Source organism: Miscanthus floridulus, chromosome 4 (genome assembly GCF_019320115.1).
Source record: "Miscanthus floridulus cultivar M001 chromosome 4, ASM1932011v1, whole genome shotgun sequence".
Taxonomy (NCBI): Eukaryota; Viridiplantae; Streptophyta; class Magnoliopsida; order Poales; family Poaceae; genus Miscanthus; species Miscanthus floridulus.
The window spans coordinates 91,657,517-91,728,374 of NC_089583.1; the positions used below are offsets into that span (position 1 = coordinate 91,657,517).

The window sequence follows — 70,858 nt, forward strand, 5'->3', positions numbered from 1 at the left end:
GCGCGACACCCCAAATAGGGGAACCGATCCCCCTGTAGTTCGCTCGGGCCTAGCCAGAACATTGCCGCCGCGGCAATGCTCCTGCATAGCTTGTCCGAGCCGAATGATCCTCGTGAACAGGCAATCTACCAGAAGCTCTAGGCACTAGTGGAGACCGCCGCTGTTCAACAAGCGGAGAGCTCTGTATCGCGACGCCAAGTCACGACCTCGCTCCCCATCCGGGGAACAGAGATGCAGCAGATGGGGCACTACGCCCTATCAGCCGCCACAACCACCAAGTATGATACAGGAAGCCGCAACGGCACCTTGTCTTGACTTAACAACCACTCCGTGCCGACTGCCCGTCTATGCACGCCTCGAACCGAACCAGGGCACCCGCGGCATCGACCGGAGTCCCAGCCCTGATAGCCTGGGGCCACCAACCATCGCCCAACACCTCCAGCAAGCGTCAGTTCCCATCGTGCTTCAACGGAGGCCACTGGCAAAGGAAAGGCCAAGCGCCAGGATCAAAACTGAGGGCCCCTCCACTCAGAGGGGAAAAAAGAATAGAAAGAATCGCCGCCTAACCGGCCAACTCCGCAGTTGGTCGCCATGACTGATCATGCGGGCACGCCGCCCTAGCAGGGTCCCTTCGGCCACTTCCACGAGCTCATGGAGAGTCCATGCACCAACCACAACTACCATGTGAACCACCTCTACAAGGACTGCCTGCTCCTCAAGCGCCTGCTGAGGTAGGCTGGTAGGCCAAGAAAAAGGAGAAGAAGCAGCAATAGAAGAAGGGGGCGGAATGGGCAAGGATCCAAACTGACTGAAGTGATCCGACCGGACACCTACCGACTGAAGGATAACGATGACGACGCTCTCACCAAGCACCTTGGAACAAGCTATGTCTTTTATTCTTTTCCTAAGTTTCAGTCTTACCTTACTTAGCGAACGCTCCTACAAGAGCACCCCGACCCGAACACTGTTCGGCTTGGAGCGCTCGGGGGGCTCCACCAGGGGGCTCTACTACCCCTTTGTTATTTTTTACCTTAAGTACTATTTTGCTTTTGTATAAAGAAACTCCTTCCTACCTAAGTAAAAGGGTAGTTTGTTCCTTTGTTTTACCTTACGTAACTTTGCTTTAGAACATTCCGACTGATCGCATCCCGCCTTTTCCTATGGCTACGACCGGCCGAGCCTCGCGGGCCATGCCCCTGGGCTCACAAGGTTGTGACCTATGGAACAAATGGGCAGGTACGAGATAGAAAGAAATTTAAAACAAAATTATGCTAAGGGAGAACTAAGGAACGAAAGGGAACAAGCTTCCCCGAACAGAGCAACTCCATCACGAGAACAAAAACCAATTGCAGTCATTAAAACACACCATGAACGTCTTACATGGGGGCTCCCCCACAAACTTAAAACTTTTCACGTTTACTAACTACTTATATTCTACAAGCTATTAAACCGACCCAGCGGCATCTGCTTGGCGGTGCGACCGACGAAGGCGTAGGCTGCTCACTCCCCGGTGGCACGATGTTCGGCTCGATCGAGGCCAAGGCGACATTTCCCCCCTGAACCAAGCTCCGGGCTATCCGTAGGCTCGGCAGCATTCTCTCCACGCATCCTTCGGGCCATGTCTTGATGGCGAACGTCCATCACCCACTCAGTGGAGACTTGCTCTGACACCGAACCGCGCGTGCGGCAGCAAGCTCACCCCGATGGATTGGATGTCCTCCGTGCTCAGACCTTCAGCATACCCACTGCAGATAGCGTCGAAGTCTAGGTTCGGGTGGTGCGTCGCCACCGAGGTCAGCACCCCCTGACGCTCCATAAAATAGCCCGCTCCTAACTGAGGTCCTTGACCGCGTCTGGGACCTTGGCCAGCTGAACCGTGGGCGCGCTGGTACTTGGCGCCGACCCAAAGATTTCCGAGACTGATGAGCCGGGCAGCGATGCAGATCTAGGTCCAAATCCCCTTCGAGAGCACTGTCGCTCTTCACGGGACTTGGCTAGCTCCTTAGCGTTCTGACTGAAGTTCGCCTTGGACGTCTCCAAGTCTCGCTCCTAGCGCCTTCACCTTTTCACCCAGCTCTAGAGGAAGGGTGACAAACTATGAAATAGCCTGAGGGAAAAATCAACACCACAAGAAAACAAAGGGGTACACACCGATCCGAGAGGCCTCAAGGGTGGAGAAATCCTCTATCTGTTGGGCCACCTGCTCGTGCAACCGGGTACTCGGGTCTTCCATCCCCATCACCTAGCTCCGGAGCACGAGCACTTCCTGATCCGCCTCCGACCGGGCCCTCTGCTCCGCCTCTAGGGCCTTCTGTGCCCTCTCCATGGGCGGCCTGCTCTGGCTCAAGGGCCGCCAAGGCCTCTTGAAGCGCCTGCCTCAGTATTGGCCATGGACGTCCACAGCCCCGCCTCGATCTCCTCATGGCGGGCCTTCGCCGCCTCGAGCCCTTGCTCGGCAGCAGTCACCCGCTCCACCGCACGCTGCCCCTCCGCCTCGGCCATCCAGACTTGGGACTCGTGGCAAGCGGACTCCGACCAGCGCTCTAGCTCGACCGTCCGAGCGTATTCCACCCCGAGGAAGTGTGACTTGCGGGACGACACCTTCCTTATCTCATGTAAAAAATAGGCGTTATAAAAACAACCGACGAAAGATTCAAAGGGCAAGGAGAAGTACCAAAAATCACCTCCGCGGCAAGCTGCAGGTCGACCTCAACCAGCTGCCGGGCAAACTGAGCCTACTTCTAGGTGCTCTCCAGCTTTGCGGACAGCTCGGTGAGCTCAGACACAACGGCATGCCCTTGTCTGCCAAAAATTTCCTAGAGCTGGTGCTCCCGGGAATCCCGGAGGACGAACCTCGCCTTCGATGGGTCCTCGAGGAAGGGCCACTTCAGGTCACCCTCCGATGAACCGCCAGAGGGCCCAGCCTTTGACCGGACCACCACCAGCTCCCGCGGCGACACCACCGATTCCGGCACGGTATCTGCCTCATCGTCAGACGAGATTTCCACCACCACGTTCGCATGAGACGCCATCGGGTGTCCCTAACACCGTTCTGGCCACACTCCCCTCCAGCGCCTTCAGCCCCGACGACAAGGGTAGGTCATGCAGCCCTCAACCCGTCGAGACAGGGACCTCGTCCTCCCTCGTCTCTTCTACCACACCCGGCGGAGGGGCCGCAAGAGTTACCTCCGTCATAACCCCCGCTGTCGGCACCGGGATCGTGGCTAGCAACACCGCTGCTGCTGTCACATTACCAGCAGCTGCCCGAGGGGGCACCACCCCCAGGAGCAAAGGCTTCATCGCCGCCACCCTGCTGCCCCCTTCGCTCGCCGCCACACGCTGCAGCGTGGGCCTCCAATCCTCCTGCACGGGGGTCGGGGCGATGCTCAAACCCGGCATCCCCCAGCCACTGACAAAAATCGCAGGTAAGCCACACTCCAGAAAGACTCGACCAACAAAAGTCGATGAGGCAGCAGAAAGTAACATACCAAGTGGCGAGCGGCACGACCCGGAAGGCAGACTCCGACGACCATGGACCTGCAGGGCGAGGAACACTCCCAGGCTACGACCCATGCCCCTTCACTATGGACGGGGTCAGAACCATCCTGACCAGCGCCTGCCCGGCCTGCGGGTCGCTACGACGTCCGGCTCGGGACTCCCCGACTAGAGCAGCGGGCGGGGCATCCTCCGACTGCAAGTCACATATTGACCGAGCGCCAGTCTGCCCCTCAGACCGCCTGAACTGCTCAACTACAGCCGCGGCAAGCAAGGCCTCCTCCGGCTGCAAGTCCGGCGTCGACATCGGCTCCATCGCCACACGAGCGCTCGTCCGCTCCTCAGACCGCCTAGCTCGCCCAGCCGCGTCTACCGCAGGCAGCGATGGGACCGGCGGTGCCACCGAGGAGCATGGTGACCGCGGCCGCTTCAATGCTCACTCAGCCAATGGCGTCCGCATGCTCGCCGCACTGCTTCCTGCGAGGTAGGAACCTCCGTGTGCCATGCGGTCTCCTGCTCCTCACCAACCGACGTCAGCCGCAGGGTCCGGACGCACCACCAAGGTCACAACAACCTCCCGACTCTCCTCCTCATCGGAGAAGACCATGTCCTCCAGGTCTATAGGATCGTCCGATGCGAGTTCCTGACTCAACGTCGCTCCTACGTTCCCTGGCCCTCATGCAGCCGGGTGACCTCCTTCTTCTTCTCTTCCTTCCGCCGAACCTCCTCAGTTCTCTTCTTCTTCCGGGCATCTGTCGCTTCCTTCTGAGCGGCTTATCGGGCCTAGCCCTCCGGTCCCTTGGGAAGGTGTGGCTGGGACTTGTACTTTCCAAGCCCCTACGGAACATATGACCCCCAATCAAGAAATAGGAAAAGCAGAGAAAAATGCGTGGATTAGAGAAGGGAACGAACCAGGCAGGACACGATCGAAGAGTTGAAAGGTATGGGCCTCCCTTCGACCCTCTCCTTTGGCCTCAGCTATAGCACCCGGCCAATGCGACTCCAGACCTCGTCGTCCGGCAAATCCTTCGATGACGTGCGGTCCGAGTCCGTGAGGCCGTCGTACATCCACATCGGCTGCACCCTCTCCGCCAATGGCATGACCCGGTGGTGGTACAGGGTGTGAAACACCCTGCACCCCATTGAGGCCGCTCTTCACGAGCTTCCAGGAGCTCCGCCTCGATGACTCCCACCTTGTGCTTCTCCTTTTTGGCGTAGCCCCACGACCAACTTTCTTTTTTTCTCCTGGCCTCCTACCGGTGAACACCGAGAATGGCACCGCCGCCGGATTCCTGATGTAGAACCACTCCCCATGCCACCCCCAATTGGAGTCACAGGGGAGGTACCCTGGGATACAAGTCTCCCACGCCCGGCTTCCTCTGCAGGGCGAATCCTCCCACCGACGCGATCTCCACTGAGTCCCCCACCATCAAGGCTCTCAGGGAGAAGAGCCGCCAGAAGAAATCCTGTGTGCGGCTCCATCCCAAGAAAAGCCTCACAGACAGTAACGAATCCGACGAGGTGCAGCACCCCCATCGGATTGAGATGCTGCAGCTCTAGGCCCCAGTCGTTGAGAAGCCCGCGTAGGAACCAGTGTGTGGGGTATCCCAAACCTCGCTCGTGGAAGGTAAGGAATGAAACCACCTCGTCGGAACTGAGGTTGCGGGAACTCCTCCTTTCCGAGGACCCTCTAGTGCGCCACCTCCTGCGGTGGCAGAAACCCTTTTTGGACGAAGGCCTCCAGCACCGACTTCCTCACGGTGGACGACTTCCTAGTCCAACATCCTCACTCCAGATTGCAAAAAGAATCAGTAAGTTCTTCTCTTCTGCTCTCACCCTCTCCCTTCTCTTTCCTAGAGACCGCCTCGGCTCCTAGGAACACTCACAGCAAGAAAAGAAGGGGGCGACAGAAGAAGAAGAACAGGCAAAAGAATGGAACAAAAACCTCTCCCTGCTCCTACTTAAAGGAAAAGGGACTGGCGGTTGGGGAAGGACGCGCCAATCGGGGAAGGCAGAACGGCGGAGCGAGAATTTCTCTTTCTTTCCCATTTAATGCAGATGGGACGCCCCCTGACCGACTGGGACATGCCCAGCACGACGAAACGGCTCCTAATCAAGCAGGGACGTGGCCTGGACATGGCCCACCACTACCGCATGATCAACCACTACCTGTGCGCCGGGTACGAAAACCGAAGCGCCATCGCACGCGAACGACTCCCTGTCTCCCCAGGCCAGACCTAGAGAGACCCAACAACGAAATCTCCGACGGGAGAGATCAACCGGCCCCCTAAGTCGCCTGAGATACAGGTCTCGGTCGAGCGTCTCCGACTGGAGCTCTTTCGAACCCCATCTCTCAGGACGCCAAGGTGACCATATGTTCATTAATACAAATAGTTCACACAAGGGCTAACCCATGATTGACAAGCGCAGGGTACCAGTCGGACATTTTCGACTAGAGCTCTTCGAACTCTGTCACTCCAGTCGTGCAGGCCCCCACCACATGAAATCTCCGCCAGGAGACAACCAGATCCTCCTGAGTCGATCGATTCACTCAGGATAAGCACCTGAGATACAGGTAGGAAGCGAAGGGGTGCCCCATGTAGGCCATGCCGACTCTATCTCGAATGACGAGCATGGGTCTCGGTCGGACATTTCCGACTGAAGCTCTCCGAACCCTGTCTCTCAGGTCATCAAGGTGAGCATGTGTTCATTAAATACAAAAATGTCCACACAAGGGCTAACCCACAATTGACAAGCTGTAGGTCTTGGTCGGACGTTTCCGACTAGAGCTCTCCGAACCTCGTCACTCTAGTCGTCAAGGTGAAACATTATCAAAGCCCCTCTATTTCAATTTAAAACATTCATACATCCATACGCGCATTTCATACCATACGCCTAAACCCCCGGACTGGTTAGGGCATGAACCACCCGGGGGCTCGGGAACTAAGCATCGCACATGTAGCGAAATGCATCAGAACGCTCCGTGTTGCATCACGAAGCGGCGGTTACCTCATTCGATATGAGTAACCAACAGAGCCAGGGGAGAAAACCGTAGATGAGCACCGTGCGGCCCTAGCCCAGGTCCAGCAGACTGGGTCATCTCAACCTTCTCGTTCAATCCTGAACCTCTCGCCAAGCCCACAGAATCTCCATCGAAGGGGAGGCCAAAAGGCCACCTAGGTTGGTCTCCGGAACAACCTAGGCATCTGTCGGGTTGCAGGTAAAGGAAGTAGTGGAATGTCACAAGAGGGCTATGCTGACCCCGTCACGAACGACGGACCCTGGATTCCACTCGATCACACCCGTTAGTGAACTCACCAAGCTAGTTGTTCGAGCCCGAGCGATCAGGGACAGGCGATGAAACTCAGCCCCCTAGGTTTGTGAGGAACCAGATACGGTAACGCACATAAACTCACATCGACCCCTGCGAAGGACCGATAGGGCTCGGGGGCTCAAGAAAAATGCCAAGGATAGCGACCTCGAACTCGCCAGATCCACGACTATGACTCGCCCGGTCCCCGGCACACAACGACGCCAGGACCCTACGAGCACCGCCTCGTCTGATCTTTAACTAAACTAACAGCGTCTTCGTAATGGCTTCACTACGCTCCAAATAAAACCTGGGACCGCGACTCCTAAACTCGCGTCGACAGGATCAGCGACATCCGGCTATGGCTCTTGGGACCACGACTCCTAAACTCGTGTCGACAGGATCGGCGACATCCGGCTACTGACTCTTGGGACTGCGACTCCTAAACTCGCATCGACAGGATCAGCGACATCCGGCTACGGCTCCTGGGACCACGACTCCTAAACTCACGTAACGGCTTCCTAAACTAACTAAACTAACTCTCTCGATCCACGGTGTGCACCGACGCCTGGGTCCATTCATGACTCCGCCTCACCCGATCCCACGGCACGCATCGACGCTAAAAGATCAGTGAGCTCTGACACAACCGAACCGAACTAGCTCCACCCATGGCGCGCACCGATGCCAGGGTCTAGTTCATGACTCCGACTCACCCGATCCCACGGCACGCAACGACACCGCGGTTTAACAAAATTCTGTCTCAAACTAAAAACATGCATACACGCCTGCTGAGACAACACCCCCAGCCGGTTCAGCCCAAACTGCCTGGGGCTCAGGGGGCTACACCCGCGGGTGCGCTCGCACGCACCCGCCGACAAAACAGAAAAAACATCCCCCATTGACAAAACTTAGAAAAACCCCCAGCCGGTTCAGCACGAACCGCTCGGGGGCTCGGGGGCTACACCTGCGGGTGCGCTCGCGCGCACCCACCGGCAAGACAAAAATCCCTCGAATGATTCTGCCCGAATCGCCTGGGGGCTCGGGGGCTCCTGTCGGGTTCATAAACCCAGGGTCCCTCAGGTACTAGCTTCCACGCCAGGGCTCAGCCCAGGAGGACGGCCTTCTTTTCTTCTGGACCGGCCCGAGAGTCTAAATTCAATAGACTGGAGCACTCACTTCAGGCCCTGGCCGCCTTCGGCCCATCTTTCTGACCGGAGCACTAGCTCAGGCTCAGGCCAACTTCGAACAGCCTCTTCGATCGGAGCGCTAGCATCACGCCCCGGCCACCTTGGCACGGCCTGAACCCTGGAAAGCCTAACACTGAGGACTGCCTCCGACTCCAACCCCGTGTCTCCGACCGGGGTTCATAGAAAACCCTACCCATCGCTATTTTTCGACTAGGCGCGCCAGTACCGACTGGGGCCATCCGACCGAGGACTGCTCGATCGGAAAGAACCAGAAGGCATACTAAGGAAGGCAAAGACAGGGCTCGCAAGTCAAACCACGGCACCAGGGACCATACACTGTGGAATAGTATTTTACAACCACCCTGCCACAAACAGTATTGTAGGCGCCAACATTTACCTCTATAGTATTGTAGGCATCGGAATTCACCGTACCAGGCGAACATGGTAAAACCATGCCTCTAGTCAGATGAGACAACATTTTTGTAGGTACCGATGTCCCCCAGTCTTGAAGAAAGCAACTCAACCTCCCACGTGTACCTGACAATCTGCAGTGACATCAACAGTATTGCGGATGCCCACCATTGTCCCATCCCCATCGGCGTGGGCAACAAGGCTTAGAAACGTCCGTACTCTCTCTTGTAAAGCCACCCCCTTCTTCTATAAAAGGGGATGTGCTCCCTCCAAACAAAGGGCAGTTAACCCAAGTCAACTTCTTCAAGTTTAGGTTTAGGGTTGGACACTTCGTTCATAGCATAACTCCTGTTGATCTTGGCCCTTCCGACCGGACCGACCGTACACCCCTCATTTCTCCTTCTCGTTTGTAACCCCACTACAGACTTCGAGCACATGGGCTTGGGAATAAAGTCACCAACCGACCCACACTAGACGTAGAGCACAGTTGCCTGAACCAGTCTAAATCCCGTGTCATTGAGAGCTAAGGCCACCTCCGATCATAACGTACAGCAAAACTACAAATATTCACTAGTTAGTCACTTTCTGTACTGACACTTTTAGAATCATAATGGCGCTTGTAGCACATTATGATCTAGAATTACATCAGATGGATGTAAAGACGGCGTTCCTAATCGGGGATCTGGAGGAAAATGTTTATATGGCACAACCGAAAGGTTTTGTTGTGGAAGGAAAAGAACGTTTGGGATGCCGCCTAAAGAAATCCATTTACTGAATTAAAACAAGCTTCAAGACAGTGGTATTTGAAGTTTGATAGTACAATAAGAATGTTTGGGTTTCAAGAAAACGTAGAGGACAATTGTGTTTATGCAAAGTTCAAGAATGGGAAATACATTTTCCTAGTCTTATATGTGGATGACATCTTGCTCGCTAGCAGTGATGTTAATCTAGTACTAGAAACAAAGAAGTTCTTTTTCCTTGAAGTTTGATATGAAGGATCTCGGTGAAGCTTCAGTTCGTCCTAGGAATAGAGATTCACCGAGATAGAGAAAAGGGGGTTTTAGGATTATCACAAAAGGTATACTTAGAAAAAGTTCTAAAGAAATACAGTATGCAAAATTGTGAGTCTTCACCTGCTCCCATAGTCAAGGGCGATAGATATGGGGAATTTCAATGTCCTAGGAACCAATATGAGATCGATCAAATGAAAGGGGTTCCATATAGTTCAGATGTCGGAAGTTTACAGTATACTCAAGTGTGTACTCGCCCTGACTTAGCATTTGTTATCGGGTTACTTGGCAGATACCAGAGTAATCCAAGAATAGAACACTAGAAATTAGTAAAGAAAGTTTTGTGTTACCTGCAAGGTACGAAGGGTCCATAATGTATGCCGAGTTTGTAGCATGACAGAAAATCCATGTCAGAATACATATTCACTCTCGCTAGGAGGAGCTATATCGTGGAAAAACTCAAAGCAAACCATCACTACAACGTCCATAATGTATGCCGAGTTTGTAGCATGCTATGAGGCCACAGGGTAGGTGAATTGGCTGAAGAAATTCATGCCCAGGTTGAAAGTGGTAGACGACATACATAAACCACTCAAGTTATACTACGATAATAATCTAGCAGTATGTTATGCTCACAACAATAAGTCAAGTGGTGCTGCCAAACACATTGACATAAAGTATTATGTTGTGAAAGACAAAGTCTGGGGTCATATAATTAGTCTTGAGCATATAAGAACAGAAAAGATGCTCGCGGATCCACTTACAAAAGGCTTACCACCCAGCGTATTCAGAGAACATTTAGTCAGCATGGGTTTAAGGGAAAGCCTATGATTCTTAGACAATAAGGGCCTAGTTGAGAATCTAGTTTCAAAATAGAGAGGTGCATTGTAGCTATTTAATCTAATGGCAACTGATCGTGACGATGAGGCATGCTCTATGCACTGATCTATGATGGAATAGGAATAAGATAAAGTAAGTAAGTTAAGTTTAAGTAATAAGATGGGATCAAGGGGGCGATTGTTAGTGGTGATCTCTCCTAGCTCGGCCCAACGACTGAGTTGGGCCTTGACCTCGCGCCCTGATCGGGGACGCCCAACCCTACATGGTTGGTGGGCCCCCGTCACACTACGCTATAAAGAGAGGTGGAGGCCGGTGGCTCTTTTCACGAGGTTGACCGAGCTACAGTTCCCACCGGAAAAAACCCTAACACCGATCTAGAGGGTGCGCGGCCAGTGACGGGAAGCCGCCACTGTCTTCTCCGCCGAGACACCACGCCACTGCTAGACCACACCACCGGACTCCACAGCAACACCGACATCGCCATGGATGGCTCCAGCTCCTCCGCCAAGCCCTCTGACGATCGGTAATGTCTCACCTCTCACCCTCTCCTCTCTGTTACTCTATTTCTTCATGTACTAGGACGAACTACATCTTTTATCACAAGTAGAAGAGGTTGTACCCGCTAGATCTATGCCTAGTTGATCCTACAGTTTCTATCAGAACCATATTGAGAAATTCTGATGTGGTTATCTAAACAAACTTAGTGCAATCAATATAGCTTTAGTCAGCCCTGCTCTCTAAAAAGAGTATACACGGAGCTCAATTACGGTGTCCATGTTTATTACTGGCCCAATCATTTCTTCGGCAATACTATCCTGCAGCTTGTGATCCAATAAGATTTAGAACTCTTCAGTATTTTGGTGGTTTTTAGTATTTTGCGAACTCTTCAGGCAGCTGGTTTTTAGTATTTTTGTTGATCTATATGAAGTGCTGCTGATTTGTTTTGTATTGTTAGCTTTGGTAAACGAAGGGCATAATATTTCACCACCATGTGATGTTAAATCATGTGTAAGGCCACCACACTACATAAGGTGAAAGATTTAACACGACAGTCACAATGCAAATTGATTTTATGCAAAGAGTGTCAAATTCTCCTAACAACAGCTTCTTTTGAACTTCTATAAAAGTCTTATTATAACCAAAGGATTCGTAAGAGCAATGGCAAAGTACCCATCATGGAGCACAAACCTGAGACACCAGCCACCGAAACTGGTGGGCGGTGACTGCAGCGTGGTGCTCCTTGGGCACCTTCACAGTGCCAATCTCATCGCTGTCAGCCTAGACACACGAGTCCTTCACCATGGCCTTGAGAGGAGGCACCAACTCCGGCACCAAAAAGCCAGCACCATCTCCTCGACACTACCCCAACCTCCCACCACTGCCATCTCAGACATAGATAAATTAGATGGCCAGTATTTAGTGCTTGGATGAAGGATAGCATGAGTTGTGTACGTAAGGCACTTATAGGTGAAATTGGAGTTCTAAAGAAGAGGACCGATGACACGATGACCACCACACTTTTAAGACAATTGACAACTACTATGGCAGGTGGAGCTCCGTCAATTTTGATTGAAAAACTATTCCACCTAATAAGAAGGATCAACAAACACCATAGAAAAAAGCAACATTATAGAATTGAATCCTTAAGATATCCATGACTCAAAAAAATCACTTCTTAGAAGAATCAAGTCCTAGACATTCAATGAAATAGGCTTGGTTAGTACCCTGAATGCAAGCACGCAGACAAATTGAAAAACAACAAGATGAATCTAAAAAAGGCAATTTAGAATCAGAAAAATAATACATAATACATCTGCTAGTAAAATATCATATTAGCATGCTACCATCTATCATCAATCAAAGCAGTGGACAACTTATCCAATACATGAACACGATGACGGGTTTTCAGGTAAACATCAAAGTATCAAACAATTTAGGGCGTGACAGCAAGCAAGCATGAGGTTGCAGCGGACAGCAAGCAAGCATGAGGTTGCAGCGGCAAGTAGACTGAACATGTGCTGGTTTCCTTGATTCGGCAAGTTGTACATGCCAACGCCGCTACGCCATAATAGGAATTATTTTTTCAAGGAAAAGTGTGAGTCACTGGACTAATCTGCTTTCAGGATATAATCTAATGATTTAGAGAATCTAATTATTTCAGAGATGGCAAACATTGAACAGGAGTTCTTAAAGAGGTGAGTGATACTCTTGAAAAGCCTACACAAGATTTCTACCTGATCTATTGACCCAACTACAAACTCAAGTACCACTACGTTCATGAGCTTTTGATTCAGAAGCCAAAAAGTATGTTTCTAGGGGGACAGAGCTTACCAAGGACGGGGGGATCCCGAGCGGCGAGGGTGGACTGAACCCTAAACCCAGATCGATGGTCAATTCAAACAAATGAGATTGAGATCGAACAGAGAGAGGGGAAATCGAGATAAAGACTACCGCACCCTGGCGCTGCCTCTAGCTCAGGCTCATCGACCGACGGACGCTGCCTTGGCCGCCGCTGCATCCTAGCGCCCGTGAGTGGCAGACGACCCTACTGTTGTTGGCCACCCCGTGCGGGCCCTGCTCGGCCCCACGGGCGGGCCTCGCGTCACACCACGCGCCACTACCCTTGCTACGCCGTGAGGGAGCCATGCGTTGGCGTCGTCCTGGTGAGATCAACGGGAGGTATAAATGGCCATGCAGCACGAGGCACGGGCGGCCGGCATGAGGCCCCACAATTTTGGCCCAGCCTAAGCACAACACGGCCTGGTCATCGGGCTCAGGCTGGCCTAGCATGGGGTAGCTAGTCGTGCCTAGGCCGCTACTTAGGCCCATGGGCTGTCATGGCATGGCCTAGGTTTATAGGGTCGACCCGGCAGCAGCCCAGGACCTCCCCCGGTGACGAAGCGGCCCAGCGCAGCAGCCAGCCGGCCCAGCCCCACAACGCCTCACCCCTCGCGTATATAAGCGACGGCCGCGGCTGCTCTCCCTCCTCAACCCTAACCCTAAATCATTTCCTCCCCAACCGCCTCGCCGCTCTCGCCTCTCGCCTCTCGCCTAGCTCTCGCCTCGACCGCTCGACGGTTGACGCCTCGTCGTCTCGTCTGCTGGCGTCCTGACCTCGCCGACCTTGACTCCAGTGACCTCGAACCGCCTACCACCGGTGACCTCCCCTGATCCCCTCCCTCTCTGCCTCTCCCTTCTTCGTCTCCCTATCTCCCCTCTAGATCTCGCTGATTATGTGAGTTCATTGTCCCCGTTTGTCCCTCCTCCACCGCTCGTCGTCCTTGCTAACTGGTGTGTCGTGTTCTCTGGGTGGTCGTTGTCTTCTCTGGCACCGGGCTCCGGTTGCATAGGTAAAACCCTAGCAGTAACCCTAACCCTCCTTTATCTTCTTCCATTGATGTATTCTGATGTGATCTTTTCATCCTCCTCCATCTCTTTGCCTAGGTCGGTAGCTGATGCATTGTCCTCTAGCTATGCATAGAGCGACCAAGGCAGCCCAGCGCACCATTGAGGAACGGTGCTGGAGAGCCGTCCGCCATGGCAGCTGCTGATGATGATATCGTCTGGCCGCTCACCGGCAACGACAACTTGATCACGGCAGGCCTGCCCCAGAGGACGACGACGACACCCGAGGCGATGCTACTGCGTTGTTCGGCGTCGATGTCGATAGCGGCTCTGCTGCTTCCGGTCGATTTGGACAGCGACGGTGGTGAAGGGGCGACGACGACTGGGACCCTGGCCTGCTCCAATGACTCAGCTCCATCTGTTGCTGGTAACTCTTCTGGTGTTGGTACTGGTAAGCGTAAATCTGATGTGTGGGCTGATTTTAATGAGATCTATGAGACTGTGAATGGTTGGAAAATCTTCACTAAAGCTACCTATAAATGTGTAAGCATACTTTGTCTGCTAGATCTAATGCTGGCACTGGCCACTTGAAGAGGCACCAGAAATTTTGTAGGCAGAAAACTGATCAAGCTGCTAGGGTTTAGTCTAGGCTTACTTACAATCCTGATGATTATATGCATAACTAGGACTATAAACCTGATGTTGCTAGATCTGAATTATGTTGCTTGATTGCTAGGCTTAATTTGCCATTGGGTATTGGTGAGACAGATGCATGAAGGAGTACATTGTTCGTGCTCATAACCCTAGGTTTACTAAGGTTTCTAGACAGACCACCACTAGAGATCTTAGTAAGCTATTTACTAACGTCATAATATGTCTAAGAATTATGTGTTGTCTGGTGCTTCATCTGTTGCTTTGACATTAGACATCTGTTGCATATGAGGATGACTTTGACTTACTTCTCTGGTGGCGTGACCACAAACTAACATATCATATCCTATCTATAATGGCTAGAGATATTATGTTTGTTCATGTTTCTACTGTTTCTTCAGAATCATGTTTCAGCTTGACAGGAATGATAATTGAAGAGCGGCGACGACGCTTATTGCCTGAAACTGTGGAGATGCTGGCTTGCGTAAAGGATTGGGAGTTAGAAGAAAAAAGGTTACAGCATGCTGTTGGCAACCAAGAGTTGAAAGACTCCTTCAAGAATCTTTATCTTGATGAAAATGCATCTAGGGGCTGCTGCTACTGCTAGCACATCTGGGGCTGGCACATCTGGATCTGCATCTGTGGCTTCTGCTGCTACTTAGTGTGTGAGACTCGAGAGTGATCTGTTATCTTTGTATCTGTGATGTGTGACTGATACTGGGTGAACAATGGTTTAAGACTTAATTAAGAGCTGTGTTGCACTCTTTTTTCCTATCTAGGGTTTCTCACAAGAGTGAGTTTTACCTAGAAAGATTTTGAATGAGGCAACATTGCTCAAACAGCTCAATTATCTTAATTCCCTTGTCTCCTTTGGTGGCTTTTGTTAGAATTTAGAATATGTGATCAGTTTATTACTTGTGAATGTGAAATACTGAAATATGAATGAATTGTGAAATGTGATTGTGAAAATGGAGAAGTGTTAGATGAGAGAAGCACTTTGAGGTGTTTTAAGGGCACCGCGCTGTGGGCTGACACGGCCCGTGGATTTGGCCGTACTTAGCGGGTTGGCACGCCACGACATGGATTTTGGCCCGTAGGGCCGTGCTTGGGCCGAAGGCCAGGCACGAGACCTAGAGGGGCACGACCGGGAGGTACGGCGTGCTGTGCTGGCCCGAATCCCTACGGGTCGGGGCGGGCCGGCCCGTTGGCCAACTATAACGGGAGGCGGCGACCGTGCGTTTCCTTCTTCTATTTTTTTATATTCGGTGATGACTTCTATTTTTTTTATTCGGTGATGACTACAGGATCGATCGCTGGTCGTCGAGGTGCGGTGTCGTGCGCGTTTGAAGCGATGGAGGGGGGGTGAGAAGCCTGCATCACACATGAATCGTGGCCATCGGATTTGATTTAGGTGTTTTAGTAGCTCTTGATTTTAACGAAGACTGAATTCATGTGTGTATTTTCCTAGGTACACAATGGTTGGAGGCTCTCAGCGGGGGGATGTTTCCTTAGGGGATCTAGTATAATTTTGATTGATTCATTATAGTAGAGATAGATTCAATGTACAAGGTTAGATGTTCATAAAATCTAACGTGGTATGCTTCTTTCCCTTTTTTGATTAATATATGGTAATTTCTATTCTCTTTCAAAAACTAAGTTTCTTTTGAGATAATACTACCATAAATAAGATACAAGATTTTCTCTAGTGGCCACAAACTAGAAGCGAGCCAGTGTAGCTGCAGGCCACTGTATCTACGGCATGGTGGATGTACAACGGCGTGCGTCAGGCCGTGCCCGTAAATAGCGGACGCAAAGAAAATTACAAAAATAAGAGGAAACATAGAAAAAAGAGGCAACATTTTGAACTGCAGGGGACAAGATTACACTGCTTACCATACCATGAATGGTAATACTACAGGTAATAACTAAAAAGTCAGACATCATCCTGATGCAGATAGACAACTTAAGTCATATCCATATATATAGTATCAATCAAGAACAGCACTCACTATAGAGGAAATGGAATCTGAACAAGGTATACTAATAATCAAATAGTAGATCACATAAGATGCTCAATGTCTGAGAAGTCATCAGATTCGGAGAAATAGCCAGCAAGCTCATCGACCAATCCTGGTGCAAGCACCACCTGTTCAAAACGAGAAAACATCGGTGCAAGCACCACCTGTTCAAAACGAGAAAATCTGATTCTAGCCAAGCCTGAGAGTACCATCTGATTCCAGCCAAGCTGAGAGTACCGGACCACAAAAGTGTAGCAGCAGAGGAGCTGAACTTCAGAGAATGGAGGGTCGACGGAGGGGGTGATGGGGTTGAAAGAATCTATGGCTCCACCGGCCCTCACTTCCGTCTCGTCCTTGAGGCTGTACACGCACACATCGTACCACGGCTCCTCCACGACGTAGTAGACGCAGTTGGCTTCCACGGACGCGAACTTGTCAGCGTCCACGGACAGGCACCTGCAGTCCCCGATGAAGAGGGCTCGGCTGCCTAGGTTCATCACCCGTTCGAGCAGATCGGTCCCGGTGTCGATCCTGAAGACCTCGACGCGATGAGGCAGCTTGAAGACGATCAGCATTTCCCCTGCAGATTCCACTAGGAAACAACGGTTCTTCCTGGCTTGCCCTTCAGCGCCACCGGCAAAATACTCAGCGAACGGCTCAGCTACCAGATCCAAGATCTTGTTAGCCTCAAGGAAAAGAAGCGACTCCAAAGATCCATCCTCTTGTGCAGCAGCGTAGATGCCTCCTTCGAGGGCCAGCTTGATTAGAGGATGAGCAAAGTGTTCCTCCTTGTGTGCCATGAAACTTTTGCTGTCAGGATCAGCCCAGTAGATCGTGCGAGAATCTTCACAGAGCAGGACGAGCGTCGGCGAGGAGCCGATCACATGAGCAGCGACTTTAACCTCGGAAGGCACAGGCGCCTCGAAACTAACCATGGCGCCGGTGAAAGGGTTGAGGACGCGAGCGGCGTGCGGGGCGGTTCTCCCTGCGAGAACGACCATGCCGCCGGCGGCGCCTGCGACGACGAAGTACCTGCGGAGCAGCGGCAGGTCCCTGCGGACGAAGCGCCCGGTGCCGGCGTTGACGAAGAGGCGCGCGTCGCTCTGGTGGACCTCGTCGAGCATGGCCCACTGGCGCGGCCGGAAGCGCGGTTCCCGCGGGCTGCTCTTGGGGTCGGCGGTGGAGGAGCGCCAGCCGCGGCACACGGCGCGGAAGTCCATGTAGTAGTCGAGGTCGTCCGTGGCCAGGAGCCGGTCGGCGATGCGGTTGATGAGGTCGCCAGGGAGCGACGACCAGCCTGCCATTGCCGTTCTCGGTCGGTGCACAGCAGCTGGCTTCAGGCTTGATTGAGGAAATGGATTGGAGGCTGTGGACTGTGGAGAGGTTGAAGCAGGGATTCATTTCGATATAAATGGTTGGTCTTGCGTGCATTAACCCATCGTTTGCAGCGCGTTCGAGGAGTTGGAACTCCAAACGTCCACCGGGTGGTGGGCGGCGCCGGCGGCCATTACTCCAGTTCTTGGGAAGATGCGGCATGAGCACGCCGTTCCGATCGTTTGTACTTCATACGACGGGCGATCCTTCAGCTTCCGACGACCCACGTCTCTTCAGGTTTGCAGTTGGGCCGTGTGCCCACCATGCTTGGTTTTGCAAGGGCCCGTGGCATTCGCGGGCCTAATAAGTAATAACACACTGGGCAGTCGAGCCCATATAACCGTGCCCCGGTCTCCTCTCCATGACCTCCTGCCCTACCACAACCGCGCGATCGAGCACTCGGAGTAACCGAGTTGTTGACGCTCAAAATTGGCTCGACTCCAACAGCGTAACCCATACGTGAGACCCATTTCACGATTTGGGTAATGTACAGTAAAAATGTTACATCCCCGTAACTTCACCTCTCCAACAGAGGAGCTCCAAATCCCTGCATCCGCAAAAATATCCGAGCTCCCACTTCACTACAGCTACTACCTCCTCCTCCTCCTCTTGAATCATTTGCTCGCCCCCATCCCACTCCTCGGCCTCCACCATTCGGCGGCCCGGCGCCGGCGCAGCGGCGCGGCGCCGCTCCCTCCTCCGTCGCCGCGGGCGCTCCCGGTGGTCAGCCACCTCGCGGGTGCGCTCCCGCACCGCGCCATGCGCGACCTGGTGCGGCGCCTCGGCGGCGGCCCGCTCATGCTGCTCCGCCTCGGCGAGCTCCGCGTCGTGGTGGCCTCGTCCGCCGACGCCGCGCACGAGGTCATGCGGACGCCAGACGAGCGCACGCGGCGCCCGAGCGCGGGCGAGCGGGGTCGACACTGGCGCGGCGGCGCTGCCGCCGTTGGCGAGCGGTGCCGACGCGAGCGAGCGCGGACGAGCGGGGCCGGCGGCGCGGCCAGTGCGGGAGCGGGCCACCTCGGCGTTGCGGAGGCGTGTGCGGGCGGGCCACCATCGGAGATTTGCGTACCGAGGAGAGAGGGGATGCTTTTTTGCGTATCGCTTCGGTCGATATGCAAAATGGGTCGTGTGTCTGGGTCAGCTGTTGGAGAGTGTTTTTGGTAGGTAAAACTACTGTAGAGGACGTATTTTGGGTTTGCGTCTCCTCGTCGGAGACAGTCTTAGTTTGCATTTACATGGACACACGAACACGAGTGTGCACGAGCAACATTTTCCTAAACAAAAACATGTTCTATACCACCCAACGATGCCCATGATTATTCGCGCTCTGATCACTAGGAATCCTTCTCGAAAGCCTTATCACCGGTAGTACGCCCTGTCCAGCAGAGCCACCGGCCTGAGCTCTCCACCGTGGAGGAAGCTGGAGTACCACCGCGATGAGTGCCTCTGGTACCTCGTCCTCGCCGGCGAGCTGATGTCGACACCGTAGAGGCCGAACCGGAGGCGGTAACCGAACATGTCTAGGAATGACCAGACGAAGTACCCACGCACGTCTGATCCATCCCTGGGTGCAGAAAGGAGAGTAGATTCGCTTGCTCGTAAACGATCGTAAATTTCCAGCCGAGAACAGTGTTTTTCTCTCACACCAAATCAGCCAGCAGTAAATAATTCACGATCGTTTACGGCCTCCCGAACAGGCCGTATATTTCAGAACAAGGATGCCATCATTTTCAGAACTCACCTGCTGCCTGACACAGTCGTGATGAAAACTTCAGTAAAGCAAGAACCTCGAATGCAGAGTTTACTGAATAGTATTGGTACCTGATGGATTGAAGCGTGGCCTCGATGTAATCCTGCAAGAACTGCGACCTGAACTCGTCGTCGTAGCTGTTTCCACCTGACGGATCAGGTCGGTTGGCAGCTCCTGATATGAACAAGAAAAATGCACAATATGACTCTATACTCTTCATATGATGCGCATCGGCTGCGAAATGTTGTTCATTTCTTGTGAGAGAAATTCTGGACAGAATTCTGGCCAAGTTACCATTTTCATGAATCATGACTGCTGGGTTCTTGTATTTCACTCGAACATGCTTCAGCAATTTCTTCAGAGCCCATGGTTTGGATGTCTTAAAATCAATTGTCAACCTGATCGGGAACTGGTTGCCTGACATCAAGAGTCGTACTGCAAAAGTTCAGCTCATCCGTGATTACAACTGTACTTTGAACCATTACAAAAGTATATAAGCTCTTAGGGCTCTTACTATCAAATTTCACAGCTGCATCACCCATGTAATCTCTCAGTTTCTGTTTCAGTTGATTAAGATCAGCTCTCACATGGACGACAATGTAGTGGTTAAATCCAACGAAATCGAATGACCCCTTTACTTTTTTCCTTTCTTCATCAGTGAAAGATGGTAACCTTGACCCGACATTCTTCTGCATCACTGGAGGGTAGTCGACATAGACTATAGGATGCATGAACCTAAATCATAAACAGACATTTCACATGCAGTTACACAGTAAGTTGTCTGCCTGAAACCTGAGAATATAATGGAACGTAACTAACCATCCAATGTGGAATTCCTTCATCCTTTCAGCTGATGCTGCATCATCCGGAGTTTGTGTTGCGGGCTCAAACCACCAAGCAAGCAAAGTCAGTCCAATTTGTCCTCCTTGCTCTGCCTGGTCAGCAAGCAAAATGTCATATCTGTGAGAATGTCTCATCCAGCAATGTCAGGTTTGATTTGAAAAGAGATGGCAACATATCAAACCTGGTACTTCTCTCTATACAATGACACTGCTGAGGCATGTGCAAGCAGAAGGTGGTGTGCTGCTATGTATGGCTCTGTGGTGGAGTTGCCGCCATTGCAAGGGAAGCCGAATGGCGATGAGCACCGCTGTGGCGGCAGAATTCCTTCGTCGTATCCACCAACCGTTTCAATGTTAGGCTCATTGACAGTGCTCCAGTACTTCACCCTGTTGCCAAAGTTCTTAAAGCATACATCTGCATACGCAGTGAAGTCCTCTCTACACAAAGGCACAAAATGCAAATGTAGTAAATAACCCTTCGTCTCTTTGTACATGTGGTTGCAGTAAGGTTAAGGGTTAGGATGTCAGGTACATGAATTTACGACTAATCAGCCCATTGTATTCATCTTGAAGTGCCTGAGGAAAATCGAAATGATAGATCGTTACATGAGGTTGTATTCCTACATTAACAGCAAAAAGAAGAGATGCATCATACATAATTGCACAGTTAGAGACTCAAGTACCAAATATGATTGACAAAAAATTCAAAGAAAAGATCAAATACCATAGCTCAGAAGTTCATCTATCAGATTGTTGTATTACTCCATGTAAAGTAATCTGCTCCCATCTCTGAACGAGCGGCACGGGCAGGCGCCGAAAGGGCTCCCTGCTGCTGCACTGTAGCCGCGGTAGGGACAGGCGTCGAAAGGCTCTCATGTCGCACTGTAGTCACAGCAGGGGCAGGCGCCAAAGTCAACCCTACTGTCACATCTAGTCACTGTAGCAGCATGGCAGCCTGGCATGTGTGTACTAGGATTAGATGGGTAGAGTTGTATATATAGCTTCCCACTGCAACTCAGTAAAGAGAGCGAGTTCAGTTTTGCCATCTCCTCTGCAGAGCTCCGGCCAACGCTGGTGCTTGTGCTGTGTGTGCGCGCTCTGTTCTCCCTCCCTTCTCCTACGTCCAGCCGTAGTGTGTGTGATCGGCAACAACAGTGAGCGGTTGGCTCACCTGTGCCGGAGATCTCGGACCAACACTCCAATCCCTTTGGATTTACAGCTCCCCGACCATCTAAGTGGAGTAAAAATGTTATATAAAAAATCAGTAGAGCTGAACCGACAAGCGAATTCTGAAACACACTAACATACTTACTCTGTCTAAGGTGTTACCGGGAATAAGTCGAGGCCAGACAATCGACATTCTATATGCATCGACACCTAATTCATGCAAAAGCTTTACGTCTTCCTGTTATAACATGTAAAATAACAAATTGTTGTAAGTTTGAAACCATGATCTTCATCTGAAAAGTTTATCAGCAAAAAAATTTGCTCAAAAACTTGCCTTGTACTTGTGATACTGATCTGCCGTTACATCGCCTGTAGCATTGTCAGAAGAATGGCCTGTGGTATTTAAGTATCACCTTCAGAATTATGAAGCTGAAATACACTAGGATTACTAATCAGCAATAATGAGACCATAACCTTCGTGTGTGAATGTGTCCCAGATCCTAGCATTTCTTCCATCCTCGGCAACTGCACCTTCTGATAGGACTTGATGTCCTACTGGCGTTGCTGCGCAGGTTATAGGGGTGAAAGAGAGAAGGACGTGGTCTGTACTCTCGACGTCGGCGAGGGGCCGCCGCGGCGAGAGCGGCGGCTGCTGCTGCAGCCCTAGGGTTCGCGTAGCGCTACAGTATGGGGGTACTGTTCACACGAGGGAGAGAGAGGGCAGGGACAACTGACTCCCAAGGGAAGCCAGCAACTTGATTGTTGCTTTCTGCTTAATTCCAATTATCCCCCGATTACAAGTATTTATCATTCCCTATAGATGCTATAATTAAGGAACTATATCTATCTCTAAGAAAATACCAAATAAATGATAAATTGGGCCTCTAAGCCCCTTAACAGACCAGCCCCTAGCCACTATTGGGCCTGCGCCTGCCATAAGGGATGCCGGTCATAACATCTCTCCCCGCCTACGCAAACAACTCGTCCTCGAGTTGGAAGTCGGGGAAGTGCTCGTGGAAGTCGTCAAGAGTCCTCTGGTGGTATGGCCGCGTCCCCGTATTCGGCGGGCGCGGCGACCTCCTCAATGTAGTCCCCGGACTCTAGGTAGAAGAGCCCCTGACACACATGTCCAGGGACGTAGGGCTCGTCGCAGTTGTAGCATAGTCCTTGGCGACGACGTTCCAGCTGCTCCGCCCGTGTAAGGCGGCGAAACAGGGGCGTTGTGGGGGCCGCATTGGCCGCAGCGGGGGCCTGCCCCGCCTGGTCCGCCCCGGGTGCGCGAGCCGGAGGAGGCTGACCCTGACGCGGAGCCGGCGCCTGCTGCATGGCAGCCGCACGACGCTCGAACCCCCGGGCGTAGTACAAGGCCGTCTGGAGGTCCGGGGGGTCGCGCATCTCCACGTCCACCTGGATATGTTCCGGAAGGCCACCAACGAAGAGCTCAGCCCGCTGACGCGTGGAGACGTCCCGGGTGTGACATGCCACCGCCTAGAAGCGATCTGCGAACTCCTGCACAGTGGAAACAAAAGGCAGCCGGCCCAGCTCAGCCAGCCGACTCCCGCGGATCGGAGGGCCGAAGCGTAGACGACACGGCTCCTTAAAGCGCTCCCACGGTGGCATGCCCTCGTCATGCTCGAGGGCGTAGTACCAAGTCTGGGCCACCCCCCGGAGATGATAGGAGGCGAGCCAGGTACGGTCGGAGGCAAGCGTGCGCTGACCCTGAAAGAATTGCTCACACTGGTTGAGCCAATTCAGGGGATCAACGGAGCCATCGCATGTGGCGAACTCCAACTTGTAAAACTTGGGCGGCGGCCGAGGGCGCCGCGCACGTGCTGTCCAGCGAGGGCGACGCGGCGGACAGCGTCGGCATGAGGCTGCCGCCGTGGAACAGGGGGCCGTCCACCCCGCCGTAGAGGATGCCCGGAGCCAGGGCGCCGCTAGGCGCCATGACAGCCCCGGTGGTTAGAAGCGGCGGTAGGTGCGGCTGGGTACTGGGCGCCGTGTAGATGGGTTTCGACGAATCGGTGATCCAAGCCGGAAGCGGTGACGGCGACGGCGGGAACTTGATCTGCTGGATGGGAACGCCCTGGGACGGCGGCGGCGCGGCTGGGAACGAGGTTGTCGCAGTCCCGTCGTAGGGCATCCCATACTGGTACGAGATGACCGGCGCCGTGGTCGCGGCCGAGGGCAGCGGCGGTGGGGGTAGCTGCTGTTTGTGAAGCGGCGGCGGAGGTGGCAGCTGGGGCTGCGGCTGGGGCTCATAGGGCCCGACGAGGAAGGCCCTGATGCCCACCACGGCCTGCCCTAATTCCAGGATTGTGGGCGTCATCTGCTCCGGGGTGAGGACGAGGGCGGACGGCGCCGGGGCAGAGGGCGCAATCGCCCCTGAGGACACCAGCGCGCATGTTGTGTGGGGCAGCAACGCTGACGAAGACGCGGGTGGCGGCGGGTGGGTGTGCGGCGGCGGCGGGTGGGAAGAACTCGGTAGAGGGCTGGACATGATCGAACCAGAGATCTCTGATACCAGATTGATAGGACTTGATGCCCTACCGGCGTTGCTGCGCAGGTTATAGGGGTGGAAGAGGGGAGGACGTGGTCTATACTCTCGACGTCGGCGAGAGGCCGTGGCGGCGAGAGTGGCGGCTGCTGCTGCAGCCCTAGGGTTCGCGTAGCGCTACAGTACGCGGGTACTGTTCACACGAGGGAGAGACAGGGCAGGGACGGCTGGCTCCCAAGGGAAGCCAGCAACTTGATTGTTGCTTTCTGCTTAATTCCAATCATCCCCCGATTACAAGTATTTATTCTTCCCTATAGATGATATAATTAAGGAACTATATCTATCTCTAAGAAAATACCAAATAAGCGATAAATTGGGCATCTAAGCCCCTTAACAGACCAGTCCCCTAGCCACTATTGGGCCTGCGCCTGGCATAGGGGATGCCGGTCATAACACCTTCAACCTGCACAAGTCAACAGATGCTCATCTAGTCATCTCAGTAAATAACCAAATTTTGGGGAACATAAAATAGGATATTTATGATTTTTTATGAGGTGATAGTTGATTTTTTTCCTCCCTCATTATACTACTTTTCCAGCCCTTGAACTTGAACATCTGTACTGTAGTTTTCTCACAGAAAATAGAAGAGATCGTCTCAAGAACAATCCAATTGCAGAGGAAACTTATGCACCAAACACCATATTTAATTGCACAATGATTGAATGTCAAAGAGTAAAAACCGTGACCCCAGTGCTACTTTTGCAGATCCAGAATTTCATACAGCATGACTTTATTGCAACGAACAGGGATTAAAGATAGGTCCACAAAATTAAACTGTCAGACAGAGAGAGAGAGATATAGTTAAGGCAATACTAACCAACAACATAATGCCATCTAGCTGAACCAATGGAGGAAAGAAAGGCAAGGATTTACGGGGAAAAAAGAAAGGTAAGGAAGTGGCACATTGTTCGCGGAGTCTATTGACAAACATGCCCTAGCTTGCTTTTCCACTGCTTAGATTACTAGAGCAAGAGGGGCGCCACAAAGAAAAGCAATACACATATGTCTCTGTCAGCACGGAGATGCTGAACTCATGTGATCGCTTCAGAAATGACACCGCACGAATGGAGATCAAGAAAATTCAAAATGAGGCGAGTCTCCAGAATCTCGTGTGATCGCTTCAGAAATTTCAGCTCCATGAGTTTTTGTTCCTTACTTTACGTTACATCTGATAGTTCCTTCACTTGGAATTATTGAGTTACATTTATGTTTAGAAAAAGCGTACTGAGGTACTTTATGAGAAGAAGAGAAAATGACTGGATGAAAGCCAAGGCAGTAGCTTGGAAGAAAAATGGTAAAAGGGACTGATTAACCAAAAAAAAATTCTTATGAAAGCAAAATTCTTGTTTATCAAAATTACTTTGGAGGAAATTTCACTATGATGGGTACACTCAAATCTATTCGACTCTCCAGCCACTACTTTACAAGAAAAATTAATGGCCAATGGTATCCATTAAATATATTTTTTTACTTTACATGAAAGTATTTAGATTTGTCATACTCATCGAAAGTACTTATCATCAGAAAGTATCTTTTATATGTACAAGAAAAATTAATGCCCAACGGTATCCATTAATTTTTTTTTTACCGAAGTCAGCAGGAGAAACCCCAACCTATTTTTTATATTTTTTTATATTTTAAATCTGTTTAAATTCGCTCTTACGGGTAGTTGATCCAGGTCTGCTGGATGCTACTCAGATGCTCTAACCACTAAGCTAGAGACCCTTTGGCATCCATTAAATATTTTTTGATGTGTAAATTGGAGTACTGGACCCGAATGGCTTCATGTAGTTTTATTTCTGACCGAGAATCATGGCCAATTGGTAGAAGAACGGAGATATATGTCAGGTATAATTTTCTTTAGAATGCTGGTTCACATAGCTCTATCAACTAATTAAGGTGTCCTTATTACAGGGGAACCACATGTCCATATATATCCGAGATCGGGTGACGCACAAATCAGATTCATTAACAGTTTAACACTAACACAAATTCGCTTTTCGCCATGGGAACATACATACCTGGTAGGCGGAGGAGCCCGCGCCGAAGACAAACCCCGCTGGGAATGGGAAGTCACTCCGGGTGATCGAGGCCGCCGGTCAGGAGGAAGAGGAGAGCAGCACCACAAGAATGTGTCTTCGCCGTCATCGTGTTCATCAGTGATCCAGCGTGCCGACCTCCGCGGGTCTCTTGGCTCTTCACCCGGCCGACCGCGCGCGCGGAGGGAGGGGTATTCGGTAGGCGGGACCAGTGCCGCATATGGTGAGTGCGCGCGACCCCGTCAGCATGCGTGGGGGCGACCGCAAGACATAGCTATGCAGAGATGTCGCTTTCATTGACCAAGTCATCGCTGATGTCAGTAAGGAAAATTTGTTCCATTTTCTTTAAGGCGGGATATTCATTTTGATTCATCAGCTATCGTCCAAGATTCAATTTTTTATATGTCTGAACGGTTAGAATGGTCGTTTCAATTCTTCAACTTTACTAGTTTATAGGAAATGTGTAGAAATTTCACAAATTCCCCGTGTTCCAATGGCCTACGAGTACGTAGGTCTTGTGTTTTTTCCTCATAAATGTCAAAAAAACAAATAATAAATTTAATATTAAAGGTCTTTGAACCGTTGACTCTTTCATAAAAAAACAAAAATTCCTACCATCGAGTTGATGATGTACTTATGATTAAAAACAAAATTCGTTATTATTAAACCTGGATCAATCCATGGTCTACAAATCAAACAATCAGATAGTATGAAATTTAAAATTATGATATATTTATGAGAAAATATTCCAATAAATGTCATGGTTATCATAAAATAGATTACAAGCTTTAAATTTTATAGAAAAAAATAAAATATAAATAAACATGTAGGTTGTAGCATTCCCGTCGGTGTTTTTTCATGAACATTTCATATCTTTTTTTTTATTACACAGTACAATTCAGACACTCACAACGTACGCACACTCACCCTTATAAACACAATTGTAATACAAGAACATATCTTTTTAGTATGTATATATAAATATAAACCGATAAATATTATTTATACAGGCAGGCATAGCAGCTTAGTTTGCATTTTCATGGACACACGAACACGAGTGTGCACGAGCAACATTTTCCTAAACAAAAACATGTTCTATACCACCCAACGATGCCCATGATTATTCGCGCTCTGATCACTAGGAATCCTTCTCGAAAGCCTTATCACCGGTAGTACGCCCTGTCCAGCAGAGCCACCGGCCTGAGCTCTCCACCGTGGAGGAAGCTGGAGTACCACCGCGATGAGTGCCTCTGGTACCTCGTCCTCGCCGGCGAGCTGATGTCGACGCCGTAGAGGCCGAACCGGAGGCGGTAACCGAACAGGTACTCGAACATGTCTAGGAATGACCAGACGAAGTACCCACGCACGTTTGATCCATCCCTGGGTGCAGAAAGGAGAGTAGATTATATTTCAGAACAAGGATGCCATCATTTTCAGAACTCACCTGCTGCCTGACACAGTCGTGATGAAAACTTCAGTAAAGCAAGAACCTCGAATGCAGAGTTTACTGAATAGTATTGGTACCTGATGGATTGAAGCGTGGCCTCGATGTAATCCTGCAAGAACTGCGACCTGAACTCGTCGTCGTAGCTGTTTCCACCTGACGGATCAGGTCGGTTGGCAGCTCCTGATATGAACAAGAAAAATGCACAATATGACTCTATACTCTTCATATGATGCGCATCGGCTGCGAAATGTTGTTCATTTCTTGTGAGAGAAATTCTGGACAGAATTCTGGCCAAGTTACCATTTTCATGAATCATGACTGCTGGGTTCTTGTATTTCAGTCGAACATGCTTCAGCAATTTCTTCAGAGCCCATGGTTTGGATGTCTTAAAATCAATTGTCAACCTGATCGGGAACTGGTTGCCTGACATCAAGAGTAGTACTGCAAAAGTTCAGCTCATCCGTGATTACAACTGTACTTTGAACCATTACAAAAGTATATAAGCTCTTAGGGCTCTTACTATCAAATTTCACAGCTGCATCACCCATGTAATCTCTCAGTTTCTGTTTCAGTTGATTAAGATCAGCTCTCACATGGACGACAATGTAGTGGTTAAATCCAACGAAATCGAATGACCCCTTTACTTTTTTCCTTTCTTCATCAGTGAAAGATGGTAACCTTGACCCGACATTCTTCTGCATCACTGGAGGGTAGTCAACATAGATTATAGGATGCATGAACCAAAATCATAAACAGACATTTCACATGCAGTTACACAGTAAGTTGTCTGCCTGAAACCTGAGAATATAATGGAACGTAACTAACCATCCAATGTGGAATTCCTTCATCCTTTCAGCTGATGCTGCATCATCCGGAGTTTGTGTTGCGGGCTCAAACCACCAAGCAAGCAAAGTCAGTCCAATTTGTCCTCCTTGCTCTGCCTGGTCAGCAAGCAAAATGTCATATCTCTGAGAATGTCTCATCCAGCAATGTCAGGTTTGATTTGAAAAGAGATGGCAACATATCAAACCTGGTACTTCTCTCTATACAATGACACTGCTGAGGCATGTGCAAGCAGAAGGTGGTGTGCTGCTATGAATGGCTCTGTGGTGGAGTTGCCGCCATTGCAAGGGAAGCCGAACGGCGATGAGCACCGCTGTGGCGGCAGAATTCCTTCGTCGTATCCACCAACCGTTTCAATGTTAGGCTCATTGACAGTGCTCCAGTACTTCACCCTGTTGCCAAAGTTCTTAAAGCATACATCTGCATACGCAGTGAAGTCCTCTCTACACAAAGGCACAAAATGCAAATGTAGTAAATAACCCTTCGTCTCTTTGTACATGTGGTTGCAGTAAGGTTAAGGGTTAGGATGTCAGGTACATTAATTTACGACTAATCAGCCCATTGTATTCATCTTGAAGTGCCTGAGGAAAATCGAAATGATAGATCGTTACATGAGGTTGTATTCCTACATTAACAGCAAAAAGAAGAGATGCATCATACATAATTGCACAGTTAGAGACTCAAGTACCAAATATGATTGACAAAAAATTCAAAGAAAAGATCAAATACCATAGCTCAGAAGTTCATCTATCAGATTGTTGTAGTACTCCATGTAAAGTAATCTACTGCTCTCCCATCTCTGAACGGGCGGCACGGGCAGACGCCAAAAAGGCTCTCTTGCCGCACTATAGCAACAAAAGGGGTAGGCGCTAAAGTCAACCCTGCTGTCACATCTTGTCACTGTAGCAGCATGGCAGCCTGGCATGTGTATACTAGGATTAGATGGGTAGAGTTGTATATATAGCTTCCCACTGCAACTCAGTAAAGAGAGCGAGTTCAGTTTTGCCATCTCCTCTGCAGAGCTCCGGCCAACGCTGATGCTTGTGCTGTGTGTGCGCGCTATGTTCTCCCTCCCTTCTTCTACATCCAGCCGTAGTGTGTGTGGTCGGCAACGACAGTGAGAACCCGTGCCGGAGATCTCGGGACCAACAGTCCAATCCCTTTGGATTTACAGCTCCCCGACCATCTAAGTGGAGTAAAAATGTTATATAAAAAATCAGTAGAGCTGAACCGACAATCGAATAATGAAACACACTAACATACTTTTTGTTCAGTGGTTCAGTTGATACTCTGTCCAAGGTGTTACCGGGAATAAGTCGAGGCCAGGCAATCGACATTCTATATGCATCGACACCTAATTCATGCAAAAGCTTTACGTCTTCCTGTTATAACATGTAAAATAACAAATTGTTGTAAGTTTGAAACCATGATCTTCATCTGAAAAGTTTATCAGCAAAAATTTTTGCTCAAAAACTTGCCTTGTACTTGTGATACTGATCTGCCGTTACATCGCCTGTAGCATTGTCAGAAGAATGGCCTGTGGTATTTAAGTATCACCTTCAGAATTATGAAGCTGAAATACACTAGGATTACTAATCAGCAATAATGAGACCATAACCTTCGTGTGTGAATGTGTCCCAGATGCTAGCATTTCTTCCATCCTCAGCAACTGCACCTTCAACCTGCACAAGTCAACAGATGCTCATCTAGTCATCTCAGTAAATAACCAAATTTTGGGGAACATAAAATAAGATATTTATCATTTTTTATGAGGTGATAGTTGATTTTTTTCCTCCCTGATTATACTACTTTTCCAGCCCTTGAACTTGAACATCTGTACTGTAGTTTTCTCACAGAAAATAGAAGAGATCGTCTCAAGAACAATCCAATTGCAGAGGAAACATATGCACCAAACACCATATTTAATTGCACAATGATTGAATGTCAAAGAGTAAAAACCGTGACCCCAGTGCTACTTTTGCAGATCCAGAATTTCAAACAACATGACTTTATTGCAACGAACAGGGATTAAAGATAGATCCACAAAATTAAACTGTCAGACAGAGAGAGATATATAGTTAAGGCAATACTAACCAACAACACAATGCCATCTAGCTGAACCAATGGAGGAAAGAAAGGCAAGGATTTACGGGGAAAAAAGAAAGGTAAGGAAGTGGCACATTGTTCGCGGAGTCTATTGACAAACATGCCCTAGCTTGCTTTTCCACTGCTTAGATTACTAGAGCAAGAGGGGCGCCGCAAAGAAAAGCAATACACATATGTCTCTGTCAGCACGGAGATGCTGAACTCACGTGATCGCTTCAGAAATGACACCGCACGAATGGAGATCAAGAAAATTCAAAATGAGGCGAGTCTCCAGAATCTCGTGTGATCGCTTCAGAAATTTCAGGTCCATGAGTTTTTTATCCTTACTTTACGTTACATCTGATAGTTCCTTCACTTGGAATTATTGAGTTACATTTATGTTTAGAAAAAGCGTACTGAGGTACTTTATGAGAAGAAGAGAAAATGACTGGATGAAAGCCAAGGCAGTAGCTTGGAAGAAAAATGGTAAAAGGGACTGATTAACCAAAAAAAAATTCTTATGAAAGCAAAATTCTTGTTTATCAAAATTACTTTGGAGGAAATTTCACTATGATGGGTACACTCAAATCTATTCGACTCTCCAGCCACTACTTTACAAGAAAAATTAATGGCCAATGGTATCCATTAAATATATTTTTTTACTTTACATGAAAGTATTTAGATTTGTCATACTCATCGAAAGTACTTCTTTATCATCAGAAAGTATCTTTTATATGTACAAGAAAAATTAATGCCCAATGGTATCCATTAATTTTTTTTTTTACCAAAGTCAGCAGGAGAAACCCCAACCTATTTTTTATATTTTTTTATATTTTAAATCTGTTTAAATTCGCTCTTACGGGTAGTTGATCCAGGCCTGCTGGATGCTACTCAGATGCACTAACCACTAAGCTAGAGACCCTTTGGCATCCATTAAATATTTTTTGATGTGTAAATTGGAGTACTGGACCCGAATGGCTTCATGTAGTTTTATTTCTGACCGAGAATCATGGCCAATTGGTAGAAGAACGGAGATATATGTCAGGTATAATTCTCTTTAGAATGCTGGTTCACATAGCTCTATCAACTAATTAAGGTGTCCTTATTACAGGGGAACCACATGTCCATATATATCCGAGATCGGGTGACGCACAAATCAGATTCATTAACAGTTTAACACTAACACAAATTCGCTTTTTGCCATGGGAACCACATGTCCATACCTGGTAGGCGGAGGAGCCCGCGCCGAAGACAAACCCCGCTGGGAAGTCACTCCGGGTGATCGAGGCCGCCGGCCTGGAGGAAGAGGAGAGCAGCACCACAAGAATGTGTCTTCGGCGTCATCGTGTTCATCAGTGATCCAGCGTGCCGACCTCCGCGGGTCTCTTGGCTCTTCACCCGGCCGACCGCGCGCGCGGAGGGAGGGGTATTCGGTAGGCGGGACCAGTGCCGCATATGGTGAGTGCGCGCGACCCCGTCAGCATGCGTGGGGGCGACCGCAAGACATAGCTATGCAGAGATGTCGCTTTCATTGACCAAGTCATCGCTGATGTCAGTAAGGAAAATTTGTTCCATTTTCTTTAAGGCGGGATATTCATTTTGATTCATCAGCTATCGTCCAAGATTCAATTTTTTATATGTCTGAACGGTTAGAATGGTCGTTTCAATTCTTCAACTTTACTAGTTTATAGGAAATGTGTAGAAATTTCACAAATTCCCCGTGTTCCAATGGCCTACGAGTATGTAGGTCTTGTGTTTTTTTCCTCATAAATGTCAAAAAAACAAATAATAAATTTAATATTAAAGGTCTTTGAACCGTTGACTCTTTCATAAAAAAACAAAAATTCCTACCATCGAGTTGATGATGTACTTATGATTAAAAACAAAATTCGTTATTATTAAACCTGGATCAATCCATGGTCTACAAATCAAACAATCAGATAGTATGAAATTTAAAATTATGATATATTTATGAGAAAATATTCCAATAAATGTCATGGTTATCATAAAATAGATTACAAGCTTTAAATTTTATAGAAAAAAATAAAATATAAATAAACATGTAGGTTGTAGCATTCCCGTCGGTGTTTTTTCATGAACATTTCATATCTTTTTTTTTATTACACAGTACAATTCAGACACTCACAACGTACGCACACTCACCCTTATAAACACAATTGTAATACAAGAACATATCTTTTTAGTATGTATATATAAATATAAACCGATAAATATTATTTATACAGGCAGGCATAGCAGCATAGGTGAGACCGTAAGAGATAGGAGTAGACGTAGAGAACGGGGCATGATGATGCATGAACATGCAGCCGGATACACGCAAGCGTATGTTGTATGTATGTCTCCCAAGTCCCAACACATCAATCGCTGAAATCGATGGTGGCGGTGGAAAGGATGTTGTCCCCGGTGGTGGGGTGCGCCGCCGGCACGTCGTTCACCACCGCAGTCCCCTGCTGCCACACTTGGGTGAACTTGCTCCCCTTCCCGGCCGGCAGCGCCAGCGTCGCGTACACCACCATCTGCTTCCCGTCTGCGTACTCCGCGGCCACGTCTGACACCGGGAACGCCAGGTCACCGGGCGCCGCGGGCGCCATGGATGGCACGTAGCTGTCGAGCACCGTCGGGTACGCAACGAGGCTGCCGTTGGAGTGCTGGAACGCGACCACGGCCTGCGTGCCGACCATGCCGGTGCGGCCGCTCGGGTTGATCCCCCACGCCACCCACCCGTCGTCGCCCTTGGCCTGCGGTGCCCGGAACGCGACGGCGACGGTGTTGGTGGCGGCCGTGTAGTTGTAGTGCAGTGTGGCCCCGAGGCGCGGCAGGTCCGCGCACGACGCGTAGGGGTGCTGCTGCCCACCGCCGGTGCCCGAGAAGGTCTGGCTCGAGCACGATGCCGCCTTGGCGGCGGCGCTGCTCGGAGGAAACGACGAGCAGGTGATGGCGACGGCAGCGAGGACGATGGCGAGGGAGACGGAGGTGCTGCTGGCGGAGACATGGCGAACAGCGGCGGCTGCTGCTGCCATTCCGATCGTCTCAGGACACTCACTGGCTTGGCTTCCTACAACGTTGGTTGATCGGATTCACAGATATCGCCCGTGGAGTTGTTGATGTGCATGTGATGGTGAGAGGAGCTGCGTCGTGAACATACATATATAGGCGGGTCTGGAAAGAGGGAGAGATGGGGGCGGGTAGAACACGGTAGAGTTTGGTTGGGAGGTTGAGAGCGAGAGCAGCATGGAACGTAATTAAATGCACGTAAAACGCACATCTATCTGGGTTGGTAAGACGCTTGTGTGGTTTGCGTCTCCGGTCGTCTGCGATGCAGTTACGACGGTTGTGAACTCTGCTCTACCAATGTCAAGTCGATTTGTGTCATTGTGTGCATATGCCGGATTTTTATTCTAGAAGCACTAGTCGATTTCACAATTGATTGACAAAATCGGTAGGTCACCTAAAAATTTTGATGACCAGTCTGTTTGCGAGCATGGTGTTTCTCCTTGGCAGATTTCACCATAAACATTGGCAGCCAAGGACGCTGCAGGTTCAGGTTGAGAACCCAACACTCAACACTCAAGAGCATCGGTTTGGTTGGGCTCTGCTAGTGCGACGCTACTGTGAGCCGGAGTCGCTGATGAAGCCCTGAAAAATATGGCTTCATCAGCTCCTGCTGTTCAAATAAATGCATTATCAAAGTATTTTTCATACATAGTTTAATAAAATTTATGAAAAAAATGCAATTTTTGTTGTTTTTTTCCTAGCACAAGAGCTAGATTACACGGGTCGTAAATGGACCAAGATAGCGCAACTCTATAGAAACCGGCCTAGTTTGGGGAGTCCGCCTGGCAAGTTCTCTCAGGTTCCGCCCCAGAGAAGCCTAGGGTAGCAAGGATATCCACTTAGGTCTTGTTTGGATGCGTATGTATTTATATCAATCCACATGTATTGAAGTGGATTGGAGTCAAATTAAATTAAATTTCATTCTATTCCACTCCAACACATGTGGATTGAGGTGGATACACATACATATGCATCCAAACAAAGGCCTTACGTGGTGAAAAATAGAGAGTTTTACAAGCAAATCGCAAAAGGGTAGCTAATCGTGCTTGCGTGACAAAGAACGATTAGTTTCTAGACAAACTAGAAAGGAGCCGTCGAAGCTCTCGTCCGGAAAAAAAAACCCATCGAGACGAGGATGTCGTCGGGTTGTCCTAGGTCGGCCAGTAATCCTAGGACGTCATCTATGATCGTCGGATCAAGCGATGAACAACAACGTTTGGGAGAGATTAAGCCAAAAAGAGATAAAAGTAAATTGTAATTGGGATCAATTGTCTCTATTGGGCACCTCAATCAGCTCTGCTCCCTATGTTTATAAGGAGAGGGTGGTCTTACACCAGAAAGAGTGAAAAAAGCCCTTGCAAAACGTGCCAAAATACAACTTAGATCTGAACTGGACCAAACCGGACTGACCAATTTCGGCAGGTCCAGGACTGAACATCTTCTAAAAATCGTAATTAATTCCCGACATCAAACGAGGCTATCAGTATATGTTTATCGATCAACTCGACGAGAGGAACAGGTGCGATCTCTTCTTCCCTTTGAGAAAATTGGAAAACCACCAAATCCGGCCTAACCTGTTTTGGGAACTGGCTGGCCTGTTTATGCTATATCAGCCATCCAAAAAGCTATTTTCTTCGTCTAGGCTGTAAATACAATGATCCAAATATGCCTCAACGAAACATGATGGCGGAATCCGTTATACATTTTGGACAATTTTGGGTGTCGACAGTACCATTACATTATCACAACCTTTTGTCCTTTTCCTATAACCGCTGACTTTTCCATCTTAAAACCCCAATAAACACCCAACCACACGTTAAAACTAGCTTATTCAACTCGTACCATATTTACCCAAGAAAATCATATTTAGGCACTGCTATATACCACCCAACTAACCGTGATTATACATTCTCTATTCTTTCCACCTCAAGAGTGTTGATCACCAATTTACCAGATATTCCCCTCGAGCTGGAGCGTGTTGTTGATCACTGTGAATATGCTCCCTCAGGTAGAGCAACTGGCCTCAGCTCGCCACCACGGAGGAAGCTGGAGTACCACTTGGCCGAGTGCCTCTGATACCTTGTCCTCACCGTCGAGTTGAATTCAACGCCATAGACGCCGAAGCGCATCCTGTAGCTGAATAGGATCTCAAACACGTCCAGGAATGACCACACGAAGTAACCTTGCACGTTTGATCCGTTCCTGTGAACAAGAGAGATCAGTGTGTGATAAGGTTCCAGAGCAAAAAACGGCACCAATTTCAGATAGCTCATCGTATCAATTGCATGCATGTATGATCGTCAATTGCAAAGCTGAATGCTATTAATTAATTGCTGTACCTGATGGATTGAAGTGTGGCTTCGATGTAATCCTGCAGAAACTGTGACCTGAATTCGTCGTCGTAGGTGTTGACGCCGGATGGATCAGACAGTCCAGCAGCTCCTGAAGTGACCACGGTGAATGTGGCACATGATTGAGTACAATGAAACATAGTCCGTTTCTTGGGACAATATATACTTTAGGGTATCATTAGTGGCAAGTTACCGTTTTCATGGATCATCACTGCAGGGTTCTTGTATTTCACTTGGAGATGCTTCAGCATTTTCTTGAGAGCCCAGGGGGTGGACGTCATAAAATCGGTCGCCAACCCCAACATGAACGGGGACTGGTTCTTTGACTTGAGAAACGGCACTGCAAAATGAACTAGGTCGATTGTATTCTGAAGCATAATCGCTAAAAGTGAAGGCCCTAAGATTCTTACTGTCATATGCCACTGCTGCATCAGCCATGTAATCTCTCACTTTCTCATCTAGTCGGCTAAGATCAGCTTTCACGTAGATGGCAACGTAGTGATTGAATCCGACAAAATCAAAAGATCCCTTTACTCTTTTTGCCTCTTCATCCGTGAAGGATGGCAGCCTGGACCCAACATTCTTCCTCATCACTGGAGGGTAGTCTCCATACACCATAGGATTCATGAACCTGTATTATGCATGAACACATGTTTTACATGTAGTCACACAAGATTTTGTTTGTACGAAACTTTGATTTAGAGTGGGTCAAAATCAAACCATCCTATGTGGAAATCATTCATCCTTGCAGCTGCCGCGATATCATCGGGAGTCTGCGTTGCAGGCTCATACCACAAACCAAGCAAGGTTAGTCCAATTCGTCCTCCTTGCTCAGCCTGATCAGTGAGGAACAAAGCAAAGAATCGTATAAAAATGCTTCATCCTGAAATGGCAGTTCTACTGAGAAGGTATTGCAGTAGCTCAAACCTGGTATTTCTCTCTATATAGGGACACTGCAGATGCATGTGCAAGTAGAAGGTGGTGTGCTGCTATGTATGGCTCTGTGGTGGAGTTGCCTTCATCACAACCAAAGGCAAAGGGGAATGAGCATCGCCGTGGCGGTAGGATTCCTTGGTCAAATCCACCAATCGTTTCGATGTTAGGCTCATTGACAGTGCTCCAGTACTCCACTCTGTCACCAAAGTTCTTGAAGCACACATCTGCGTACGCTGTGTAGTCCTCTCTGCATCAAGGCACACAATCCAAAGAAAATTTCACTACATCTCTTGTGGACGTGGCTACAGAAATGTTGAGAATTTAGAGGCAATGGGAAAGTACATGAATCTGGGACTGAGCAGCCCTTTGTACTCATCTTGAAGAGCCTGAGGAAAATCAAAATGATAGATCGTTACATGAGGTTGTATTCCTGCATAAACAGAGAAAATCACATCATATAAATCTGCACAGCTGGATACTTCAGTGAACAGATCAGACAGTACAAGGTTCTAAGAAAGACCGAATACCGTAGCTAAGGAGTTCATCTATCAGATTGTTGTAGTACTCCAGTCCCTTCGGATTGACAGCTCCTCGGCCATCTATATCGAAGTAACAATGGAACAAACACAACCAGAAAATTCATGCTGTATGCCAAATTGAACTTCCAAAAAAGAGAGCACGTGGAAGAAACAAACGCCAATTTTTTCTGAATCAGATTTTCTAACACATGTTGTTGTTCAGTGGTTATTGGTACTGTATGTAAGCCATTAATTACCAGGAATAAGTCGAGGCCAGGCAATCGACATCCTGTAGGCATCAACACCCAGCTCATGCAAAAGCTTTACATCTTCCTGTTATTAAACGTAAATTTTCTTTATCTGTTAGTTGAGGCTTCTTATCTTAGTCTCTAATCTGGAAAGTGCGTTTAGCAGCACTGTCGCTCGAAAGTTACCTTGTACTTATGATACTGATCCGCAGTTACATCACCTGTCGCATTGTCAATAGAATAGCCTGTGAAATTTCAACAAGCTCCTGTCATTAGAATTAATGAAGAAGCTGAACAGCACCACAGATGTAGAATTGCGTACCATTAAGCGACCAAACTAACCATTATGTGTGAATGTGTCCCAGATGCTAGGCTTCCTTCCATCCTCCGCAACTGCACCTTCAACCTGCGCACAAGTCAGGGGGCGCTGAGTTTAGTAAACAACTAGAAGTAGATTCTAGTGAAAGAAATGAAATGGTATGTTATTGTAAATTTTGTAGTTTGCCCTCAGAAAATAGACGCACAAGTCTCAGGAACAATACCGTATACAGAAAACATCAGTTCCAAATTCCATCCAACACAAAACAGTGACCGGTGAGAAATAAGAACCGTAACCCAGTGCAATTAGTAACAATAAATGCAGCATCATGTTTGGGCGCAAATGTTCTAAAAGTAATATCACAGCAATCAGTTCCTGCTGGGAAACACAGGATAGAAGTTTTGAGGAAAAATATCTGGGACTTCCAGTACCGGAAGGAAGAATGGTTAATGGTAAATTCAAAAGTTTAAAAGAAAGATTCAGCAAGAGAGTGAATGACTGGTCAGAGAAATATCTTTCGAGTGGGGGTAAAGAGGTTCTGGTCAAATCAATTTTACAGAGCCTCCCCACCTATGCTACGAGTGTGTTTAAATTCTCTGCAGGTCTCTGTGATGATCTCGAACAAATGATAAGAAATTTCTGGTGGGGTGATGAAAACGAAAGGAAAAAGGTTCACTGGATTGGTTGGGATAAAATTACTAAGACAAAATTGAGAGGAGGAATTGGCTTTAGAGATCTGAAGATGTTTAATCAAGCTCTCCTAGCGAAGAAAGCCTGGCGCCTGCTTATATATCCTAACAGCCTGTGCGCAAAATTGCTAAAAGCAAAATACTATCCTTTTGGAAATCTGCTAGATACCAGCTTTCCCCAGAATTCCTCACAGGTCTGGAAGAGCATTGAGCATGGCCTGGATCTTCTAAAGAAAGGCGTCATTTGCTAGATCAGACTCGCTTAAAATTCCAAGCCCTCCTAAAAGCTCGAGAGTAAGAAAAGTGGCTGATCTGATGCTTCAAACCCCAAGGGGCTGGAATGAACCACTAATAAGGAAAATGTTCCTCCTTCATGAAGCTGAAGAAATTCTCAATCTCAGAATTCCAGTTGCTGAGGGTGATGACATTCTAGCATGGCACTATGAAAAGAGCGGTATTTTCTCTGTCAGAAGTGCTTATAAACTTGCATTGGAGGGAAGATCCAAGAACAACTGTGGGACTAGCATGTCTGCTGACAGGAAAATCTATGACGCAATATGGAAAACCCCGGTGCCACAAAAGGTAAAAAATTTTATTTGGAAACTAGCCCATAATGGTTTGGGGGTCCAATCAAACAGGCTGCGCCACCACCTTATATATGATGCAACCTTCCCAATTTGTGGTATGGAACCTGAAGATGGTCATCACGCCATGGTTCGCTGCACTTTTGCATCGGCGCTGCGCTTAGACATGCTTTACGTCAGTCATGGAACCTCCCTGAAGATTCAGCCTTCACTTATACAGGACCCGATTGGATTCTTGCTCTTCTTAATAGCGCCAACAAAGACATCAGAGTTAAATTGATGCTGCTGTTCTGGAGAATCTGGCACCACAGGAATGATAATGTGTTTGGGATTGGCCAATGCCCCATCTCTGTCTCTGTATTTTTTCTGGAAAATTATCTTCGTTCTCTGAAGCTTGAGGGAGACACAGCACATCCAGTTAATGCTAAAGGGAAAAATCTGTGTACTTCAAATTCAGATTTCCTGAAACAGAATGATCAAACAACAATCCAGAAAAGGTACCCTTGGACACCTCCCCCTCCAGGATGAATCAAACTCAATGTTGATGCAGGCTTTGACCCTATCACGCGACAGGCAGGCCTGGGTTTTGTTGCTAGGAATCATCTGAGCGGGGTGGTTTTCTCAGGCTGAACCAGTGACCATTTATGTTCCTCTGTGGAAGAAGCTGAAAATCTAGCGGCTTTGACGGGAATCCGAAATGCTCTTTCGACCTCTACGGGACTTATATGGCTGGAATCTGACTGCCTGGCTACTGTACAAGCGCTCAACTGCAATATTCCAAATCGGTCCCCTAGTTGCATCATCATTGAGCAGGCAAAAGAAATGTTTAGTTGTTTTCAAGACTTAAAGTCCCAAAATGTCACAGGAGTGCTAATGGAGTACATCATGCTTTAGGCCATTTTAGCAGGAGAGTGTTTTCTTCTTGTTTTATGTCTGAAGGGAGCTCATCAATTTTGATGGCTAGGGCCACTATCAAAGTGTATATAGTTATATACCATCCATTCCAGATTGAAGTACTGCCCGTACTGGATGTAATACCCATAGATAACAAAATTAGCCCATAAATAAAGTTTAGATAATATTTGAATTCCATACTTAAAATCCACAACATAATTGTTGAAAACATGAAAATGGTTACAAAAGTACTGACTAATGATGGTTTGGTTCACTCTCGCCTCTCATATCTTCACCAACAACGTATGAACCTGAACCTACACATAAACCAGTCATGGAATTTCTACTAGATCGGGATGAGTTCAACAGTAAATTAGAACTTAGATTTGAGATGGAGAATTACCAAGCCACAGTCGGTCCTCTTCTAAAGCAATTGGGAAGTAACAGAGCCCGACTCTTCTAATGCAATTGGCAAGTAACAGAGCACAGAGGGTAGAGGCAACAGCTACACATAGCAGTGAGCCAGTGACAGAGCCTGGTTACCGTGTGCGGCCTGGTGGCGCACCCACGCAATCAGCTACGGCCAGGCAGCTGTCATGTAACTGAACTGACGGGAGGGGGAAAAGTTCTAAGAAAATGACACATCGTTTGTGGAATCCATGGGGGGTGACGTGCTAAGAAAACGACATCTTTCGTTTGTGAAATCCAATGGACAAACATGTCCTTGTTATCCGCTAGTAAAACTCCAAAACTGTTCGTTTGGCTGTGGCTTGTCGTAAACGATCGTAAATTTTCAGTTGGAACATTATTTTTCTCTCACACAAACCAGCCAGCAGTACTTCTTCACGAACTAGCAACGATACCAACCAGCCAACCGAACAGGCTGAATAACAGTTTTGGAAAAAGAGACTTCCTAGTGGGCGAGCAGCAACCACCCGCAGCGCAGGCCTGCCGCACGTACTTGTATCTTGTGGGAGCACGGCTCTGGTACAAATACAAATTACAAATGCGTGTCCCAGTCAGAGTGCAGCTAGTGGGTCTACGGCTCTACGCTTCTAGAAGGAGCATGGGCTCTTCTTGTTGCATTATAAGCTCATGTTGCCATTTGCAATCTGCATATAGTTTATTTAGAGACCTGATGAGACTAAGAGAGATGGAATAAAATGACTTTAACTGCACCGCCGGCTGTGCTTTGATCTCGATCTGAAAGCGAAGGTATACGTTAAAAACTAGGGTAAAGTCCATTTTCTAACATTCAACTTGTATACGAGTCCAATTTTCACTCCAAGTGGGCACCGGTCCCTGAAGCTGTCGAAACCAGATGAATTTGGCCACTTCTATGCGTTTTTAAAGGTGGTTTTCTATTTTTTAATTTAAATTAGAAAAAAATATGAAACTAGTAAGAATATTTTCTAAAAATGTTATCAGTCGGTTGGTAATTTGACCTTCCCTTCGCCAAAAAAAATTATATTTTAGGATTGAGAACTGGGTAGATTAACAAATAGACTTAAATAAAGCTACGCAGAATGCCTGTGAACCACACAGTTGCTGGTTCAGAAGTCAGAACACACATCATATATTCCTGTGCATGCCTGCTTCAGGTCCACCGGTCCACCACATGACTTGAACTACTCGAGAAAGAACATCCGACTTCATCTCGTAAAACTAGACCATCTTTACGATACATCACTTCTCAATTACAAAAAAAAAAGCAGTTTACAAAACCAAACCAACTTAAAACTTAATTCTAGAAACAAAACTCAGTTGTAGAGATAAAGGGTCAGTCCAATCGTATATTAGTATATGCTAAGAAAATCGTCGTTAGTCAAATGAGTGCGCTCAGCACGTCTAGACTACAATCGACCCGTTCGCTGGTTGGTTTCTGGCTGATAAATCCGACTGATGCTGGTTTGTTGTGAGAAAAAAAATAGAGTAGAGATACTTTCGAGATAAGTTACGACAAAAATAACTACTAAATATTATTAAAAGTGAAGTGATGACCATATGTGCGGATGCGGACCTTGGCGCGCCTTACGTTGACAGTGATGGTTCGCTTGTTTCTTCGTTCAAACTTCAAAACAAGATGATTTCTAAGCTAAATTGAAGCAGTGAACAAAATCCGAGAGCTAGCAAATCCTTCGGCTATATATGGTCTAACTAATCCCGTGATGACCAAGCATGCATTATCCCAGTATATAAGACAACCAGTGGTGAAATCGACGCAAATCATCTACTAGTCCGCGTATATATACATGTATTCAGCAGAGCAGGTAGATTTGGTTTGCTACGCCTACCCACGCTCCGAGCAACCAACCAAGGATTCCGCCGCACTGGATAACCTTATCCCAGATTGGGTGGTGCGTGACGGCAGGCACACATCTAATCCGCCATGGAAACCACGAACTCAAATACTCAATCGTGGTTTTTTTTGGGGCACAAAAACAGCGAAAAAACGGCAAGAGAAGAAACAGCTACTGTCTGAATCATGGCACGGACGTACCTGGTACGCCGAGGAGCCGACGCCGAAGACGAACCCCGCGGGGAAGTCGGCCCGGGTGATGTCCGCGGCAGAGGCCGCCGCCGCCGCCCCGACGCCGCCGCCGAGCGCGGCCAAGAGAAGGAAAGCAGCACAGCCGAGCGCCTTCCCCGTCATGTCCAGCGCTCCGGCCGGCCTCAGTGGGTCTCCTATCTGTTTGTTCGCCGGCCGGCCGGCCTCGATCGCGGGGTGTGTGGTTTTATATATTTGAGCGTGGGCCGGGGCCGACCGTCCCCGGTGGCAAACTAGGAAATTCCGCCCCGTGACCCCGTGGCGCGGACGGAGTCGCTGACGTCGCGCGGAGAGGTCTCTTTACTCCTGGCTCCTGCCCGCCCCACCCGGGTTCGTTATTAGCGGCTCTGCACGTGGCGACATCGTACATTGCGTTGCCGTCCGTCAACTCGTGCGCGCGTCGGCCGCCTTGGCGCTTGCTTTTGCTCGATCGGCGGCGCGGATGAAACGTACGTGTACCCGCGCGTGCAAGTGTATCGAGCCTCAGGCCTCAGCGGCTCAGCCGTCCCTGCATATGCGTCCACGTGTCAACACTGAACAGGAACCGGGCGATTGTGCAGTGCAGGTGGCGCCGCCCCCGGTCTCTTCCAGAGACAGACAGGAAGCCAGCTCGGTCGCGGTCGGGCGTTTCTAGTCCACTCCTCGCTGTTGTTTCTTTCTGATCGAGACTTCACTTATAGTATTCACCAAGGAATCTATCTAGAAGACGGAGTACAAATTCCCCCCCTGCCTCAGCGTCACTTTCGACTACCTGCCGCTAGTAGCTGCTGCTAGATTTTCAACTAGGATACGAATATTCAAGCCATCGCCGACCAAAAAACGTGACTTCACTCGTGACTTAAACAGCAGCAAAAATCCCAATTTGTACTCTAAGCTAGTACTACAACACTACTGCTTCGTTTTTACTTGCATCTGATACCAGATTGATGGCTCGTTTACATTAGTGTATAGCTCCATCAGACACAGTAAAAACGCATGTCGTCGTCTATCACGATGTTTTATCCCCGATCGATCGAATGACCTCGGTCACTCGTGTATAGTTACATCAGACAGCAACGTAACAGCGCGCGTCTCTCTGCACGCGAATCTGCTTATTCATTCACCAGCTAGATTATTTCCCACCGTACCGGCCCTCGGCGTGCGTGCTACGATAACAACAATGCATGTGCTGTCGCCGTCGTCGCTTGAGGGAGGCCTTATTACGTCACGCGGCGTACGGCCTGACGTCGTCGGGAGCGGCGGCTGGCGGCGGCCGGAGCTCGCCGCCGCGGAGGAAGCCGGCGTACCAGCGCGCGGAGCTCCGCACGTAGCGCGTGCGCGCCCCGGCGTTCATGTCGACGCCGCACAGGCCGAAGCGCATCCTGTAGGCGAAGATGAACTCGAACACGTCCAGGAACGACCACACGAAGTAGCCCCGCGCATCCGACCCGTTCCTGCATACGTATGCATGCATGCATCCACATCACGGCCAAATTCATTCGGGAACGTCCTTGGAATCGAAATGAATCAACAAGGGAGAATATAATGCACTGCACGCACCGTATGGAGAGGTACAGAACCTCCAGGTAGTCCTGCAGGAACTCGATCCTGGCCCCGTCGTCGTACTCGATCGCGCTCGGCGTGTCGGGGGCGTCTCCTAGTCCTGCAACAGTGCGTGCGTGCACGCAGCGAAAACACCACAAGAGCTCGATCATGCAGCCACTCACAGCGACAGTAGTAGTAGTGTACTGGAAAAAGTTAGTTTACTAGGGCCAGACATATGTTATCTTGAGAACAACGTGCATGTCAACAACCTACCGTTTTCATGGATCATGACCGGAGGGTTCCCGTAGTTGAGCCTCAGGTGCTCCAGCAGCTTCCCCAGCGCCCACGGAGGAGATTCGATCCGGCCCTACATACATGCCATCAGTGTCGGTGTCACATTTTCTTCACCAGTTACAAGTCAGGGTGTGCTTCAGCTGCTGCAAATTTCCTCTGCAACTGCATAGTACCGTACCTCCGCAATGGCCACAAGTGGATCTGCATCAGGAGAGCCACAAATTAAGCCACAAACGGTTCAGCTATATGTAATGCAGCAATGCAAGTTCCACTTCAGATACTGCACTAGTACTACATCGGATCGATCTGTGCGTGCATGGATGCGCAATGACTTAGTAATGGTTCAGGATTCAGTACTCTGAACGGCCGCATCAACGTAGTAGTCCCCCAATCTACGTCCGGAATCCTTCTTCTCGGGCGACGAACGGACTCGTAGGATGAGGTAGTGGTTGAAGCCGACGAAGTCGAAGGACCCGCGCAGTTTCGCAGAGTCCTCCGCGGATAATGCCGGCAGCCGATCGCCCACCCTGCTCCTCATCACCGGCGGGTAGTCTCCGTACACCAACGGATGCATGAACCTGTTTCATATCATGTCGTATATATGCTGCTGAATTCTGCTCCAGTACTGTAATAACAAACTGCAATAAAGCTCTAATGTGCATGCTTGATGCTGACCATCCGATATGGAAGTCATTCATCCTCGCTGCAGCAGCTGCGTCCTGCGGCGTGTCGGTGGCAGGCTCGTGCCACCAGCCCAGGAGAGTGATCCCTATCTGGCCTCCCTGACTTGCCTGCACTGCAGAGTGATTGATCAATTCTATGTGCACTGCAGCACTACTTCAACAGTATTTTTTAGCGAACGAACAATGTTTTTCTCTCACAACAAGTCAGCATAAGCCAAATTTCAGCGAAACAAACAGAGCCACAGATTGATTGAAGAGTTTCTCGAAGAGAGACCTTGTACTTGTCTCTGTACAAGGACACTGCAGCGGCGTGTGCAAGGAGGAGGTGGTGCGCGGCAATGTACGGCTCCGTCGACGAGTTCCCGCCGGTGCAGTTCTCACCGAAGGGGTAGGAGCACCGCCGTGGGGGCTCGGTGCCCGTGTCGAAGGCGCCGATGGGCTCTATGTTGGGCTCGTTCACGGTGACCCAGTGCTTCACCCTGTCACCGAAGCTCCTAAAGCAGACTTCTGCAAAAGCAAGGTAATCTTCTCTGCAACACATTGTAGAAAACAGCTTTCAGCTCAAAATATGCGCACTTTTTTTTGTGTCCTGGAGCTGGCTTCTCGCTCGGCACTTACATAAATCTGGAGCTGAGAAGTCCGCCATATTCATCCTGAAGGACCTGAGGAAGATCGAAATGGTAGATGGTGGCATGAGGCTGAATCCCTATAGAAAATGGAGCCAATTTGTTCAGGGATGAGAGGACAGCATGTCGATTTTTTTTTCACAGGGAAAAATATAAAGAAGTGGTAGGACAATAAGTTAAATGATGGAGGTCACGGGGTCAGTACTTCAGTCTTACGACAAGTAACAGTTGCATGGCCCTACCGTGCAGTATCAGTTCATCTATGAGATTGTTGTAATATTCCAAGCCTTTTGGGTTGATCTTTCCTCTCCCGGCTACAGAATGTGACATCACAAATTTTCAGGAATACATACATTCAGATTCAGAATTGCATTTTTTTATGTAAATTAAAAAAAAACTTACTACTATAGTATTACCTACCTGGAATCAGCCTTGGCCAAGCAATGGAGAATCTGTAGGCATCTAAACCCATCTCATGCATAAGCTTCACATCTTCCTGACAACAGAATAATTTTGATGCTTCCCTTTGAGGTTACGCTAGCATATTCATCAGAACTCTGAACCTGCTACTGCCTACTGTACAATTGAAAGCGCTATAGTATACGGACCTTGTAATGGTGATACTGATCTGCTGAAACATCTGCAGTGGATCCATCGTAGGAAAAACCTATCACCACAGACAAATTTCAAAACCTTCAATCTGTGAGCATGATTTGAAGACCAACACAAACATAGCAGTTCTTCAAAAAGGTGCGAAGTGTGTTAGTAGTAGTAGTTATCTGAAGAAATCATCTGGATCCATGCACCTTCATGGGTGAAGGTGTCCCAAATGCTGGGTGTTCTTCCATCCTCTGCAGCTGCCCCTTCCACCTAACGTATTCAGAATAATTGAGCTCTTGAGCTCCAAAGTCCAGGAAGTAAACAGTTTTTTTATGAGTAATAATAATTACAAATTACTACTCGGCCCATTCTTTTTTTTAATACAGGACTACTTGACCCATTCTACAAAAATAAGGTTGTTCGGCAAAAGCAAAAGAAAAGGACAGAAACATCCCCTCCCATCCTGTTTTTTCTTCGTGTTTTCTGTAATCCTGTGTAACCTTTTTGGTTGCTTTTGATAGATTTTCAGGACAGAAACAGCACGTGTGCTACATTTCTTTTCTATATTTGGTCTTAGTGATTGTCGATTTCATGTATGCGGATCTGGAGGAGCAACAAAATCTCATGGAACTGTAGTATCACGCTAGATCCTACTCGGAGGACCACGGGTGGGGGTACCTGGAAAGCCGAGGACCCTGCGCCGAAGACGAACCCCTCCGGGAAGTCACGCCGGGTGATCGCAGAGGCACTCCTTGGCACGACGATGACGGCGGCGAGCAAGAAGACGAGCAGCCGCGGCAGCATGCTGTGCGCCCGTAGTCGTCGGAGTACGGCTGAGCTGCTGACGAGCGGCGGCGCCATTTCCTCTCTCTCTGCAGTCTGCACTCTCTGCACTGCAGAAGAGACACTGCTCCTGCCGCGAGGTGGTGATGACTGGTAAGCGGCCGGGTGGGTGAGGACTTGGGGATTCACTAACGTACTTCCACCGATCCTCTGACTCAGAGGAGCACTGGAGACGTCGAGAAGGTAAGCAAAGGAACAAAGCCGTCGCTGCCGCGCCGCGGTCAGGGACGACGTCGGCGGAGGCTGTGGCGTGTTGTGTTTTTGGGCTGGAAACGGATGGGTTACACTTACACTAGGCGGAGGTTGCACCGCTCCACGTTCCTTCACAACCATGTGTTGCGGGCTACTTCCTAGTTCCTACGTAGCACATCCTCCGCTGGTTGTTGGAGGTCACCGTCACACCACCCTTTCCGGCATCCTGTGATTCGATACACTACTAGGTAAACCATTTATAGCAACGCCTCCTTTTCTTCACCCAGGCGGCTCTAATAAATGGTTGCCAAATAAGTCATCCTTGTAAATGAATTTGTAGGGGCGGCCGATGTTATCAACCACCCCTACAAATAATCTGATTTGTAGTGTGGCTCTATATCCAGCCGCCCCCTATAAATCGGATTTGTAGGGGCGGCTCAATATTGAACTGCCCCTATAAATAGACGCTGAGTATTAAAATTAGGCATTAAAATTCAAATTTTGTAAATGATTTTGGATTGAGAAACAACCAAAATAAAAGTTGTAGATCTCGAAAAGTTTTGAAACTTTGTAGCTGACAACTTTTTGATTTGAAATCATCTTGTGAAGGCAAACTAAGTTTGAATTTTCAAAAAATTAAAATTTTAATTTTTTTTAAACGACCTCAGATGGACAAAAAGTAAAAATGAAAGTTGTAGATCTTGAAAAGTTATGAAACTTTGTAGTTGATAACTTTCTCATTTGAAACCATCTTGTCATGAAAAACTATGTTCGGATTTCTCAAATTTGAAATTCAAATTTTATGAGTGACCTCGGATGGAGAAACTACCAAAATAAAAGTTGTAGATCTCGAAAAGTTATAAAACTTTGTAGTTGACAACTTTTCATTTGAATTAGTTTAGGGCCTCACACAATTAATTTATGCTCAGTTTTGTATAATACGTGGGGAACCAAAATGGATTGTAGACACAAGTGATCGTGAGTTGTAGTGGTAGAGGAATTTGCTTGCGAGGGAAAGGTTGCGGGTTCGAATCCCGACTGACGCAAAATGTGCAAAAATCGTGAAAAAATGCTGCAACCATAGAGTGGTTGCAAAAATCATAAAAAAAATGTTGCAACCATAGAGTGGGTGTGTGGCTGTCGGTGGGGACCTCCTCGGATTAAAAGAATTTGCTATTTTTTGCCCCTTTTTCATGATTTCTGATAATTGATTTGTAGGGGTGGCTTAATATCCAGTCGCCCCTATAAATCGATTTGTAGGGGCGGCTGGCCAACCGCCCCTACAAATTGGTGTTTTGTAGTCACGGTTTGATAGGGGCGGCTGCCAAAACCGATGCTACAGACTATCTGGAGCCGCCCCTACAAATACAATCTAGCGTAGTGATAATGATACAATTAACACGTCTGGACGGACGGACGAACGAATCCCTCCGTTCACTTTCGCACACGTCGCTCATCCAACGACCCTATCCACTCATCTCGTCTGCGCGCCCCCAATACTCGCTGCGTCGTTTCCTCTCAACGTCGCCATGCCCATCTGCCCCGCTCCACTCTGCCTCGCCGCCACCAGTCCCCCGCAGCGCCGCGCCGCGTCCCATCCCCTATGGCCTCCTCCGAGTCACATTCCCCACCGGGCCCAGACTGCCTCGCCCACCTCCACCGCGCTGCCTCCTCACCGCGGTCGGCCCGCTCGTCGCAACCGCCACCACCGAGCTAGCGAGCCATGGCCGCCACCACCGAGCCGGTAAGCCTCCACGACGGATGCTCCAGCAAGCAGGCGAGGGGGACGAGATTCATGTGACACCACGCCAGCCTACGAGTTGCTCGTGCCGCTGCCGCACAATGAGTTCCATGCGCCGTCGTCGACCTCCGCGTCGGCGTGCCTCCATTCATCCAAGTGAAGCCCATATTGCAAGAGTATGTTTCAAGTGTTTCACATGCTTTATCTGGATGTTGCAAGTGTTTCATCTTGATGATGTAAAAGTATATCTTAATATTTGCACATGCAGTGGCTCTACGCGTATGTTTTAAGTTTATATTCCAAATGTGTCATCTCTTTTTCTAGATGTATGGTGCAAGTGTTTTGGATGTTGCATGTGTTTTCACACATATAAAGTGTTTTTAGGTTTTTTGCATGTGTTTCATATGCATGTTTCGAGTGTTTCAGTTGTTTTCGTATTTATGTTGCAAGTGTTTTATTTGGATGTTTCAAAAGTAGATCTGGTGTTGCAGCTAGTGTTTCATATGCATGTTTCATGTATTTCATCTGCCTTCAGACGTACATTGCAAGTGTTGTATTCGGATATTTCAAAAGTAGATCGGATATTGCATCTCTGTCATCGCTTTTCTGCTACCTCACCTTCGCCTTGGCGTCTCCTCCTCCTCCCTTCGGCGTTGGCTGGGCAGCCGCCACCCCTTCCCCTCTTCTGGACGCTGGCATAGTGAAAGGTCCTTGTTTGGTTTTGGTAATTGAGTGACAACCTAGGTGGACTAATTGTGTTTATGTGAGATACACAGGTGATTAGTCCACAGGTATATGTGTGTGAGCAACATATGCCATGAAGGTGAAAATGGCTTGGAAATATTACAAAGCTCACACATGTGATGATGAAGGAGCTTAAATGCACATGAGATATGACATTGAGTCATGTGATCAAGGTGGAGAAGATCAAGACAAGACTTGGCTTGATGGACCGGTTGCAAGCGTGAAGGGCAAGTCGAAGGCTTTGGAGTGATGGACCGCGTGGCGGTGAAGCTTGAGCAAGACTTAGCGTCGATGGACGATGACAACGGTGAAGAGCAAGTAAAGTCAAGATCGATGAACCAATATGATCACGTGATGATATGAAGTGGATCATATCATTATTGATCGTGTTGGTGCATGTGTTGCATCAACATTGGAGGAGATGGAATGGAATGCGCAAGGCAAAGGTATAACCTAGGGCATTTCATTTCACCGGTCATAGGTGTGTAGAGAAGTATATGACTGGATTTAGGATAGATGGCCGTACTATCAAGAGGAGCAAACTTGTTTGCATATCGGTCATCTAGTGCCACTCGAGTGATCTAACTTTGCATCGTCGCTAGGATCGAGTGGCGTGGCAAGTTGAGTGGCTAACATCCTTTGAGAAATGATTGTGAAAAGCTAACACACATACACATGGTGCTGTACACTTGGTGGTGTTGACACATTTACAAAGGAGATAGAGTTGGAGTTGATGTGGATCAACTTGGTGAAGAAACTCCACCGGCGGAGTGTTCGCCCGTAGAGTGCGGACAGTCCGACGGTGCCACCGGCGCCCTAGACAGAAAAGACCGGGTCTCACAGAGTGGACCGGACGCTGGTCACGTGGTGACCGGACGCTGGGGTCCTGCGTCCGGTCAGTGGCGGCGAAGAGCGTGCGGCGTCGGTCCTCGACCGGACACTAACGCTGGAAGTGACCGGACGCTGGCTGGGTGCATCCGGTCAAGCTAACGTGGAGTGTCGCAGTAGCTGGAGAGTGACCGAACGCTGGTGCTGCGTCCGATCGCGTTCGACCGGACTCGTCCGGTCATGCTCGGGAGCTTACTGGAAATGATCGGACGCTGAGGGTCCAGCGTCTGGTCAGTTGAAGCTGCTGCGTCCGGTTGTCATTTGACTATTGAACGCAGGGGACACGTGGCGAGTATCGCGTGACCGGACATTGGGGTTCAGCGTCTGGTCAATCGGACCGGAGCGTCCGGTCGTCCTGAGTTTTGTCCAGTGAAGGGGTAACGACTCTATTTATTTATGGGGTTATAAATAGAAGCCATGGTCGGCCTTGGGCCGGTAGCTGAGCACACTAGAGCCTTGGTGGCTTATGTGGTAGTGCTTGGGAGCCCTCCATCTCACACTTACATGACAGTGATCATTCGATAGTGTGAGAGAGCGATTCTAGTGCGATTGCATCGTGAGGTTGCATCGAGTGGCACTAGGTGATCGAGTTGCAAGCCGGTGGTGCTTGTTACTCTTGGAGGTTGCCACCTCCTAGACGTCTTGGTGGTGGTCTCCGTCGAAGCACGCAAGAAGCTTGTGCGACGCTCCGGAGAAGAGCTTGTGAGGGGCATTGTGCTTGTCCCGCGGGAGTCGCGAAGAGCAACTTTAGTAAAGCGTGTCATTGAGCTACCCTCACCTTCGGGGTAGGTTCTTGTGGTGCCCGACGTGCGGGCTTGGCGGGTGATGCCAATTAGCCGCTGAACCACCAAGTGAGCGGTCGACACAACGGGGACTAGCGTGTTGGCAAACACGTGAACCTCAGGAGAAAAATCATCGTGTCAACCTTGTTCTTCCCATTAGTTTGCATCCCCGTTACACAAGCTTATGATTACTTTCATATACATTAAGCTTGTGTTGTTGCTCTTGTATTTAGTTAGTTTGTGTAGCTTACTAGTTACCTTCTTGCTTGTGTAGCATAAAAGTAGCTCCTTGCGTGGCTAATTTAGTTTGTGTAACCTTGATAGTCACATTGCTTAGTTTGTGTAGCTAAGTAATTGCGCTCTCTAATTTGGTATTAGTTGCTTTGTTATTCAGCATTGCTAGTGAGCTTAGGTGGCTTTGTGCTTTTGCTTACTAGCATGTGTAGGAGCTCTCTTGTCGCTTAAAGTACTAGTGGCATAGGTTTGTGTGACCTTGCTTCTAGAATTGGTTAGGAGAGCTCTAGCAAGCCCGGCACCTTTGTTGCTTAATTAGTATCTTTGAAAGGTGCTAGTGAATATAGTTAGAGGGGTGTAGTCTTGGCTAGACCGATAGTTATAATTCCGCACTTGTTTCGGTTAGCCGACACGATTAAGTTTTAGAAAAGACTATTTACCCTCCTCTAGTCGCCATCTCGACCCTTTCACATAGCCACCTGTTGTAGTCGCCTGCTGCAGCAGCTGGCCGTGTGCATGCGCGTGAGAAGCGGAGGGGGTGTGAGCGAGGCTCCCCACGTGCAGTCGCGTGCGGGATGCAGGTGCGCAGGGGGAGTGGAGTGCACGCGCGGGTGTCCATCTGGACGTGCTGGCGCTAGCACTGTCGCTTGTGATTTGGTCCTTCGCTAGGTTTGGCTCTTGGGCCCGTTTAGACGTGGGAATCAGATTTTTCTTGGGCCTGTTTGGACGTGAGAATCATATTCGAAAACAGCAGAAACGACTCCAAACGTGGTTGCAGCGCATGGAAATTGCTTCGCTTCGGATTTTATTATTTATTTATTTGCCTTCCAACCGTGCTAGCTGTTATATTTTTCAGTTATATAATTCTTCTTTAATGCAACAAGTTATTAAAATGAATTATATTTAATTAGCTCATCGTACACTATTTTAAAAAAAATAACATATTTTTACTTATATGTTTTTAAGAAAATGTTTGTTCTTGTGAATCACAATCTGGTCTATTATCTAAATGGCCCCATAAAACGAATCTAATTTATCGTTTGAAACATCTTCTGAAAGAATCTTGACTCGGGACGTTTTTTATAAGATTTTGGATACCTTAAGCACACATTTAAGCATTTCACATGGTTTTCATTTCATGGCTTATATAAGTGCACTTTTTTTCACCCACAATCCACATGTGTTGAAGTATATTGAGATATAATATAATTGAAGTGAATACGAGTGCAGCCAAACAAATCCACAGTCTATATTTTGTTGCGGTTAACACAACACTCGCATTTTTTAGAGTTTCTAGTGAAAACGTTGTGCACGGGACCGAACGTGCTACCTGATTCAAGGCCCACATTCCCTTTGCTCACCATGTAGTGGTGAGGTTAAAGTTTATTTTTTAATCTTCAACAATCACAGTAGTCCAATTCTCAATATAAAACCAGACGTTTGCTAACTATATATATTGAAACTGGACGAAATACAATCCTATATTAATTCCCCCTTGTTTTCATCCCACGTGACATTTTTGTGGAATGGTTTTGACACGTCAACTAATGGTTTTAAAACTGAAAGTTAAAAACTGAACATGCATGATAGTTGGAACTTCAAATTTAGATGTCACATTAATAGAATTATGTTAGATTTGAAATATATTTTTCTAATATAATTTTTCAAAGTCCATTAGATGTCCTAAGTAAAACATTTACTTTTGACAATGAATATCTAAAGTTTGTACGGATACTAAAACATGTTCTTTATTAATACATTATTTTTGTAGTACAAGTTAATGTTATTCCCTTCATAATAAAAGTATTAATGATTTATGTACTATTTATTTTGATATCTATGGCATATTATTATGTGTGTTAATTTAGATAACTCAATACGTTTTATATTTCACATAAAGATTTTGCTAGGTGGTTGCCGTCTCTACTGCAAAAGAGTTATGTAACCTAAGTTCCAATCATACAGTATCAACTAGCATAACAAGCTAAACAAGAAATGTAAGCACACAATCTAGATACAAAAATTAAATGCGGAAGCTTAAATAAGATAGTGGTGCAAACTCCATGGATGACTCAATGGCCTGGGACTGCTTGGCGCTAGCTTCCGCATTTGCCGCCATGCGAACTTCAACCTTCGTCAGCTTCTTTTTCGGTGCCATAGCGAATCACCATGACGACGGTCAAATTTTGGCCAAGAATCAGCCTGCTCTGAGTACTAATTGTGACGAACTAAGGTCGTAGCTGAGTGGAATTAGGGATAATCAAAGCAATAACTGGGTAGGATTTAGTAGGAATTTGAGAGGAATTAGGGGGAAGTTCAGCGCGGCTAAAGCCCGCGAGAACTCAAGTTTTAGAGTTTTGGAATAACCTCATTGGTTCCGTTACACCGTTTCAGCGGAATCCAGCGCCCGCGTAATCGAGCAGCAGGCCGCCCACGCCGATGCCATCCTCCCACGCTCGCGACCTCCGACTGCTGCTGCATCGCTAGAGGCCCGCCGCCTGGTGCAGCTAGGGTTGAACTCGTTTGAATTAGGGAAAGTGAAAGGGTAGGGAAAGTGCGGTTGTGGAGGAATGAGAATAGTTTTGCCTTTTCGCGTGGACGTCTTTTGTTTTTCTTGTATAATGGACCAATTAAAATTGGGGGAATTATCTGTATGCCATTAAAAAAGATTGCAATGCCATGTGTGTTCCTGGAAAAGTTCAGCGGTCTTCAGCGCCACTGCTCCAACTTTTTTGTGCTCTCCATGCCACTGCCGTTAATTTGGGTTCTAACACCGTCAAACTGCAGGTGTAAAAAGTCAAAAATACCTTTAAGTCTAAATATGTCATTAATTTTTTTGAGTATCTTAATGACTTCAAATGAAAAAACACAAAATTAGAAAGTTGTAGACCTCGTCGAGATATCATTTAATTCCGCAAAAAAAATATGATTTGATATGATTAATATATCTTAGAAAAATCAAAATTTTTATGGAATTAAATGAAGATAATTTTTATATAAAAATTATAGATCTCGACGAGATCTACAACTTTCTAGTTTTGAATTTTTTTTATTTGAAGTCGTTAAGATGCTAAAAAAAAATTAATGACATTTTAGACTTAAGGGTATTTTCGACTTTTCATACCTGCAGTTTGACGGCGTTAGAGCCCAAACTGATGGCAGTGGCATGGAGGGCACAAAAAAGTTGGAGCAATGGCGCTGAAGACCGCTGAACTTTTTCAGAGGCACACAGGGTATTGCGATCTTTTTTAATGGCACACAGGAAATTCCCCCTATATATACTAGGTCCCCCACGAAAACGTCCCCCGCTGAGAGCCTTTAACCATTGTGCACCCACAAAAATGCACACAGAAATTCGTCTCCATTAAAATTAAGGGCTAATAAAACACCTAAACCAAATTCGATGGACACAATTCTATGTGTGATGCCAGGCTTCTCACCCTGGCTTCTCACCCCCGCGCCCTCCTCGCACTTCAACGCACGCAGCCTCACCCAGCGCGCCCTCCGCCTCACGAAACGCCCGCACCCGCCGCGGTTCGATTCCTAGCGGCGGCCTATCAATTAAAAAAAAGGAAAACAGCCTCCCGATGCTTCTCCTCCTCGCACAGGCTTCGTCCGTCCAGAATGCCGCCGCCGCCGCCCTTGCCCCCGTCATGGTGCCTCCTCCTCCCTCTGCCCCCACTGCTTCCCAGCCGCCTAGCGCCGCCCCCGACCACGGCGAGGTCGCACTGAGAGCACCATCCTCAACCCCCGCCGCGAGGTCGCAACCGCCCAGCGACGTGGCCGGCCCCTGGTGGCCGGAGTCATAGCCGCGGCCATGGTTGGCCATGCGGCCCCCTGCCCGGCTCCGTGGTTGGCGGCGCGGTCCCCTTGGCTTTGGTCACCTGCTGCCGGCTGCGCCGGGCCATCAACGCCCTACCACCTTGGCTGGTCGAGCGCCAGCGACACCCCTGGCCATCGCGCCGACTCGCCCTTCCTCACCCTTGTCGTTGATGAGCATCACCAGGGTGAGCTCACCTTCCTATTCCCTTCATGCTACGGTGCGAATTTGAGCACTCGAACCCTAACTAGCTATTTGGTTATTTGTGTTCACATCTGATCCATTTACAAGTGTGTATCCTTGTGTTATGCCTACTGTGGTGAGTTGCTTTCCCCTTCGTAATGGATGTCAGTTCATGGATATATGAATGGATCGATGTCAGGTAAGCCTCTGGCATGTCCATTTCCATTAATTTGTTGCAATATTTTAGTAAAATAATTTATATTAGAATAAACTGGATACTTTTTACCCAAATTGACTATGGTTAATCGAAACAAAAGCAGAAAACTCTCAATAGCCTCGCCTCCCTAAACCATTGCCTTATATTGTCTGGCAATAATTGTCGGGGTTCATGGCTACTTATCCTATGGATGAATTTCATCTTGTCGGGGTTCATGGTTACTCGGCATCTCTGGTTGTTTCAATGCTTCACTATTTTTGTTGAAGAAGCTGATGAGCTGGTTTCCATTTTACATGGTTATTCATGTTTTCTAGATGTATGTTGCAAAACACTGAGATAGTAGTTATATTATAACATGGTGACTCAATTTCTATCTCTATTTTCTTTGTTGGTCATATCTCTGAATACATCCAGTTAATTAGCTTTGCTTCTAGAGAAACAAGCAACTAAACGCACGACAATATTACACTATGTTCATCAAATGCCTATTTGTTTATTGCTGATTTGCCTTACAAACTCATGACGATGTGAGTGTCGTTAGTCAGAAAAGGAATGAGTGCCAATAAACTCTTCTGACCATGTCCCCTACTACGATGGTACCTTGTGCCACTAATATTTTCTCTATTTTTTTGTTATGAATAACTCTTCTGACCATGATAGATACAAGTATCATGTACAATATATTAATCTGACAACTGCATCCTTTGTACAATTTGAGAGATTGGTTCTATGTCCTGGTCAAGGACCCTTTTGGGTCTGGTTGTTAAAATTTACTATAGTTATGATAGTGCCTTATCAATATCGAAGAAATGTCATTCGTTGAAAAGAAATGCAGGCACACTAAATTTATAATACATGTGATTCTCATTGCTGTGTGTAGATGTACTTACCTTTCAGTTGATTGATTTGTTCTGCAACTTCAGTCATGTCTAAAAGGTTATCTATACTGAAAGTGTTTTTCTTTTGGGATGCGGGTGTGAGCAGGAGGACGTACTCACATTACGACCAGATCAATAGAGTCATGACTTTCAGACTTGAATTGTATTTACACATCTGTATTTAGTTGTTTGATTTTACAAGGTTTGAGTATATATTTTTCATTATGTTTTATTTAGGTACGGATTACCTGCAGAAAGGTTGTGGATTAGTGTTTTTTGAAGATGACAATGAAGCATTCGACATCGGGCACAATGAGGTCAGCTATCTAAATCTAAAGTTTATAAATGTCTTCAACCATATTTCACTGTTGTAACACCCTTGGTGTTACATTGTACAGTTCTTGCTAAACATCGCATGAGCATCATATTTATGTGCATCTAGTGTATAACACGAATTATAAATCAATGTTAGACACTTGAAACATTTTTGTGAAACATGAATGCGTCATGTCACTTGATTGAATTTTGTCAAACAAAAATGTATAGAATGTTTTGCGAACGGCGATGAAACATGTGCGGTCGAGGACAAGGATAACTCGCTAGTACATCCCATAGGTCGGATTTGGGATTCGACGCTGAAATCGTTCGAATCGACGTCGTTCCGCGTAAGTTTTAAAAAGGTCGACGAAGCCATCTTTGGCAATAATTGTAGAGCGATCGGCTTAGGAAGTGGTACGATATCTGGACTCCCATCGATAGCCCAACGTACCCTCTTGTGCATCGAACAGTTGGTTTGGCCTTTGGAGCATCGTGTACAAGTTTTCAAGCTGCTTTAAAAAGCGTGCACGGCACAAGACTGAGCTCTGGGCGTGGTCACCGCTTGGCCTGGCACCGCTACTGGCTTGCCAGCGCACTGCTGCGTCGGCCATGTCCCGCTGCCACGCCGGCTGCGCCCCACCGCCACGCCTGTGCACGCGCACGGCCTTGCGCTGCGAGCCAAGGCTGTCTACCACTCGCGCTGACCGCGGCCATCGCCGCTGCTGGCCATGCCCGCCGCTGTTGGCTCACCCAAACGCGCGCGCACGCCGATGCGCTGGCTGCGTCCGCACTGCCACCGTCGAGGCACACACGCATAGGGTCTTGGCGTGGCTGCCTTGTCCACCTGCTGGCGCTCGTTGGCGCATGGGTCATAGCACCGCGGTTGACGCACTGTGCCTAGGCCACCGACCAAGCTCTGCCGTGCCATGCCCTGCCTTGCCTTGGCCGGAGGTACGCCGGGTCCCGCGCTACACGCCGCCAGCGGCCATGCACGGCACTGCTCCGCTGACTCGCCTTGGCTGCTCGCGCAAAGGATGATAGCCTACCCCACCATCACCTTTGCGTCACTCGCACTGTGTTTTCCTTGTCTGGCACTACCGCTACGACATCGTGCCGAGCCTCATTGGCTTGCAGCCGCGGCTGTGCGGATAGCCGCCTGGAGCACATCCCACTGTCCCCCATCATGGCGCGTGCTTGTCTGTTGCGTTGACATCCACAGTCGAACCGAGCCAAGCCATGCCTGGACCTCCCCTGCCTCTGCTGTCTCAATGGCCGCCGGGACGATTCTTTCTAATTCGCCGTGGTAGCAGTGCCCTGTTGCAAATTGACTACGTCCTCAACTCCGCTAGGTAGCCTGTAGTCCTACCGACCCTACATCGCTGCCTGTAGCTCCGTCCTAGGCTTCAATTTTGAAACGCCGTGCCATCAGGTCCATAAGACCAAGGCGGCCTGCGCCGTCGGCTATCCTCGCAACCAAGGCACCCCGTGGCAATTTAGTGCACCACTAGCCCCGCCTTACCCTCCTGAGCACCTCGATCGCAGTGTTGCAGTAGTCCAACCTTCCCTGACGCAGCCGTGTCATCACTGTGTTCCGCTGCGGCATCGGTGTGCACGCGGCCAGCTCGGCTTGGGTCGTCTCCGGTCGTACCGTCAATGCAAAGGTATCCGTGGGTAGTCCCTTGAGCTCTCTAGCTTAGTTGCTTGCTCTGCCTTCGCTGTCACTCACGGGAACATGCCCGCCATCGTAGGGAAGGGACCACCACCGGGGAGGGGCTTGGCACGGTGCCCCTATTCGCCGTGAAGCCTCCAGACGATGCGCTTTGTCCCCAAGGTAATCATCGCCCCCTTAGTTAGGTAGTAGAGGCTCGGATGGCGTCGGCGTGGCCGCCCGGTGCCCGTGCCATCGTGCCAGTGCACGCACGGGTGCCGGAGGACGTTGCCAGTGGTAAAGAAGGAGAAAGGGAGGGTGCAGCTGTAAAACCTTAGACTGGTGGAATAGTGTCTTAGAGCTCGCTGTGAATGCATAGTAGTTTGGGGGTGTCCATGCATAATTGCCATCACACGTGGGTCTTCCCTCGTCGTGGGCCACGCTGCGCTGGCGCGCGCATCGCACTGTGGCGAGCCGAGCCAGCACGAGTTGGGCCGAGGGGTAGGATTCGGTTTCCTTAAATTCTAGTAAATTAGAAATGTTTATTTATTTTAGTTATGAATTTAACTTCGATAAATCATAGTAAATTGCGTAGTTGTCCAAAAATAGCAAAACTAATTTTGTTAGGTTCACAAAAACACCATCTATCTGTTAGTGTAGTTAGTTCACAGTTAGCTGTTACGATGATAGGCTCGTAAATTCTAATTAGAAAGTTTGGTATTATGTAGATTCATGTTTGTAGGAATATTTGTGGAAAATTGGTGATAGCTATCGACATAAAAATTTTACAGTAGGTTCCCTAGGCCATTATGTACTTTGCTGTAAATTTTGTAGCCTTAGAATGAGTTGTTAGATAGAGTAGCTATTACCTTTGCTTTATCGTATATTGCGTAAATTGGCATTAGGAGTAAGGATACTTGTAGTTGCTATAAGAATGAATGTCATGTTTCATACTTGTTAGTGGTGACGGTATGTAGCTTAGCCTTTAGTGGGTAGACCTCACTTAGTAGTTTAATCGATGTACTTTTATTTTAAGAATTTCTGTTGCCGTATTATTAAACATTGCATCATCATTTCATGTAGATCACGAACTGGTAGACTTCGTGCCCGTCGGCGAGCCAAAGTATGACGAGGTGATCGAGGAGTACGAGGAGGAGATCCTCATGTAGGAGGAAGCCCAAGAGCCTGTTGGTGCTGACCCTACTGACCCAGCGCCTGCCCAAGGCAAGCCCTAGAGCATAACCCATATTTTTATGATCACTGAATATATATATATATATATATATGTGTGTGTGTGTGTGATGTGCATTTAAGTTGCAGGCATTTTATGGAAACTACCTGCATAAACTTACTTACCTATGAGTCCTACTAGTATAGGCCGAGTAGTTGCTATGCTCAGGATCCGGTAGCGTGAGTAACCTGCCGTTACTCGCAAATAGATAATAAAATATGAACACTCATGATAAAATGGTGGAAAGGAAAATGGTGACCGGGCAAGGATATGGATTGGGTACTGGTGGGTGTAAGGAGTTGTGTCCTGTGGCCAACAGGGCATGACTTGGTTACACTTTTTCCCTATCTATGTCGATTAAGGACCGGTCGTTGCATATGGCTCTAGGCAAGTCATAGATTATTTATCCCGAGCACATACTTGGGTATGGGCGCAGGGAAGACTTGTTGCTCTCTTGTCGTGGATTCGGCTCTTTTTGGACCGACTAATTGGAGGCGGGGATGGTGGAGGTTCTTGCACCACATGGAGTCCAGGACTCCCGGGTGGGGGCTTGGAGTCCAAGTTTGGATGGGGACCTAGACACCCGGGACAGGAGAGTGATGGGTTAGTCCTGCTTCTGCCTGGGGTACAAGCAGGGCGTATGTTTTGGGGCACCTAGCTGGGCACATTGATTCGTGAATCATCGAGAAATCCGGTATGGCTTGTCTACGGTTTAGCACCGTAGTAAGATCTGAAAGTGGAAAGGAGAAGAAATATAACTGATTGCTCAACTCTTGCTTGAAAGTAGAACAAGTGCTTATATGGACTAGCTAGATGATAACTTAATACGACTGATAATAATAACACATAAATAAGGACTCACTATTAGTATTGCTTTCTGCTAAAGAAAACCAGCAAACCATAAAGCCGATCATATTCCTTAGAGTCAGGAAATTATTCCCACTAGTCGGATAAGTCTTGCGAGTACATTGTGTACTCGGGGTTTATTTACCCCTGTTGTTGGTGATGCTTGAAGAGTACCCTTGTGTGGAGGATCCTTCTGGTGGGCTCAGACAGAATCCTCGCCCCTACCGCTAGATGTTATTTTTAAAATTCCGTTGTTATCATTCCGCACTCTGGTATTTGGTATTGTAATGATGTACTTTTAAGAAACTCAGATGTATGAAATGGACTTGTATTGTAACTCGTTCTCATTATTGGATCCTTGGGAAAAATGTGGATCTTTCGGGTTCTCCCTCAGGGTATGCCCGATGGACACCGCTCATTGTAGTTTGCTTTCAGGGTGCTTAGTGTCTGGTGGAAGATGAGCGCCTCCATAAGTATGCTATTTCAGGCGGTTCTGCCATAGTTGGTACCATAGCCAATAATGGTTAAGAGTTCATCACCCTTTTTCAAAAAACTTAAAAATTTGACCAATAAAAGTTTTGCGAAAAGTAGGATGTGATTATATTAGGTAAATATGTATAATCCCTAGCAATATGGTCTATCTAGGATAGCGGCACTGGTTTTATCTAATCAATTTTCTACAGGTACACTGATTTACGTTGTGTAAGAAATCGCTTAGTATCGTGGAAAGTGAGTGTACGATGTGCCAAAAATTTTATGAATGCTGCTATATTCCAGCTTGAGTGAACATATAGGTTGAAGCATGCATCATGATAATAGCATCTTACTTCGACTGAAATCTCCCTTCATGTATAATTGAATTGGTAAATTGATAGGACTAACTAACGAAATGCTTTAATAAATGTGCTGTCATCTCTCTGATTCCTTGCTTCTGATCGGGAAGGGTGTTCTAATGGATGGTTCATCTCTCTTGCAGATGAATCTAAGGTCTGGACACGGGAGCACCAGTTTTGGGGTGGCTCACGAGGGCTAGGGTGACAGTGGCCGGGCCATTAAGCGCGGCAACAGGGGAGGTCAGGAGGTTCCACCTCTGGCTCCTCATCCTTTCCTGCTGCCGCCACCACCTCCGCAGATGACTCCCACAGAGATAATGGTAGAGCTGTTGGCTGCTCGCCGGGTGTCAGCTGCTGCTCGCCAAGAAATAGCTCGTGCCATGGACATTATGGCACAGGCTGTCATAGGCCTCGCCCGCGGAGGCTATGGGGGTCACAGTGGGAACAGGGGTGGTGCCCGTCATCCTGAGGGACTATCCTCCTACCAAGACTTCCTCAAGACTCACCCACCCACCTTCACCCCATCTGATGAGCCTCTGGAGGTAGAGCACTGGCTTCGCACTATGGAACAGAAGTTTTGGCTCCTCGAAGTGGCCAACGAGCAGAAGGTGCGCTTTGCAGCGCAATAGCTTTTGGGGTCCACAGGTGCATGGTGGGACACCTTCCAGGCCATGGAGCAGCTGGATCATCCGACAACCTGGCAGGAGTTCTCCTACCGCATTCCAAGAGTTCTTTATCCCTACCGGTGTCATCAACCAGAAGGTGACTGAGTTCCTAGAGCTACGCTAGGGGAATCGATCAGTGATGGAATATGTGAACAAGTTTAATCACTTGGCTCAGTATGCTGGTAGTCAGGTGGATACTGATGACAAGAAGAGGGAACGCTTCTTTTGTGGTCTAGCTCCCCTCCTTTAGGAAAAGCTCTACACGGCAAACTATCAGACCTTTGGGGCTCTGATGAACGCCGCCATTGCTATGGAGGGTTTTCAGTGGGAATCCTAGGCTGATTGGAAGAGGAAGCAGGTGGCATCTAGATCCTCTAGCCACCCTTACACATAGAAGATTCAGGTTGTTCGGTGGGGGCCCTATCAACCATCCGGTGGGCCTTCGTTCCTAGCAACCCCAGCAGACTTCGCAAGCTTCCTCTACAGTAGTACCATGCACCTCCGCAGTAGGTGTAGCCTTAGCAGTCTCAGGGACAACAGGTCCCACCTCGTTAGGGGTTTAGGAACAAGCCAGGTGCTTGCTTCAAGTGTGGCAAGGATAACCACTATGCCTGGGTCTGTCCCCAGAACCAGCCAGCTCAGTCAGCTCAACCTGTCCGTAAATTCTAGGCTTGTCAAGAGGACCATCATCAAGAAGAAAGTGCCCAGCAGGTCTGGCCAGGTGCACTTCATAGATGTTGCACAGGTGTTGTAGCAGGAGCCAGTGATGGCTGGTATGTTTACCATCGACTCCCATCCAGCTTTGGTGTTGTTCGATTCTAGTGCATCACATTCCTTTTTGAGCATGGGGTTTGTAGAGCGGCACAACTTATCACTTATGGCTATACCGTATGCCTATAAGATCCATACTGCAGGGTTCACAATTGTTCATCAATACCCACATGGATACATTAAGTTTGGTATTAGCCACCCACACTTACCGCCTATAGTTCATGGTCATGCCTGGGCAAGACATTGATGCTATTCTTGGAATGAACTGGTTGTGGGTGTATGGGGTAATATTAGATATGCAGAGGACAAGTGTGGAGTTACTGGCTTCTTTCTTCTGAGGATAGGATGTCTCTTATTGTACCCTCAGAACCAGTCTTACCTGTTGCTAGCCCATACTGAAGCTGCTCTTGATCTTACCTCCATTCCGATAGTATGTGAGTTCCTAGATGTTTTCCCTGAAGATCTTCCTGGGTTGCCACCAGACTATGAGGTAGAATTCTCCATTGAGCTTGAGCCTAGTACTGCTCCCATCTCTAGACGCCTGTACCACATGGCTCCTAGAGAACTAGCTGAAATGAAGAAGCAGCTGGAAGAGTTAATGGACAAAGGTTTCATCTGTCCTAGTTCTTCACCATGGGGTTGCCTGACTATTTTCGTGAAGAAGAAGGATGGCACCTTGCGGATGTGTGTGGATTACCGCCCCCTTAATGTGGTAACAGTTAAGAATAAGTATCCCTTGCCCCGCATAGATACCTTATTTGACCAATTGGTTGGTGCTAAGGTGTTCTCAAAGATTGATCTTTGATCAGGCTATCATCAGATCAAGATCAAGCCACATGATATACCAAAGACAGCTTTCTCTACTAGGTATGGGCTGTATGAGTACCTAGTGATGTCTTTTGGTCTCACCAATGTTCCTGCCTTCTTCATGTACCTAATGAATTCAGTTTTCATGCCGGAGCTAGATAAGTTTATGGTGGTTTTCATTGATGACATCCTAATCTATTCCAAGAATGATAAAGAGCATGCCCGACACCTCCGGATAGTACTAACTCGACTAAGGGAGCACAAGCTATATGCTAAATTCAGCATGTGTGAGTTTTGGTTGGATCGAGTGTAGTTTTTGGGGCATGTGTTGACACCTAAAGGCGTTTTTGTAGATCCTAGCAAGGTGCAAAATGTGTTGGATTGGAAATCTCCCAAGTCTGTGCACCAAATCCATCAGTTCCTTAGTCTAGCTGGATACTATTGGTGTTTTATTCTTGATTTCTCCCAGATAGCCCAGCCCATGACCAAGCTACTCTAGAAAGAAGCTAAGTTTGATTGGAGTCCAGCTTATGAAGAAGCTTTTCGATCTCTGAAGACTTTTCTGACCACTGCTCCTGTGTTAGCCCAACCAGATATTGATAGGCCCTTGGATGTATACTGTGATGCCTCAAAGATGGGGTTGGGGTGTGTGCTTATGCAAGATGGGCGTGTGATAGCTTATGCTTCACACCAACTGAAGAAGCACGAGGTGAACTACCCCACTCATGACTTAGAGTTGGCTGCTGTTGTCCACGCTCTGAAGATTTGGTGGCATTATCTGTTAGGCAACAAAGTGCACATCTTCACAGACCACAAGAGTCTCAAGTATATTTTTACTCAGTCTAAGCTAAACATGAGGCAAAGGAGATGGTTAGAGTTGATAAAGGATTATAATTTGGAAGTCCATTATCACCCAAGAAAGGCCAATGTTGTAGCAAATGCTTTGAGCCGAAAGTCACATCAGGTCAAGGAAATACCTTTGTCTCTCAACCACATAGAGGTGTTAGCTCATATTGCATTGACCTCAGAATTGCTAGAGCAGATTATTCAGGAACAGAAGAAAGACCCCAAAGAGATTCCTCACATCAGGAAGTTGATGGCCGAAGGTCGTGGCCCTCACTTTAGCAACGATAAGCAGGGGGTCGTGAGGTACAAGGATAGACTGGTGGTTCCATCCAATGAAGAGCTAAAAAGAAAAATTTTGAATGAAGCTCACCATTCAAAGTTGTCTATTCATCCTGGCAGTAACAAGATGTATCATGATCTACGCCACTTGTACTGGTGGTCTAACATGAAGCAGGACATCACCCAGCACGTCGCGGAGTGCGACACTTATGACAGGATTAAAGCAGATCATATGCGTACTCCTAGATATCTGTAGCCCTTGCCCATTCCTGTTTGAAAATGGGAGGATATTTCCATAGATTTCATTGTGGGTTTACCCCGCACATCCACAGGTTACGATTCTATCTAGGGTCATTGTGGACCGTCTTACCAAGTCTGCTCACTTTATCTCAGTGGACACTAGATATACTGCTAAGAAGTATGATGAGATATATTTCAGTCAAATTGTGACCCTACATGGAGTTCCTCTTACTATCGTTTTTGATAGGGGGTCAGTTTTTGTCTCTCATTTCTAGGAGCAACTACAGCACTGTTTGGGTACTCATCTTCTTAGAAGCTCAACATACCACCCACAAATTGATGGTCAAACTGAAAGGGTGAACCAGGTGCTCGAGGATATGTTGAGGGCTTGTACCATTTCTTTTCCTGAGAAGTGGGATAAGTGTTTGAAGTTAGCTAAATTTTCGTATAATAATAGTTATCAGGAAAGATCCCGCATGGCACCATTTGAAGCTCTATACGGAAGGAAGTGTAGGACACTACTCAACTAGGTTGAAGTGGGAGACCGCGGATACTTTGGGCCTGAGCTCATCCAAGTGGCTTGGGATCAAGTGAGCATTATTCGGAGTCACTTGAAGGCAGCTCAAAGCCGATAGCAAGCTTATGCTGATAAGCGGAGAAGGTCCTTGGAGTTTGCAGCTGGAGATTATGTATATCTCAAGGTGTCTCCTATGAGAGGGGTGCATCGGTTTGGCATTCATGGCAAGCTAGCCCCTCAATATGTGGGTCCATATCAGGTGTTGGAGCAATGTGGTCTAGTTGCTTACCGTCTACAACTTCCAGATATTCTATCGGTAGCATACAATGTGTTCCATGTATCACAACTGAAGAAGTGTTTGTGGGTTCCTAATGAACCAGTGGAAATGGAAGAACTTCCCCTCCAGCTAGATTTAACGTATGTGGAGCATCCCTATAAAAATCTTGGATGAGAAGGAGAGAGTGACCAGGAACAAAGTGGTAAAGTTCTATAAGGTGCAGTGGCAAAATCATTTAGAGGTTGAAGCCACTTGGGAACAAGAGAGTTACCTATTACAGCATTACCCTCACCTTCTCGCCAGCTCGGATAGTTAGTGCTACGCCAAAAATGTATTCCCTGTCTCTTTCTCACACTAGGAACACAAAATCTCAGGTTGAGATTTTATTTTAGGGGGGTAGATTTATAACACCCTCGGTGTTACATTGTACTATTCTTGATAAACATCGCATGAGCATCATATTTATATGCATCTAGTGTATAACACGAATTATAAATCAATGTTAGACACTTGAAACATTTTTGCGAAACATGAACGCGTCATGTCACTTGATTGAATTTTGTCGAACAAAAATGTATAGAACGTTTTGCGAACGATGATGAAACATGTGCGGTCGAGGACAAGGATAACTCGCTAGTACATCCCGTAGGTCAGATTTGGGATTCGACTGCGAAATCCCGTAGGTCGGATTTGGGATCCAAGCCAGCGCGAGTTGGGCCGAGGGGTAGGATTCGGTTTCCTTAAATTCCAGTAAATTAGAAATGTTTATTTATTTTAGTTATGAATTGAACTTCGATAAATCGTAGTAAATTGCGTAGTTGTCCAAAAATAGCAAGACTAATTTTGTTAGGTTCACAAAAACACCATCTATCTATTAGTGTAGTTAGTTCACAGTTAGCTGTTATGATGATAGGCTCGTAAATTCTAATTAGAAAGCTTGGTATTATGTATATTCATGTTTGTAGGAATATTTGTGGAAAATTGGTGATAGCTATCGACATAAAAATTTTATAGTAGGTTCCCTAAGCCATTATGTACTTGTTATAAATTTTGTAGCCTTAGAATGAGTTGTTAGATAGAGTACCTATTACCTTTGCTTTATCGTATATTGCGTAAATTAGCATTAGGAGTAAAGATACCTGTAGTTGCTATAAGAATAAATGTCATGTTTCATACTTGTTAGTGGTGACGGTATGTAGCTTAGCCTTTAGTGGGTAGACCTCACTTAGTAGTTTAATCAATGTACTTTTATTTTAAGAATTTCTATTGCCGTATTATTAAACGTTGCATCATCATTTCATATAGATCATGAACTGGTAGACTTCGTGCTCGTCGACGCGCTAGAGTGCGATGAGGTGATCGAGGAGTACGAGGAGGAGATCCTCATGCAGAAGGAAGCCTAGGAGCCTATTTGTGCTGACCCTACTGACCCAGCGCCTGCCCCAGAGCATAACCCATATTTTTATGATCACTGAATATATATATATATATATATATATATATATATATATATATATATATATATATATATATATGTAATGTGCATTTAAGTTATAGGCATTTTATGGAAACTACCTGCATAAACTTACTTACCCATGAGTCCTACTAGTATAGGCCGAGTAGTTGCTATGCTCAGGATCCAATAGCGTGAGTAACCTACCGTTACTCGCAAATAGATAATAAAATATGAACACTCATGATAAAATGGTGGAAAGGAAAATGGTGACTGGGCAGGGATATGGATTGGGTACTAGTGGGTGTAAGGAGTTGTGTCCTACGGCCAACAGGGCATGACTTAGTTACACTTTTTCCCTATCCGTGTCGATTAAGGACCTGTCGTTGCATATGATTCTAGGCAAGTCACAGATTATTTGTCCTGAGCGCATACTTGGGTATGGGCGCAGAGAAGACTTGTTGCTCTCTTGTCGTGGATCCGGCTCTTTCCGGACCAACTGATTAGAGGCAGGGATGGTGGAGGTCCTTGCACCACACGGAGTCCAGGACTCAGGGGTGGGGGCTTGGAGTCCAAGTTTGGTCAGGGACTTGGACACCCGAGACAGGAGAGTGATGGGTTAGTCCTGCTTATGCCTAGGGTATAAGCAGGGGTGTAGTGTTTTGGGGCATCCAGCTGGGCACATTGATTCGCAAATCGCTGAGAAATCCGGTACGGCTTATCTGCGGTTTAGCACCGTAGTAAGAACGGAAAGTGGAAAGGAGAAGAAATATAACTGATTGCTCAACTCTTGCTTGAAAGTAGAATAGGTGCTTATATAGACTGGCTAGATGATAACTTAATATGGCTGATAATAATTACACATAAATAAGGACTCACTATTAGTATTGCTTTCTGCTAAAGAAAACCAGCAAACCATAAAGCCGATCATATTCCTTGGAGTCGGGAAATTATTCCCACTAGTCGGATAAGTCTTGCGAGTACATTGTGTACTCAGGGTTTATTTACCCCTGTTGTAGGTGATGCTTGAAGAGTACCCTTGTGTGGAGGATCCTTCTGGTGGGCTCAGACGGAATCCTTGCCCCTACCGCTAGATGTTATTTTTAAAATTCCGCTATTATCATTCCGCACTCTGGTATTTGGTATTGTAATGATATACTTTTAAGAAACTCAGATGTATAAAATGGACTTGTATTGTAACTCGTTCTCATTATTGGATCCTTAGGAAAAATATGGATCTTTCAGGCTCTCCCTCGAGGTGTGCCCGACGGACACCGCTCGCTGTAGTTTGCTTTCAGGGTGCTTAGTGTCTGGTGGAAGACGAGCGCCTCCGTAAGTATGCGATTTCGGGCGGTTCTGCCACAACTACCAACCTAGGTTAGGAGTACAAGAGCGCGTGCACAATTAGAGGGGAGTGAGGGAGGGAGGGAGGGAGCAACAATAACAGTGAACTATAGTAGAAGCAGGAGTAGATAATCTTCTGATTCATTAATCATCTTTAACTGTCAAAGCATGCATACTCTGTTCTGGAGATGCAATGGCTATATTTTGTATCACTAGAGATGCTGGACCTGAGAAAGATATTTGTTCCCTTTTTTATTATATATAAGCAGTAGCTTTGCAGTATGAGTGATAGATTCTATATTTGTTCTTTTATGAAGGTTGGTGTACCAAAGGAGCGGATTTTGAAGGTTGATAATGGAGGCTATTCTTGAAAGACCAAACTAATGAGTGCTTGCTGTTTGGTGTGTTCCCTGCTCTTAAAAATCTAGAGAAATTTGTTGCTGCGTTTATTTCTTCATCTTGTGGTACAATCAAATAATTATGTTTTTCGTATTTCATTTTTAGATCTTGATGACACTTTGTATCCCTTAAGCACTGGCATCAATCTAGCTTGTCGCAAAAACATAAAAGGTGGGTAATGATACTAATCTTTTTTTCACTGCTTCGTGCTTCATGCATTTATAGGCTGTTTTCTTGGAGCTCTGTATGAGCACAGTTGCCATTTTGACACCAGAAAACCTTCAGGTATCACATATTTGTAAGATGGATAACAAACATTCTTATTGCAAGGGGCATTCTTGTTGATTGTAATTCCTTATATAAAGTTGGGCAAAACAATAAACTAGAATGGTGTGGCCTGTTTCTTGTCTGGATTACTGAACATTCTCTAGCGTTGGTTAAGCCTTTGATTTTTATCTCTAAGTTGGCAGATAATACAATTTCTAAGTTCCAATGAACTAATATAGCAGCAGCCATAATATTTCTTGAAAATTTTGACATGCATTTGACTGAAAGTATATGCCTATTTCAATAAGCAACAACAGCTTTTTTAGGATAGCCTATCCAATAGATAGAAATTCACCTGGACAAATGTTTGTTATTGTCTTGGTGAATGAGACATAGGTGCCCTGGTCCAGCGATTAAGAAGCAAAGCATGGTGAGTTGGTCTCTTTTCTTTGTTGATTTGAGTGCATACATGAAAATTTTGGAGAGCAATTTAGGTTAGCTTTCCATAGATCTATTTGGACAGTAATTATTTGAGTTCTGGATATTTGAAAATTTTGGAGATGCTTAGACTTGTTTATGAGAGGTTATGAACATCAAGTTGTTGCCTAGTGTTACGAACATCCAATGGCGTGATATAATCTGCATTACACGATAAATTATGAAAACCTTGAACATAATTAAGTATTTTATTACACAACATAGATGACACACACACGCTTGATTAATTAACTAAGTCTGGCTACAACATAAGCAATCCCAACTATCACTAAACAAACTAAAACTATAATGCACTTCAGTAACATAATTATTTCGTGATCGTACGCAACTAAGACAGACAAATCATTTGTCTGTTGAATATCAATAAGCTTCTCCTGCTAGCTCACTGCCTCATCATCAGCAGCCGCTACCTCAAGCGCACCCGAATTCTACACGTATGTAGCATAATCTTCCTCCCAGTACTAACCATCGCATCCATTGCCCTTCCACTGAAATTAAAGCCAAAAAATATTTAGTCAAAAATATTCAGGAAAAGCAGGTCAATTAGCCAAAATAATCAAATGCGTAAGAAACTCACATCGTGATCCAGGCACTTGTAGAAAACACGACCCTTGTTGGGTCCCTGTCTCTTGACTCGGTATTCCATCACAATCTTCTGCTTACACTTGCCGCAGATAATGAGAGGGAGTTCTGACCTCAGTCGTTTTACAACCGAACGAGAGGCCGAGGATCCGGTACCAGTTGTCATCTACTTTCTATACTTATTTTTGCAAACTAGTGTAAATTTCACATTTTCTAAAATAATATATTTAAACAAAACTAAAATTATTTATTTAT

General features: G+C 47.5%; 5 protein-coding genes and 2 pseudogenes across 5 annotated transcripts; all 7 read right to left on the reverse strand.

Annotated features, from left to right (window-relative positions):
- Positions 1-16,308: 16,308 nt before the first annotated feature.
- LOC136548814 (uncharacterized) lies at positions 16,309-17,571 on the reverse strand. Its single transcript, XM_066540200.1, has one exon. It carries the CDS (start codon positions 17,569-17,571, stop codon positions 16,309-16,311), a length of 1,263 nt encoding a protein of 420 aa, XP_066396297.1.
- A 1,288-nt stretch (positions 17,572-18,859) lies between these two features.
- On the reverse strand, positions 18,860-22,795 carry LOC136548815 (beta-glucosidase 31-like; annotated as a pseudogene).
- On the reverse strand, positions 21,948-26,206 carry LOC136550003 (uncharacterized). Its single transcript, XM_066541433.1, has 2 exons — positions 25,979-26,206; positions 21,948-24,360 (listed from the first exon to the last, which is right to left on the reverse strand). The coding sequence occupies exon 2, from the start codon at positions 23,898-23,900 to the stop codon at positions 23,160-23,162; it is 741 nt and encodes a 246-aa protein (XP_066397530.1). The 5' UTR covers positions 23,901-24,360; positions 25,979-26,206; the 3' UTR covers positions 21,948-23,159.
- Positions 26,207-27,025: 819 nt separating this feature from the next.
- LOC136548816 (beta-glucosidase 31-like) lies at positions 27,026-31,708 on the reverse strand (annotated as a pseudogene).
- Positions 31,709-32,506: 798 nt separating this feature from the next.
- Positions 32,507-33,504, reverse strand: LOC136550004 (auxin-induced in root cultures protein 12-like). Its single transcript, XM_066541435.1, has one exon. It carries the CDS (start codon positions 33,410-33,412, stop codon positions 32,750-32,752), a length of 663 nt encoding a protein of 220 aa, XP_066397532.1. The 5' UTR covers positions 33,413-33,504; the 3' UTR covers positions 32,507-32,749.
- A 1,547-nt stretch (positions 33,505-35,051) lies between these two features.
- On the reverse strand, positions 35,052-42,767 carry LOC136550007 (beta-glucosidase 31-like). Its single transcript, XM_066541437.1, has 12 exons — positions 42,486-42,767; positions 37,842-37,905; positions 37,686-37,744; positions 37,509-37,584; positions 37,261-37,332; positions 37,076-37,163; positions 36,725-36,980; positions 36,518-36,633; positions 36,208-36,428; positions 35,991-36,137; positions 35,786-35,888; positions 35,052-35,648 (listed from the first exon to the last, which is right to left on the reverse strand). The coding sequence occupies exons 1-12, from the start codon at positions 42,636-42,638 to the stop codon at positions 35,432-35,434; spliced, it is 1,572 nt and encodes a 523-aa protein (XP_066397534.1). The 5' UTR covers positions 42,639-42,767; the 3' UTR covers positions 35,052-35,431.
- Positions 42,768-43,481: 714 nt separating this feature from the next.
- LOC136550006 (beta-glucosidase 32-like) lies at positions 43,482-47,397 on the reverse strand. The gene is made up of 13 exons (XM_066541436.1): positions 46,939-47,397; positions 46,467-46,530; positions 46,269-46,327; positions 46,081-46,156; positions 45,903-45,974; positions 45,653-45,740; positions 45,309-45,564; positions 45,027-45,142; positions 44,709-44,929; positions 44,530-44,552; positions 44,331-44,424; positions 44,073-44,175; positions 43,482-43,966 (listed from the first exon to the last, which is right to left on the reverse strand). The coding sequence occupies exons 1-13, from the start codon at positions 47,119-47,121 to the stop codon at positions 43,738-43,740; spliced, it is 1,584 nt and encodes a 527-aa protein (XP_066397533.1). The 5' UTR covers positions 47,122-47,397; the 3' UTR covers positions 43,482-43,737.
- Positions 47,398-70,858: the final 23,461 nt, after the last annotated feature.

What these genes read in the sequence shown, in the direction of transcription:
- LOC136548814 (XM_066540200.1), bottom strand. Translation starts at nt 17,571, where the DNA reads ATGGCAGGCTGGTCGTCGCTCCCTGGCGACCTCATCAACCGCATCGCC.
- LOC136550003 (XM_066541433.1), bottom strand. Translation starts at nt 23,900, where the DNA reads ATGTCCAGCCCTCTACCGAGTTCTTCCCACCCGCCGCCGCCGCACACC.
- LOC136550004 (XM_066541435.1), bottom strand. Translation starts at nt 33,412, where the DNA reads ATGGCAGCAGCAGCCGCCGCTGTTCGCCATGTCTCCGCCAGCAGCACC.
- LOC136550007 (XM_066541437.1), bottom strand. Translation starts at nt 42,638, where the DNA reads ATGACGGGGAAGGCGCTCGGCTGTGCTGCTTTCCTTCTCTTGGCCGCG. An exon ending in TCGGCTCCTCGGCGTACCAG is followed by an intron (nt 37,906 to 42,485) that starts GTACGTCCGTGC and finishes ACTTGTGCGCAG; the next exon opens with GTTGAAGGTGCAGTTGCGGA. An exon ending in AATGATTTCCACATAGGATG is followed by an intron (nt 36,429 to 36,517) that starts GTTTGATTTTGA and finishes TGCATAATACAG; the next exon opens with GTTCATGAATCCTATGGTGT.
- LOC136550006 (XM_066541436.1), bottom strand. Translation starts at nt 47,121, where the DNA reads ATGGCGCCGCCGCTCGTCAGCAGCTCAGCCGTACTCCGACGACTACGG. An exon ending in GGACACCTTCACCCATGAAG is followed by an intron (nt 46,328 to 46,466) that starts GTGCATGGATCC and finishes CTGTGGTGATAG; the next exon opens with GTTTTTCCTACGATGGATCC. An exon ending in CACTTGTGGCCATTGCGGAG is followed by an intron (nt 44,425 to 44,529) that starts GTACGGTACTAT and finishes GCATGTATGTAG; the next exon opens with GGCCGGATCGAATCTCCTCC.